Source organism: Megascapheus bottae, chromosome 7 (assembly GCF_031878675.1).
Source record: "Megascapheus bottae isolate mThoBot1 chromosome 7, mThoBot2.hap1, whole genome shotgun sequence".
Taxonomy (NCBI): domain Eukaryota; kingdom Metazoa; phylum Chordata; class Mammalia; order Rodentia; family Geomyidae; genus Megascapheus; species Megascapheus bottae.
The window spans coordinates 39,239,127-39,311,065 of record NC_143515.1 but is presented as its reverse complement, the minus strand read 5'-3'; the positions used below and the strand labels follow the sequence as shown (position 1 = coordinate 39,311,065).

Here is a 71,939-nt window from a genome sequence, read left to right as displayed (position 1 = left end):
GCTCCTGCCCTGAGCTCAAGCCCAGGACTGGCAAAAAAAAAAAAAAAAAAAATGATGCTATGGTTCTGTAAGTGTCTTTTATTATTATCTACTGGACAAATAATAGGATTCTTATCTGTCCTTACATGTATAGTCTGATGGCCTCCTAGACAACCTGTCCCATAGAAGCACTGGCCTATGAGCTGTGACTCGGTGGTTTCCATACAGCTTCCTCTAACAGTAGGAGCCACTGCATTGTAGGAAAGCCCCTTTGGCTTTGCTGTTAAGTGGAAAAACTTTTAAAAAAAAAAATGAAAAAAGGTTTGATCCTCAGTATCCTTGCCCTTTGATCTTAGCCCTTTGTTGACCAAGGGTAGCCTGTAGGCTGTTGAGCAGAGGTGGCTTGGAGCTCAGTCCAGGTCCCACACAGATGTGACCGATGCGTGTCCTAAAGCTATATACAGACCCTTGACAGCATGGTGATGCTGTTGGGTGGGGATGGGGGCTTCACAGGAGCTGCATGGTTTGGGCGTGGGAGGGGTGCGCCTCCATTCTATAGACTTTATGAAAAATTTAAAGCAGCAGCAGCCCAAAGGTGTGGGGGGGGAGGCACACTGGGCCTTGATTCATTTCCAGGCCACAGGAAGTGGCTTTGTACCTGTTTCCTTTTCACTGTGCTTTTGATTTCCTCTGCAGAAAAGGATTTCATTCACAAGGAAGGGCAGCCAGTCTGGAGGCCTAAAAGGCCGCTGCCCCTGGTCTGACCTGGTATCTTGAGAATTCTTTCTCCCATAAATCAGTGCACCAAGAGACGTGCAGCGTCCTGCACTGCTGAGTGCCACTGTGTCCTCTGTTTTCTTGCCTTGCCTCTAGGCTTATGCTCCTGAAGTATGAGCAGCACACAGAGCCGCTGTGCTGCCTCACCACGTCCTGCCACTTGAGTGTTCATGGAATTTATACGTGCAGCTCCTGTGGGTGCTACTCGGAGCAGCACCTTGCATCTTCACCAGCACAGGTGGTCATCTGTAAGCTTGGGTAGAGGGGCAGCCCTTGCTAGACTAGAACCTCTGAGACACAATTGGGATAAATAAGATGATTTCATGATTTAAAGAATCCTGGAGTCATGTATTGTTCAGAGGATAATACTCTTTAGTCCATTATTCATCATTTGAATGCTTCAATCAAGAATAGACCAGAGGGGCCAGGAGTTTGGCCTAGTGGTAGAGTGCTTGCCTAGCATGCACGAAGACCTGGGTTCGATTCCTCGGTACCCCACATACATAGCAAAAAAGCCGGAAGTGGTGCTGAGGCTCAAGTGGTAGAGTGCTAGCCTTGATAAAGTCCAAGGACAGTGCTCAGGCCTTGAGCTCAAGCCTAGGACTGGCAAAAAAAAAAAAAGAATAGACCAGAAAACAAAAAAAGAATAGACCAACAAGGGCTGGGAGTGTGGCCTAGTGCAGGAGTGCTTGCCTAACATGCACAAAGACCTGGCTTCAATTTCTCAGTACCACATACACAGAAAAAGCCGGAAGTGTAGGGATGTGGCTCAAATGGTAGAGCATTAGCCTTGAGAAAGCCCAAGGACAGTGCTCAGGCCCTGAGATCAAGCCCCAGGACTCACAAAAAGAAAAAAGAATGGACTAAAACTCCTCCCCAAATTCTCAGTCTCCCTCTAGCCAGGAAGTGATTGGGCAGAAGCTAGACAGCTGTGCCAAGCAGTACTGCCTGAGTGGTACAGCAGGCAGAGAAGGGGCAAGTGTCCAGTGCTGTTACCACATACCTGCTGCTGAGCACATTTTTCCTGTGGGGCAAGAGTCAGCCGGGTTTCCATCACTCCTAATTACACATGGTGAGCCACACTGCCTCTCTAGATCTTGGAAGCTAGTTAGAGGAGTTCAACAGCAAAGCCCAGATGGTCCCTGGTTTATCCTGAAGTGTGTATGGCCTCTCTTGGTTTGGACAACAACAGGATATTTCTGGTGTGTACAGTCCTTTTTCAGAGCACAGGGGGATTCATTGTTCACTGTCTATTCTCATATCTTTTACCACTCAGTCTAACCTCCTGGTACTCTTCTGAGGCTTCTGTCCCATTGTGGAGCTGCTAGCATGCAAGAACACTGGAAAGTGTGACCTGAGAATACAGAAGCCCCATACCAGTAGATGCATTAGAGCAGATGGCACTGGTCCAGCACATCTGTGTGCAGTCAGATGGGCCTCTTAGAATGGGGTGCCCTTCCTCTCATGGGAGAATCTATACAAAACCCTTGATTACACCTTCTCCCCCACCACAGGGTTAGAGGTATGGTGTGAAAGATCCAGAATCATACAGAGGTGTACAAAACAGTATTAGGAATGCCTCCTTGGCAAATGCAGAGTTGAACCTAGAAACTCCAAACAGTAGCTCAAGGCTACCATCCTCCCTACCCCTGGGCCTGGGTGTTGTCCCTGAGCTCTTCAGCTCTAGGCTACTGGCCTACCCCTGTAGCCTCAGCCCCACTTCCCATTTTCTAGTGGTTAATTGAAGATAAGAGTCTCATATTCTTTAGTGCCCAGGCTGACTTTGAACCACTATCTTCAGCTCTCAGCCTCCTGAGTGGCTGGGATTACAGGCGTGAGCCACCACACTGGCTTCATGTGCACTTTCTTAGAGGAGCCACAAGGTGATGATGTGACTCCTTGAACATCTGTGTCATCAGGACATAGTTGTTCTTCTTTGTCTCTTCATCAGTCTTTTCCTTTTATTGTATTTTTTTTTCTCTCTCTCTTTTGTCACTTGGTTCCTTGTTGGTTCACATAGAGCTTGAGTACTAGAATCAGCCTGGATTTGATTCTCCAAGTACGGTTTCCTTCTGAAGCAAGGGTAAGTGGCCCTGCCTCTGGAGTGCTGATTATGCTGTGGATATGCTAACACATATGCAAATAATATGCTATTCATCACACCGTTAGAAATAATTCAGATGTCTATTAAGACAGGCCTGGTACAGTGAGTCTAGAATACATCCTTGCATCACTGAGTAGCAACAGAAAAGAGTACCCTAGGGCAGGGAGTTTGGCCTAGTGGTAGAGTGCTTGTCTAGCATGCACAAGACCTGGGTTTGATTCCTTGGCCCCACATACATAGAGAAAAGCTGGAAGTAATGCTGTGGCTCAAGGGTAGAGCTCTAGCCTTGAGAAAAGTCCAAGGACAGTGCTCAGGCCCTGAGTTCAAGGCCCACGACTGGCCAAAAAAAAAAAGAATACCCTCATCAGATATGATAGCGTACCTCTATAGTCCCAATAGTCCCAGCTGTGCTAGAAACACAGGCAGGAAGGTCATAGTCTAAGGCTGATGTTAGACAAAACAACAGTATGAGACATTGTGTGGCAGGGAAGGTGGAAACAGTACTACAGCTGGAGTTTTAAAAAGCAGGGAGGTGACTGGATATTTAAAAAAAAAAAAAAAGTCTAGAGGCATGACTGGAGTGATAAAGTGCTTGCCTAGCAAGTGTTCCAAAAAGAAAAAAAAAAAGATTTTGAACAGCGTGCCCCACACTGCTGGCTATCTTTAAGTAAAAGGTGGTTAGAAGATGAAAGTAGATGTTCATGTTTCATCATGAGACAGCCGTCATATATACAGAAACTAATACTGCTTACCTGTGTGGGGGGGAATATCTAGTAGTAACTATATTGCGGTGATTTATGTGAAAAGCTTGTTTCTCCATCTACATGTCTTCGTCATTCCATATTTATAAGATAACCTGTTAACACTGATTGTGTCAATGCCCCCACACCACTAACTGCTGGCACTGGATACTGTGCCAGGCACTGTCATCAGTGCTCTGCACACACCAGCTTATTTTAGTGAAAGAACAGAGGTCTGGAGCAAAGGAAGATTTAAGTCTGAAATTTGTTTCATATGTTAGCCATGAATTACCTATCAAAAAATTGTTTTCTGCCTAGCTCCTGAGCTTGTGGTTGTGAGAATGGTGAGAGTGAAATGAGGGTACATGTAAAGTACATGCTCTAAATTAGGATCCAGGCCACTTTTGATTGTGCCAGGCAGGGTAGGACTCATGTGTTTGTTAAGGAGTGATCTCAGCATAGGCTGGGCCCATCAGATTACATTTTCTGGAATTAAAGCTGAGCAGGAAGCAGGAGGAACCTGCAACTACCCTTCTTGGCAGGTTCCCCCACCACCTCCTTTCCATGCCTCTTCTCTGGTCTCTGAAGAAATGAAGCAATTTCTGTGCAATTCTGGGCTTTGAGCTTGACCCCATGATACCACAGGTGGCTGCTGACATCTCGAGTGCTCACAGCTCCTCACCTTCCCTTTATGTCCTCTGAGCTTGTTTTCCTCCTGTTTCTTGGCCTTGCTTCCCTCCCCTTAGTGCCTCTACAGAAGCCTTGGCTAGGTTATAATACCGAACATGGCCTTATTCTGTTATTCTGGAGCTCTTCCTATTCACAGAACAACTGCTCTTCTTCTCTGCATATTTGTCCTGTACTCCTTGCATGTACAGCTTTCTCTCCTTTTCTCCTCTAAACTCACTCTGTGAAATCCACTTGATTTTCCACAGCCCTTTTCCTGGCTTTCCTCAGCTACTGTTGGCAGTATAATCCAAGCTAGCCTGAAGAAGGGCACTGATTTCTCTTTAGTCTCTGGCCATGCTTGGAATGACACCACTTGGTCCACATCCTAATTATGGTTCAGTGTTATGAAAGGATCTTGGTCTCCTCTGCCAGACCGACTCAAGCATTGTGAGGAAAATACTTCTTAGGTCTGTTAGAGCCTAGACATGTCCTAACTTGCAGTCCTCTGGAGTAGAAATAAGAGAGGCCATGCTCTAGCCATTTGCTATCAGGCTGTTGCCACAACAGAACCCTGGCAGGGCTGCCCACAGGGAGGGCCCAGGTGGATATCTTACCTAGTGAGGTTGGGTCCCTGGGACTACATGAAGAGGTGACTTAGACATGACCCCAAGCTTGACTCTGAACTAGATTCTGAAGTCTGAGTGTTGAGGCTGCTGACTCCATAATTTTACCTAACCTGGTGTTGGCTTTCCGCAGTAACCATATGAAGTATATTTCTCTCCCTTACCATTGGGGTCTTTCCATTAAATAATGTCAGGAGCTTCACTGGGCCAACTGACAGGAAGAAGAGTGGGAGGAAATACTAGTATTTGTTCTGAGGTTACAAAACTGAAAAGTGGTTGATGACTGGGTGATCCACCTGTAAGTTGCCCCCAGTCTGAGATCACCCATCTCCTACATAAATGCCCCCAAGTCAATCTGGCATGCTAGCTCTTTAGGACCAGAACACCCCCCATCTTCTGACCAGCTAGCTGCTTAGAATGCAGTTGTCTACTACTGCTTTATCTCTCAACCAATTGTCTTCTATTGTGTGGCAAGTAAACCAAGCCTTTGAGATTACTCCTATATGACTATCTTGTAGAAGGGGATAGTACAGCCACTAGAAAAGCAGATGACAAAATGGTGCCCGTGCCCTTTAGAAGGGTTTGGGTGAAGGAAAGCAGACCTCAGCACTCACCTTAGTTAATAGTCGCCTTTTCTAAATTTTTATTTTTTGTCTAAAAATACTAGCCTTTATCACTGTGATTACTTGGAAACAGGTATAGAAAGTCTGCCTTTTTTCTTCTCCTATAGGGAGCTGAAGGTTTCAGGCAACCCCTGACCTAAGGACAGCTCAATGGCACTAGGTGAAGAAGACACAGAGGTGGAGGCATCTGTGGACACCAAAGCCCAGTCCTGTGGGAAGCTGAGCTGCAGGGAGCAAGAGCTACCATCCCAAGGCCCTCAGCCAGTGCGACCCCCACAACTGGAAGCTTTGGGAGGGCCTGCCTTCTCTGAATGGGGGGCCGAGACTAGCAATGTCTCCAGAACCTACCTGCCACAGGCCAGCAGAGAGCAGATGGTGGATAGGTGTCAGCCCGCTCTTGGTGGCCTGCTTCCTCCTGGAAGTCTGGGAACTGGACACCTTTTACCCTCTGTGGCTAGCAAGGTAGGTGCTATGGCAATTGGGACTATGGGTTGACACACTGCCTTTGTGGGTGCCAGCATTTCCTAACCATCTTACATCCTTCCCCAGCTAGTGTACAGGGCGGGGAATTGGAGAGTTGGGCCTTGGCAGTGAGGGGTCTGTCCGTGGTGTCCCCTGTTCTTCAGGAGGCCACAACCAGAAGGCTAGGCCACGGGGACTTTACAAGGGGAGCTCCATCCAGCTTTTGACTTGGTGATCTGAAGGCTCCTACCACTTCTGAAACTTGGGAAAGGAGGGCTGTAGGCTCTTGAGGACTCTAAAACTTGACCTTTCAGAACCTTGCAGCCCCGTGGTAGAGCACCCTGGCCATGGAGAATTTTCTGGATCTTCTAGACTGTACATTGCGAGGCAGTCTCTTCTCCACAGTGAGAGTCACTTAACTCAGGACCTTCAGATTATGAGACTGACGCGCTGCCTACTGCGCTAAGGAGGCAGATAGTGAGAGTCACTTAAGGCAGTGATTCCTAGACTGTAGGCAAGTGACTGAATCTTTCCAACTCTCATAATTGTAGATGACCAGAATGATCTGTCCTATCTAGCTCTGACATCCTATTGTGTTCTGTTTCCATGTCCTTGCCTAGAGATGTCTTTGATTATAGTGTCCCTGTGACCTTGGCTGCTATGTAGAAGCTCTGAGCATGATTGGAGCAAGGGCATGGGGGTTCTGGCTCCTTTGAGTCAGACTTGGCCAGGCAGGAAACCAAGCAGGCAGCCTAGAAGTGAGTTGCACAGTGTGCATGCTTATACTGGTATCATGTTTTCTGGTGTTGGGATCTTAATATATGCTTTGCTGGATGAATACTGCAGTCTGTCCCTGTTCTGTGTGGCCTTGAGGGGAGGGGATGGCAGTTAGGAAAGAACATCAGGTCTCTCTCGTCCCTTAACCACTGTGTTGCCCTGACAGCCTTGGATAGATTAAGAATTGAGAATGAAGAGACTGAGGTGACTCATTTTGCCTCCGTTGAGTTAGCAGTAGCATGTGAACCGAGCAGGGTGGGGCCTGGTAGATCTCTTGTTAACAATAGTGACTGAGGGTTTTACCTGTGTCAAAGGAGAATTGGTGTTTCCCTTACAAAGCTGTGGATGAAGAGACTGGAGTGTGTGGATTGCACTGAGGGAGACTTCAGGGGCACGGCGAGACTTAGTGCTGGCCATTGTCTGCTCCAGACATTTTGTTAAGAGACTTGCCCTGAATTCCACTGGGGCCCACAAGGACAAGTTTTGAGTTGGTGTGCGTGTTGTTGGCTGAATTCCTTTTTTCCCCTTTTATGATTGCAGGTGGAGGAATCCAAGCTTTCCGTCTCTCAGGAGCTACCTCAGAATGTTAATGTCCCCCAAAACATGGCTCTTTGCTCAGAACATGATGCTGATACCGAAGAAGACCCATCCCCAGTTGATTTGTCCTGGAGGCTGGGCCCTCGCCAGCAGCCTCCCGCCTCAGGTGTTCCTCCTCTGTCCCAGTGGAAGTCTATGGTAATCCCAAGTACCCCTCACTTCTCCAACAGAAGTGTCTCTGCCTCCTCCACAGGCGGTAGTCTCCAGGGTCACCAAGACAAGGTAGATCCTCAGAGTGGCTCCTTTGCCAAGGTTGCCTCCCTGGAGCTGGCTGTACCCCAGGGAAGCCCCTCTGTAATGGTGCCAGGGTCTCAGTTTCAATGGTCACAGCCTGTAGCCTCTGGGAATGATGCCATGGGCCAGGGCAGGCGGCGCCTCTCCTTCCAGGCCGAGTACTGGGCCTGTGTGCTACCAGATTCCCTGCCTCCTTCTCCTGACCGCCACTCCCCACTCTGGAACCCAAATAAAGAATATGAAGACTTGCTGGACTATACTTATCCACTGAGGCCTGGGCCTCAGCTCCCAAAGCGACTAGACAACCATGTGCTACAAGACTCAGGTGTAGATCTGGACAGCTTCTCTGTCTCCCCAGCGAGCACCCTCAAGTCACCCACAAATGCCTCCTCTAATTACTTAGCAGCAGAGGCACCTGCCCTACCGTTTTCTGGGCCCAGAGAGTCAAGCCTTAAAAAATGGACCTCTAGAGTATCACCCAAAAAAGACAGCCTGGGCTTGGCATCTTGGAACCAGATTGCATCAACACCCAGAGCCCCATGCAGTAGGGATACTCTGTGGGAGAGCAGAGCGGCAGCCCTGAGAAGTACAAAGAACAGCCCACCTGTGAACAAGCTCTTGGAGGTGGGCTCTTCCCATCTGAGGACAAGGGACAGAGGGCAGCCCTCACCCAAGCCAGAGAAGGAGAAGAGAGCCAGTCAGAGTGTCCGGCATCCTGCCTGCGCAGAGTCTGTATGGAAGTCAGAAGACGAAGTGGAAAGTGATGATGAGTATCTTGCCTTGCCTGCTAGGCTGACACAGGTTTCTAACTTGGTCTCCTACGTAAGTGCGTTTCCCACCTTGGTGACCCTGCCTACTAGGGCTGCCAAGAGGCAGAGCTCCCTAGAAGTATCAGACAGTGATATGCCAACTTCCCCATCGGACTCCAGCCAAAGCCAGCTTCCTTCTGGGGCTGCCTTCCAAGGGTCTGGTGGCCCTGAATGCCAGAACACCTGCTTCTTAGGCTCCATTGTTCACACCCAGGACTCTACAGAAAGGGGCAGTCTAATGAGCAACCAGACTCTTGGGATCTCCTCTGGACTGCTGAAGACACATGCCTCCTTGCGGGCCGTGTCAGACAGGTGGCCGTTCTCAGATGCAGATGTTGGAGGGCAGCTTCCCAGGACCTCTGGAGAGCAGGAGAAAGCCTCGCTGGTGCAGTGTGTGCAGGTAAAGACTCAGAAGGGAGAGGCTTTGCCCCTCCTATTCCTGCAGTCTCAACACTGAGATTGGCTGAGGTTGAGCAGTTTTTGTTTCGTCAAGCACTGTGGTGTCCCCTGTCTTCGTCCTCACCACTCTGACCACAGTTAGGAGGAAAAGATAGCTTAGGCAGCTTACCACTTCAACTAATATCAATCAGTGCAGGTGGATTCTGCAGAGCCTGAACTTTAACCACTAGCCCTGGCTGCTGTCCATGAGGTATTGTGTGCATAGACACTTTCAGGAAACACGGCTACTAAAAGTGGTCCCTGGGCCAGGAGTTTGGGCTAGTGGTAGAGTGCTTGCCTACCATGCACAAAGACCCAGGTTCAATTCCTCAGTACTGCATACATGGAAAAAAGCTGGAAGTGGTGCTGAGGCTCAAGCGGTAGAGCTGTAGCCTTGAGAAAAAAAAAAGTCCAAAGACAGTGCTTAGGCCCTCAGCTCAAGCCCAGGACTGGCCCCCCTAAAAAAGGCCCTTGTCTACAGCTTTAAGAACTTTATTTGTCAGTGATGTAACTGTAAAGTTTGCATGAACACCTTAGATATTATGGGTCCTAGACCTTATGGCCACCAAATCTTTTTTTGTGAGTTACCTATTAGTTATCTAGATATATTTTACTGGAATTGGGTTGCCAGATTGGATTTGCTTCTGGAATTTTGGCTTGGTGTATTGAATTTGTTTGTAAAGAGTATAGCTCTGCCTCTTAAGGATGTTGTATAGATTGGAATAATCAGGATTTTGTACCATCCCTGACACTGAATGAGGGTTTGGGAGTGTACCTGATGTCTGTCCCACTGCCCTACCTTTCTGCTGAGTTGCAGCCTGGCTGATGGCTTTAAGGCCCTAAGCTGCCAAAGAAAATACCCTAGCATTCAAAGAGGATGTGAGCCTGTCAGTAAGTGACATTGTGTAAGACCAAAAAATTATTACACACCATTCTTTTGTGATGAAATATACCAGTACCATGAAGCAAAGTTGTTTTCAACTTTATGGTTCAAATTAGTCTTGATTTAGTCATTTCTTTTGTTTTTAATGTTTTCCATAGAAAGTTTGATGTGTTCCTTCCCAGCTCCATTCCACCTGCAGGGCTGGTAGTCTAAACTTATCATTTTGGGTGCCTCATTGGGGTCAGGGAAGTTGGAACCAAGTGAGGCTTTCATTAAATCTGTCAGGGGAGGGTTTGGCTTTAAAGGATTAGGTGGGACAGACTAGTTCCCCTGAGGGAAAGCTGTGGAAAGGTATATCTCCTGGAATCCTTTTGGTATTTTTAGTTTTCTGACCAGTTTGGCCAGTTATGCCATGTTTTGTCTCCCTCAGGTGTTCTGCTGTCAGCTTGAAGAGCTGATCCGCTGGCTGTATAATGTCCCAGATGTTGCTGACCTTGAAACTCCACCAAGGTCCAGTCTTTCAGATCTCAAGTCTGCTCTGCAGCTTTACCGGGTAATTAGCATGGTCCTGCCTTCTAGCATGTTCACTCACAGAATGGTGTCTAAGTTAGAAAATAAAATCTCAGCTGGGAGCGGTGGCTCACACCTGTATTCCCAGCTACTCAGGAGGGTGAGATCTGAGAATCAAAGCCAGCCTGCACACTTAAGTCCATGCAACTCTTACCTCCGATTAACCACCAGAAAACCGGAAGTGGTGCTGTGGCTCAAGGGACAATGCCCAGGCCCATAATTCAAGCCCCAGGACCAACAAAAAAAAAAATAATAAAATAAAATCTCAATCAACAGATGCCTAGAATGTTGTAGCTCCGTTGTTTTTACCTGAACTCTGATCTCTAGAGGCCCTTTTCAAATTAATACATCAAAACTAGTGTTTACATTTAATTTTTCAAATGGATTATTTCAAAGGGATTATGATTATAGACCTGAGTTATGAAGCCACTCGTTATTACAGATATCTAATTTAATAAAATTAAAGACTGAAAATTTTCAGATGGGTTAATACAGTCTAGTGCTCAGTTGTTAATCCCATTGTCCATTGCCACCCTGAGCAGTACCAATACAGTTCTGGTGGCTGCTGCTGGTGGTTGATGATTTGAGCTGAAATTGCACACAGGATATACTGATAGAACAGATTTAAACCAAAACCTGACATCAGTCTGATTGTTGTGTAGGAGAGGGGCTTGGGTTTGTTTTGGATTTTTCATCTCCTTTTTGGAGTCTGGGCCTGATGCTAGTCTGGTAGGGGTTTTCTTTTTCATTCTTTTTTTTTTTTTTTTTTTTTTTTTTTTTTTTTTTTTGGTGGGTCATGGGGCTTGAACTCTGGGCCTAAGTGCTGTCCCTGAGCTGTTCAGGTCAAGGCCACTGCCCTACCCCTAGGCCTGTGTATTGTTCCTGAGTTCTTCAGCTCAAGGCTACTGTCCTACCCCTTGAGCCACAGACCCACTTTACTGTTTTCTAGTGATTAATTGGAGATAAGAGTCTCACACTTTCAATGCCCGGGCTAGCTTTGAACTGAGATCCTCAGCTCTCAGCCTCCTGAGTAGCTAGGTGTGAGCCACCATGCCCAGCTTGCTTTCAAGAACAGTGTTTTGAATTTCTACCTTGCAACCAGAACAGTCTTTGGAAAAGGGTGTGTTTACATGTATGAGCCAGGGCAGCCTATCTTTGTGCCCCCACTCCCTGGACTACACCCTGCCTGAAAAGAGGGACTATGTTCTCCACCTAGGAATCAATTAAAAATCTTGCCTGGGCTTGGGCCAGAAGGCCACCTGCTCCACCCTAGTAGGAATGCTGTTTGCTCCTTTTGGAGAGGCTGCTGTGAGTTCTTCACAGCAAAGGAAGACAATCTGAGGGTCCTCTACAGACCCTGTGTGTACATGCGTTTGCATGCTGTGTAGGGCCAGTTTCTAGGTGCCCAAGAGCCAATACCACACAGAAGTTGCCCTGTTAGACTTTTCAGTGACCTTTCTTGGCACAGGAAACACAAATAAACTATGTCCAGAACCTCCATTTCATCATTTACACCATCCTCTGTGACTCATCATGGAGCCATCTTGCCTTGTGGCTAGAGTTAGCATCAGAACAGGAGTTGGTCCTGCAGGTACCGTGAGGCCTAGGCCTCACTGACATAGTTGGGAGAACTATGGTACCAATACAACTATATAACAGTAAGAATACACACCATCCCCACACAGAGTGGTGCCTATGTATGAGCCACTTCGACTCGGCTTACATAAAGACCTGATATAAGCAAGTGTGAGATAACAAATTTAGCTGCAACTTCTTTCCCATATACTTACACGTAGTGTCTTAACAGTGGCATTGAAGCAGCATCTAGAGTATACCTGAAAATAAAACAGTGCACAAAAACTGCAAAGTCCAGTTAGGCATGGTGGCTCATGCCTGTAATCCTAGCTACTCAGGAGGCTGAGATCTGAGGATGGCAATTCAAAGCCAACCTGGGCACTAAAGACCATCAGATTCTTATCTCTTATTAACCACTAGAAAACCAGAAGTGGAGCTGTAGCTCAAGGAGTAGGGTAGTAACCTGAGCTTTTCAGGGATAGCACCCAGGCCCAGAGCTCAAGCCCCAGGACCAACAAAAAAAACCTGTAAAGTCCAAGAGTAAAACTCAAAATGTGAAGCACTGAGTACTATTCCCTCACTTCTTAGAACAAAGGGAAGAACAGAATGAATCTGTTACACGGCTTGGTAGACTTTCTAAGGGCTACCCAGCTCCAATAGTCACTCTAAGGACAGATCACTTGTGGTTTTCACTAATCACACGTGTTCCACAAGAGTATCATTTATTTTGGTAATCACATACCTCTGAGTAAAGGATAAGCCTATAAAATGGGTATAAGAAGAAATTTTCAACTCCATGTTGTGCTCTTCCTGAGCTAGCCTCTGCCTGACAGCAACCAAAACAAACAAAAAAACGACTAGATTTAAAGCAGCCAAAGTTAAACCGATACCCTATTTGAGGAGTTCGGCAAACCAGCTGATGTTTACCTCTAGTTACGGGGAAAAAGCTAATCTCCACATTACTTATTTTGGACATTAACAAAACAATAGTAATGAAGCTGTTTTCTTTTCTTTTCCTGGATACATCTTAAGCAATTTAAAAAAGATGTAGATGAACATCAGTCCTTGACAGAGAATGTCTTACAGAAGGGTGAAATTCTTCTTCAGTGCCTCTTGGATAACACCCCAGGTGAGATGTCTACAGGCTTTTTGATATACTTTATCTTTTTTTGGAACATAACTGTACACAAATGGTGCAGGAGTCTGGTGTGACATTTCATTATATGTCTATAGCACATTGTATGTATAGAGCACATACAGTAATTACTGTAATCATTAGCCTTGAGCTGAAAAGCTCAGGGACAATGGCCAGGCCCAGAGTTCAAGCCCCACCACCAACCATGGTGGTAGGAAACCTGGCAATAAGATAGCAGTCTTGGGCCGGGAGTTTGGCCTAGTGGTTAAAGTGCTTGCCTAGCATGCATGAAGACCCGGGTTCGATTCCTCGGTACCACATACATAGAAAAAAGCCAGAAGTGGTGCTGAGGCTCAAGTGGTAGAGCTCTAGCCTTGAGAAAGTCCAAGGACAGTGTTCAGGCCCTGAGCTCAAGCCCAGGACTGGCAAAAAAAAAAAAAAAAAAGATAGCAGTCTTCGGGCTGGGAATGTGGTTAGTGGTAGAGTGCTAGCCTAGCATGCATGAAGCCCTGGGTTTGAGTCTTTAATACCACATAAACAGAAAAGGCTGTAAGTGACACTTGGGCTCAAGTGGTGATAGAGCGCTATCCTTAAGCGGAAGAATCTTGGGAACAATGCCTAGGCCCTGAGTTCAAGCCCCAGGACTAGCAAAAAAAGAAAAAGAAAAGAAAAGACAACAGTCCTTAATTGTGGCTTGAATACCCAGTGGGCAGCCCTCAGGGGTTCCCTGTCTTTGTGCAGGTTGAAATGTCTGTTTATCTGCTTTGTGTTTCTGCTTTGGGACAGAATTATTTAGAAAAGCATCATGGATCAAAAAGGACTTGAGAACAAATAGACAAATGAAGTAAAAATGATGGAAACAGAGTAGCAATGGCACATGCCTCAAACTCAGGCCCATTTTGCAAGATGGGTTCCCAATTTAAGAAGAAAATCAGCTGGGCGTGGTGGCTCACATATATAATCCTAGCTGCTCAGGAGGCTGAGATCTGAGGATCATGGTTCAAAGCCAGCCCAGGCACTAAAGACCATGAGACTCTTATCTCTAGAAAACTGAAGTGGTGCTGGCTATGGCTCAAGAGGTAGGGCAGTAGCCTTGAGCTGAAGAGCTCAAGGACAAAGCCCCTGGGCTTTTTTTGCCCAGAGTTCAAGCCCCACAACCAACCAAAAAAAGAAAAAGACAAGTCACATTAGGTAGGCTATGACTAAAGTGCCAGCTGCTCAGTATATTTCCAGTTGGGAAAAGGTATCCTGTGACAAGGTAAGGTTAAAGCACTGACCAGCTTTAACAACCCAATAGTAGCTCCTGATTTCCTGTAGGATTGTATTAGCCAGTGCTTGACGAGCTCAGCTCTATTTACTATACAGCACAGTTGTGGAGTGAGGGCGGGATTTAGACTGCCTTCAAACAGTAAGCACTGTGGTATGGGGAGGGCTCAAGAGACAGTGAGATGATGCTTTCCTTAACAGTGGTGGATGAGTGCACGGGTAAGCGCTAGGATGGGGAAAAGGAACAAGGTGTTTCAGTCCCCCTACCACTGTCATACAAGAGTGTGTAGTTCTTGTTAAATGTATGGCAGGGATGTCTGACAATTACCATAGCCCCACTAGATGCCAGTAAGACGCCCTCATATCCCCATAGTCATAGTTGTGACAGCCCAAAGGGTTTCTAGACATTGCCAGTTCTACCCTGAGAAGAGCTGTGAACATCTACCCAGGGTTGTTTTTTGTTTTGTTTATGGTCAGTTGTGGGGCTTAAACTCAGGGCTTAAGAACTGTCCCTTAGCCTCTGTGTTCAAGGCTAGCATTCTGTCACTTGGCTAAAGTGGTTAATTGGAGATGAGTCTCAAAGTGACTTTTCTCCCCAGGCTGGCTTTGGACCATGACCCTCATATCTCAAGCCTCCTGAGTAAGATTATAAGAGTAAGCCACTGGGGCTGGGAGTTTGGCCTAGTGGTAGAGTGCTTGCCTAGCATGCACGAGGACCCAGGTTCAATTCCTCGGCACCACATACATAGAAAAAAGCCAGAAGTGGTGCTGAGGCTCAAGTGGTAGAGCTCTAGCCTTGAGAAAATCCAAGGACAGTGCTCAGGCCCTGAGCTCAAGCCCAGGACTGGCAAAAAAAAAAAAAGTAAGCCACTGGCACTGGCCACACAGGTTTTGATTGAAAGTATCCAATGAAGGATTTTTAGCAGAGGTGCAATTATCTAATGTGAATTGTGTATGCCTTTTGCAGTCCTCTGCTCCCCAAAGGCCTTTGTTTTGCTCATGTTCTCTGCACTAGGATTTAAGTTTTATGTTGGTACCAAAATTCAGTATGCTAGCCTCTTAACTGAAAGGCTAAAGAAGCTAGTATATCAGTCTTTCCTTCATTAACCTGAGTTCTGTGAAATATTCATATCTCACTGAGTTCGAAATGTGTCACTGGCAGCCTTTGGCTTGCTCTCAGTGTCAAGAAGGAAGAGCTCAAATGCAAGAAACCCTGTCTATTCAGAAGGAGGCCTCTTCAAAGTTACAATTTTGACCTTAAAATCAGTCCAGTAATACTTCAGTGTCTTAACCTGTAATAAGAACATTATACTTTGCCGTGCTCACAGGAATGGGGGCACAGAGGATGCTGGCCAGAACAGGCTTTCAGACTGGTACAGACATCCCCCCTCCCCCCCATGCCCGTCGCTTTTGCTTGGAGCAATCAGAGCTCAGAGCACTTAGTTGCTGTGTGAAAAATCAAGTTCCTCTTGACACTTCACACTTCTTCCTCCAGTAGTGTCCTACAGGAAGAGAACCTGTACATACTCCATAGACTTCTTCCGTGTGGCTTTCTTATATACTATGTGACATGCTTATTTACCCTCCAAGTCCTTCTCCACATTTTTTGATTACATTTTCACCCAGTACAGGCCCACAGTTGTGTCTTGCACTCCTAAGTCCATCTTTTCCTTGGCCCCTATAGCCTTAGAAAGGTTCAAATAAAAAAGTTCCAGTTAATTCTGCTACAACAAACCAGAGGACTGGGTAGAGCCTGGCCAAGCCTCCCCGATGGCTTGGACTGCATTCTTCTGCCAGGCCAGCTCTCTCAAGAGCTATCAGGACAGGACTTGGCCTGGGTGACAAAGAACTGATGTGGCTTCCCTAGAGGCTGATCTCAACAACCTAGTGTTCCTTCTTCCACCCATTTAGTCAGCATTATTTGCAGATCCACAGCTTCTCCTTGTCCTTCTTTCGTTGGCAGATGTATCTGAGGCAGGAAACTAGGGAGTGTATTAACACAGCTGATAAAGGCACCAAGATAGTTTAACAAAACAATCTTTAAAAAGCAAGCCTGCTGTCCAAGAACACTTTTACATGAACTCTCACATACTACGGGAGGGATCTTAGCCTTAAGTCTTTTCTTAAGCCTACTCTTACATTGTTTTTAGTGGGCATATAGAACCCACAGAAAGGGGTCCAGACCACTCATTGTAATATCAGCTCCCCCAGCCTTCAGACACTATAGAAACTGGTGGCAGGGATTCTGAGCATAATTTGAGCCTTATACCTGACAGGAGATGATTGTGCCCTATTCATCTCTTACTGGCAGATACCAATCACCAGGTAGCTATGGTGTGACCTTACTGTCCTTTATGTGATCCCAGAGTGGAACCAGTGAATTATTCCCTTAGCCTTACCAGAAGTTGGTAAGTAGCTACACAGGAAATATAAATAGGACCATAGTCTAAGGTTGACTCCAGACAAAAAGTTCTGAGATTGGGGCGGGGGGGAGGGAGGGGGAGAGGGTAACAAGCAAAGCAGCTAAGGGCATGGCTTAAGCAGTTGCATCAGTTAAATCCTAGTTTCAAAAAATGTTTGTAATGTTGATTTTCTAGGTTGACTTGAGACAAAAAAGGTGCTGAAATCTAATGTCATGATCAATTTTGAACTGAAAGCTGCATCTTTTTATAATTTGTGTTAGTTTTAAAGGATGTCCTTGGGAGGATTTCAAAACAGTCTGATGAGCTGGAGAGCCATGCAGATCACCTTTATGACTCGATCTTAGCATCTCTGGACATGCTGGCTGGCTGTGCTCTCATCCCTGACAATAAGGCAACTGGCCGCAAAGGAACGCCCATGTGAAGGGATTTAACATGGTAAGTAGAGAAACCCAAGACCATCTGCTCTCCAGTGGTTAGGACATAGAGCTCCTTCTTTACGTTACTTTTTAGAAGCATGCTGCACCAAGGGCTACTGAAACAGAGAAGTTGGAGCTACTGCCCATACTAAAAATTGCCAGGAAGGAGTTGTGAGTCTTCCTACGTTGATTTAAAAAAAAAAAAAAAGGCACCCTCACGTTGGTGCCTTTCATGGCTTTGATTTTACTTCTGCATACACTCCATTTCTACTGCACTCTCTTCACCTCTACTACCACCACCCACAGACAACAGCAAAACTTTACTTGTACTTACATCTGTACACTTCAGCATGGGGCTACTATCAAGGTTGCCTGTCCTTCAGGCTCTCCTCACCCAGCTGATTGGCTACTCCCTGTATGTCTGACAACACAAATGATGGCAGAAACTCAGAGGTAATGCCAACTCTTCCTACCCACCTCCTCTGCACATTTCCTGCACCATACTTCCTTCCCCAAAGGGCCAGGGAACAAATATGGGTTCTATAGCTTTAAGACTTAACAAGTAACATAACTTTTTTTTTGTTTTTTAAATCCCCTCAGAAAATCGAACAGAATGAATGATAAAAAGGACTAAGGGGCAGAGGTAGCACTGACTACCACCAGTCTATCATACTGTACTTTATTTCCTACAGCAAAATGTCTCATGTCTAACTCGAATTTTCTTGGTTAGAGTTCACTGTAGGTATGTCAAGATGGAATTCTTGTGTTCCATTGAAGCATGGTAAGTAGATCTGAAATGGATGTTGAAGAATGCTGTTGCCATTTCTTCCTCTGTAACAAATGCTCCTTTGTCTTTCAGGTATCAGTTTTCAGGTGAAAACGCCAAGAGTTTGCTGTGGAAAGAAAACATTCAAGAAATCCTTGCAAGAGCCAATAATTGGCAAGGGGAAAACTAAATGTGCTGGCTTTAAAAATCCCTCTCTCTTCTCTGAAGCAAGGGCTACTGAGTGATAGTTATTTATTATGAATCTTTCCCAAACTGTCGTTTTCCTTTTGGTGCTTTTCTGCCTAAAAGCATGTGGCTTTGCTCTTTTTTATATATATATAAGATTTATTAAGACTGGTCTTGCTTTCCCCTCTATTCTATAAAAAACTGGAGATAATTGTTCCTAAACTATTCCACTTGCTGAGAGCATCTAATGAAGGCTGGTTTTAGAAAGTTCACCCTACTAGGTTTTCTCAGGAATAGAAGGGAGTCCAAGAGAGGGGTTTGGGGAGCGCCCTAAGAATAAAACTAGGTCTTTATGAAACTGAAACATGTTTGTAAATTCTGCTTTGAAGAGTTTCAGGTAGAACAGAATCTTTAGTCTGCGAAAGAAAAGGGCTATATGAAAGAATCCCGGAAAACTACTTTGGATGTAACATCTTTTTGCTATCTTCAGGATTTAGTTTTTTTCACCCTCGTGTTTAAAATATCTTTAAAAAAAAAGAAAAAAAAGGGAATTGGAGAAGACCTGCCACTGTGCTGAAGTATGTTTGTGGGGCTAATTAGTGTAAGGAATCCAGGATGACTCATCTCTTAATTCTCACTCCTTTGGAAGACTTGTCCAGGGTACTTGTCCAGGGTCAAAGAAAGGAAAGAATAGGGTTCACATCAAAGGTGACAGGAAAGAAAGAAATTGCTCAAGAGCTAACAATGTAAATCAGGGGAAATGAGCCATTTAAAGCATCAGTTCTATATATTTTTTCTAAAAAATGCCCCTTATCAGTTATTGATAGTTCTACCCCCCAAAAAGCACCTTAAAGTTCTTGGGGGGAGGGGAGGCATCTTTGAATATCAAAGACAGAAACTGCATCAAAAATAGGATGTGAAGTCCATTTGTTAAGCGAGATTTTTATGTTACAGCAGTTCTCAGATTTTTATTATCTCTATAGTAGCAACAAAATAGTTTTGTGTGTCTGCTGTTACTGTGGTATACCATGTCTAGGAGCATAATTAGAATGAAACCATCTTGTGACTGTCATCTCTATAAAGCAAAACAAACACTTTGCTAACAAATAATCGTCAATATATGTAAAGCATTTTAAAAACCTACAGTGGGTGAAGAAAAAATTATATTCACCTTTATTTTCTGACTGCAAATTGGAATATGCCTCTTAACTGTATTATTAGCATAGCCCATAAGAAAAAACTCATTCACCCCAAAGTGGCACACATGAAAATCAGTCTACATTTGTCCATGAAAGGATTTTTTAAATTGGCCAATATTGCACCAACTGAATACAGAATGTGTTGCTTCCCATTAGGTATATAAAATCTGTTAGACTTTTCAGGTGAACATTTCTGTCAGACTTGACTTTTTTTTTTTGCCCAGTCCTGGGCCCTGAACTCAGGGCCTGAGCATTATCCTTGGACTTTCTCAAAGTTAGCACTCTACCACTGGAACCACAGTACCATTTCCAGCCTTTTCTATATATGTGATACTGAGGAATCAAACCCCAGTCTTTGTGCATACTAGGCAAGCACTGTACCACTAGGCCAAACTCCAGGCCCAGACCTGACTATTTTTGAATACTGGCTTTCCTAAGTGGTGCTCATAAAGTCTTCAACTCCTATTTGTTCCTTGATCTGTTTCTCCTAGCTCTAACTCTGTTATAGTCAAATAAATCCTTGCAAAAACTTAAGTGGTACGTTACTAGAGATGATGTGTACAGTATTTTTGTTCTTTGAAATACAAAGGTTGCTAACTCTCTGAACCTGGCTATGAATGCTATATAGGTGTACTGACTCAACTGAAATTGTCTCCATCCAGGAAGATGGTTGCTGGTAGTATTTCCCCTGGGCACACATGGCCAGGTCATTGGAATAAAAAAACTTGTTAGTATCCCTTAAAAGTTCCATATCCATAGAAAAGTGGTGAAAACAAAGACCAGATTGGCAATTTCAAGACTGGGTTCTTGTGGATTCATGGCCTTTGTTCCAGCCATGACACTTGTACTATTAAACTATAGTAATAGTATTGTAATAATACTGTAATACTGTAATATTGCTTTTACAGTAATATTGCTTTTACAACATAGTAATACTGTAATAACTTTGTATTGAAAAAAATGGTTGAACAAAACACAGTTGGTGCAAGATTTCTATGCAAGGCCAGAGCATAGCTGGTCACACCATAGTATAGCTATCATCCTACAAAGATTTTCCAAATTTGCCACTTAAGAAAATGCTTCATTAAGAAAGTTAATTTATGTTAGCTACATAAAATATGACAAGTAAAAAGGTTAATTTAAAGCTAGGCATGGTAGCTTACGCTGTAATCCTAGCTACTCAAGAGGCTGAGATCTGAGGATCGAGGTTCAAAGCCAGCCTGGGCACTAAAAGTCCATGAGGAATGTTCGTACTTGAAAATTGCGCTAGAACTTGGAATTTATTTTTCCCCAAAGCCAACAGTGAAATATAGTTATTAAGTTGTGATTGAGAATGTCATGGAGCAAAGAACACTGGAATTTTCCAAATGCCTGTAAATATACTCATGTTAAAATAACTTCATGTAATGTTTTCTGATAACTCACCAAGAATCAAGCAGACCACACCAGTTGAACTCATGCTATATGAAACTAAAGTGCATGGCATCACACTAACACTTGTTTTGTGTCATTTACCTACCTATATTTTAGAAAACAGTTCCTGAGCTCTTTCCTCCATTACACTGCATTGTTTCAGACAAACCATAGCAAAATCCTTTTGAAGCATTAAAAAAGATATTATCTTCAGGAGTTTTTCACTTACTTTATGTAAGGATGAATAGATCCAACAAGCACATCTCTAATACAAAGTAAACTATGATTTTATTGTGAAATTCTCACAGATGGAAAATTTAATATTTATTCTGTCCATTTCATTTTACAATAATCTTACCACTTATTTTTGTACCATGTATTTCAATTGCCTGTTGAGTGAAAAATAAACTTATAATTTTTGGCTTCTTTTTTTTTTTTTAACTTAATCTAAAGACCCCACAGATGTGTTGCTAATAACCACATTTTAAGCCCCCATTGAAGAATGTTTTGGCTGCTATGTATCTAGGGAAACAAACTTTGATCTCTGTCCCTTAAATGCTAACGTGGGCGTTTCTACAGTAAAAATAGACTCTAAGTTGAAGTTCCTGTTTTAAAAAAATTTGCAAGGCTCACTGAAGTGAATACATTTCTCTCATCATTCCCATCTAGCAATCATGTTTTCAGGTAATTTTTAGGGTAATCAAGTTTCCTGCGTTCTATTTCAATGGGTAAGCTCTCCCGCATGAGTTATACACAACTGTGAAGATTGAAATAGTTGCCATCTGACTCAGAGCATGGAAACAAACATCAGCACCCATTCACCTGATCATTTGCCAGTTAGGAAGGGTGTGCTGTTTTCCAGCTCTACTGCAGATGGTCAGTGAAGCCAATAATTCTAGAAGGATCAGAGATGGTAGGCCTCCTTGAACTACTGTGATTGGTTAAGTCCCTACACAGCACAAAAGGCTCCCCCTGGATCATTTATCAGATCTATTACCTAGAAAGCAAAGCATCCAGTACATCTACAATGTCCTGGTTGCACACAATAGTTGTTTTGATAATGCAAGGCTGTATTTCCCTTTAGCCATGAGAATTAAAACAATACTTATCACCATACAGTTTGATATACTTCCAATAAGTACAATATTTATTAAACATATCTTCAGTTTTGTTACATAGTGTGCAACAAATTACAATATCTGCAGCCACAAATTATATGCAGAGTATGAAGAAACTATTAATCAGATAGTGTAAATCTTTCCATTTATAACTCTACAAGGAAGAACTAGCAAATCAGATCTTACATATAACATCTCACTAAACTTTATGCATGGAAAGTGACAGACACAGGTTGTGCTGTTTGATACAAAATGGCTGAACTTCATCTTCAGAAGACTAAACCTGACATCTAAACATGCCAATATAAACATCAAAACAAAATATATTCTAACCAACCACGGGAAACAGTCTGGTATCAGGAAAGCAACAAGGATTACACACATTATTTTATAAACCAGCACACAAAGGTTTAAAACAGTTCTGAAAATGAAGTTAGCTGTCTTGAGTCAAGGGAATAAAAAAAAAGTCAGTATTGACCATTTACAATCTCTGACCTTTGTGGAGACGGTAAGAATCTGTTGTAGTGCAGCTACATACAGTACAATTCAGGCAATTTGTTTTTTCACTTGGGTTCAGATTGCGAATTCATTGCTGTGAGAAAAGGATGGAGGCAAATTTTAGCAGCAACCTCCACCTGACTGCTTCACTGGAGTGCTCTGAATTTTAACATTGGACTTCTCTGCACCACCAGCTGTTGCTCCAGGGCCCATTCGCTTTTTAATCTCCGCTGCCATTGTCATGAAAGACTGTTCTACATTCGTTGCATTCTTAGCACTGGTTTCCAAAAATGGGATTCCAAGGGAATCAGCAAATTCCTAAGATAATGATAAAAGTGTAATGAATATTGGGAAATGATTTGCATTTCGTCCATCTCTACCATTGGAAATGGGTATGAGGGAATACTAAATCACTGGATCCAGACACCATATAAACTTAAGAGTATTATGGCAATCATATGATTCCATATCCTAATTCAGATAAAATCAAGTCTTCAAACATACCTTTGCTGTTGTGTAGTCTACTACTTTCTTTGTGGTCAGATCACACTTGTTCCCTACCAACAACTTGTTGACATTCTCACTGGCATAACGATCTATTTCTTGAAGCCACTGTTTAACATTATTGAACGACTCCTAAAAGGGAGACATTTTTAAGAATGATAATACAGTTCTAGATACAACTGCTCTGTGCATCAAGTAATAAACAGAACTTAGACAACTTAGCTACAAAGTAATTGTAGTACAAAGAAAGGAACTGATTTCATAATACAATGACAATATATGTGAATGACAAATTAGAAGATACCTTGGGCTGGGAGTGTTGCCTAGTGGTATAGTGCTTGCCTAAGCATACATGAAGCCCTGGATTCGATTCCATAGTACCACATATAAAGAAAAAGCCAGAAGTGCTGTGACTCAAGGGGAAGCGCTAGCCTTGAGAAAAGTCAAGGACAGCAACCTAGGCCCTGAGCTCAAGACCCAGGACTGGCACACACACACAAAAAGTAAAAAACATACCTATTTCCAAGGAATATACAGCTTGATATTAATGCCAGAGTTAGCAGCTGACTTTAACCTGTAATCCTAGCTACTGAGGCTAAGATCGGAGGATCATAGTTCAAATCTGGCCAGGGCAGAAAAGTTGGTGCGACTATCTCCAACTAACTACCAAAAACCAGAATTGGAGCTGTACCTCAAGTGATAGAGTGCCAGACTTGAACGAAAAAACATAGTGCCTAGGCCCTGATTTCAAGCCCCAGTGCCACCAAAAAGGAAAAAAAAAGCAATTTTAAATCATGCAATTTAAATATACCTTAAGAACAGCAAAATCTGGTAGGATTTTGGTTTATAAATAATATAGCTTAAGAGCTAGGAGTTTGGCCTAGTGGTAAGAGTTCTTGCCAAACATGCCCAAAGACTCAGATTCAATTCTTTAGTACTGCATATATAGAAAAAGCTGTAAGTGGTGCTGTGCTCAAGTGACTGACCACCTTGGGAAAGCCCAAGGACAGTGCTTAGGTCCTGAGATCAAGCCCTGGGACTGGTGAAAATAATAATAATAATAATAATAATAATAATAATAATAATAATAATAATAGCCTGCCAGAAATCAGTGGATCATGCCTGTAATCCTAGCTACTGTGGAGGCTGAGATCGAGGGATCAAAGTTCAAAGCCATCCAGAGCATGGAAGTCCATGAGACTCATCAATTAACCATAAGAAAACCAAAGTGGTGCTGTGGCTCCAGTGGTAGAGCACGAGCCTTGAGCTGAAGAACTCAGGGACAGCACCTAGGCTCAGAGTTCAAGCCCCAGGACCAACAACAACAAAATAATAATATAGCCTGCACAGGGAACATGGCCTCGTGGCAGTGTGCTTGCCTAGCATACACAAAGCCCTGGGTTCAACTCATTAGTACCATGTATACAGAAAAAAGCCGGAAATGGTGCTATGGCTCAAGTGGTAGAGCTCTAGCCCAAGAACAATGCTCAGACCCTCAGTTCAAGTCCCACAACTGGCAAACAAAAAAATCATTCAATGCAGGGGTTCAATTCCTCAGTACCACATATATTGAAAAAGCCGAAAGCGGCTGTCAGAAGTGGTGCTGTGGCTCAAGTGGTAAAGCTCTAGTCTTGAAAAAGCCCAAGGACAGTGCTCAGGCCCCGAGTTCAAGGCTCAGGACTGGGGCGGGGACGGGGGAAGGACACTCAATGCTTCTAATGAGATTTCAGATGAGATTTAACATTTGCTACAAAAAAAAAATGAATTCTAATTTTTTGTTTAATATTCTGATAGGAAAGAAAATTTGTTAAGTTTTTGAAATCTGGTGCATTTCTGACCACCAAAACAGCTAACGGCCCTTGAACTACATTCTCACTCCACCCTATGTTCTCTCTATTCTACTTCCTCTCAATAACTTATCTTCATTTGCTCTTCCTAATATCCTTTTAAAGAGCATTCTGTACACACCCTTTATTTATTTATTTATTTATTTATTTATTTATTTTTTGGCCAGTCCTGGGCTTAAGCTCAGGGCCTGAGCACTGTTCTTGGATTTTTCTCAAAGCTAGAGCTCTACCACTTGAGCCTTTACACCACTTCCGGCCTTTTCTAAGTATGTGGTACCGAGGAATCAAATCCGGGTCGTCGTGCATGCTAGGCAAGCACTCTACCACTAGGCCAAACTCCTGGCCTATATTCATGTATTTTTAAAAATATGGTTGTACAGTCTATATGCTCTTTTGGGCTTTTGATTTTTTTTTCACACTGTATCTTGGAGACCACCACATGATTATATTTAGAGATAGTCTTCATGTCTTTTTGCATAAATAGTGGTGTACTGTGACTCTACCCCTAGGCCAAACTCCCGGCCCCTGTACACACCCCTTATTTCTAAACCATATATTCTCAACTGGCAAGAGTCCTCTAACATCATTATTGGTAGTTCTGACAGGAAAACGCTTTATTATAAAACAAATTCCTGTTTATATTTAAAACTAAAAAGGTATAGGTAAATCACATTTCCTATTTGTTATTTAGTTGATACTGATGACAATCACGCCTTTGAAAACATGTATAATTACTAAATTTTCTATTTACTTATGGAAAAGAAAATTGTGGTGCTAGTCATGGGCATGGGCACTGCACTGTCCCTGAACTTTTTTGCTTGAGGCTAATACCCTATCACTTGAGCCACAGATCCATTTCTGGCTTTGTGGGTTAACTGGCGATTATGAATCTCATGGACTTTCCTGCCCAAGCTGTCTTAAAAATGCAAACCCCATGCAGCGAGGTGGCTCATGCCTATAATCCTAGCTACTTATGGGGCTTAGATCTGAGGATAGAGGTTCAAAGCCAGCCTAAGCACAAAAAGACCTGAGACTAAAGACATGAGACTCTTATCTCCAATTAACCTCTAGAAAATGGGAATTGGGGCGTGGCTCAAGGGTAAAGGTAGCCTTGAGCTGAAGAGCTCAGGGACAACGACCAGGATCAGGAGTAGGGCAGTAGCAGCTCAGGGACAGTGCCCAGGCTGAGTTCAAGACCCATGACCCACAAAAAAAAAAAAAAAAAAGGAACTGCAATCCTCACTCAGATCTCGTATCAGCACCCAGCTGAAAAATACATTTTTATGTGATTCCTATATATATTTTAGGGTTGACAAAGTGGTAGCTTTTATTTAAAAAAAAATAGAAAAACCTGAAATTTATCAGAGTAATAACTTCCTGGTTTGTCACTTACCTGATCTGTCACATCATACACGACTATGATGCCATGGGCTCCTCTGTAATAGCTGGAAGTGATTGTTCGAAATCTTTCTTGGCCTGCTGTGTCCCACTATTAGAAAAGAAGCAAAATAATTCCATTAAGATAGAGTTGAGAAAAAGTGCAGAAAGAAAAATAGTCTTGTTTTTATAGTTACTAGGATTGGATTTGGAAACTTACTGTTCACATTACTGAATTACATAGTGAAAATTTAGCTGGTGGTAATATCAAATTTATAAGCTCTCTGATAGAAGAAACTGTCATCTTTTCATGTTCCTTATAGAAGTCAAGAGCATGCTAGCCCTCATGAAACAGGGCAGGCAGGGAAAATGAGGCATGGAAAAGTCTAAAGAATCCAAATGAAATGTGAAAACTATAAAGGATGGACATGTCCTAAAATTGATGCATGTCATTAAATCTCAAAATCTGGTAATGGGGGCAGAAAGGGGCTTGAAAATTTCAGGCAGTGTGATAGCAAAAATGAGTAATACAAGGTATCTGAACAAAGAGTAAATTAGGATTAGACCTCTTAACCTATTTTTTCACCATTAATATCTTTGGTGTTAAGAGTATTAATTGCAGCTATTATCAAAAATTCCTCCAGGCCAGGAGTTTGGCCTAGTGGTAGAGTGTTTGCCTAGCATGCACGAAGACCCAATTCCTTGGTATCATATGCATAGAAAAAATGCTGGGAGGTGGTGCTGTGGCTCAACTGGTAGAGCTCTAGCCTTGAAAAAGCCCAAGGATAGTGCTCAGGCCCTGAGCTCAAGCCTGGGACAAAATTTCCAAGCATGCCTGGGCTCTGTACTATCTAGCTTTGGTTTACTAATAAACTTTCTTGGTCTTAAGATTTATTCTAATTTTTTTGTTGTTGTTGTTTTTGTCAGTTGTGGGGCTTGAACTATGGGCCTGGGTCCTGTCCCTGAGCTCTTCAGCTCATGGCTAATGCTCTACCACTTGAGCCACAGAACCACTTTTCAGCTTTTTCTATGTATGTGGTACTGAGGACTTGCCAGCACTCTTACCATTAGGCCAAGCTCCCGGCCTCCTCTAATGTGCATTTTTTTCAAGTTGGTTATAAAGTACCCATCTCACTTGTTGGAAGTATAAAAAATGGCAGGGGAACCTAACATGATGAAGACTATTTGATTCTGTCAGCAACTTATCCAAATCATTAAACTTCTTGGCATCCATTTTCTTTCTTTTCTTGAAGTTCTAGCAAGAAAATACTTTAGTATAACAGGATTAACAGAACATTTCTTTCTCCCTAGGAATTTTCTGAGTAAAATGAACACATGAAAAAATTTGCTACTTCCAACAAAATTCTGCTTCCTAGAGTTGGAACATAACATCTGGGTGGGGGGGGTAAAGCAGGTGCCAGTGGTTCATTACTGTAATCTTTTCTGAGACCTAAGGATCACAGTTAGAAGCTAGTCTGGCCAGGAAAGACCATAATACTCATTTCCCATCTTCAATTAACTACCAAAACCCGAAAGTAGAACACTCTGTCCATCAGACTTTGGGCCACTTCCCTGTCTGAAATCAACTTATCTTCTGTGTGATTTGAATCACTGACTTGGTCCCTGGATATCAAATGTATGATGTTACAAAAAACGTTAGAATAGTTGGACACTGGTAGCTTGGCCTGCGATCCTAGCTACTCAGGAGGCTGAGATCTGAGGATCCTGCTTCAAACCAGCCTGAGCATGAAACCAGAATCCATGAAACTCTTATCTCTAATTCATCACCAGAGCTCTAGCCTTAAGAAAGCCCAAGGACAATGCTCAGGCCCTGAGTTCAAGCCAAAGGACTGTCCCCCCAAAATGCACAATAGCCCTTTCATTTGTAATACAAAGACTTGAACTTAGACCTCCACTGAATGAACTGTTCTATGAGCACAAATTTTTATTATCAGTCCTGAGACTTGAACTCTGGGCCTGGGCATTGCCCCTAAGCAATGCAGTTCAAGGCTACTGCCCTACTCCTTGAGCCACAGAGCCACTTCCAGTTTTGTGGTGGCTAACTGGAGTTAAGAATCTCATAGACTTTAGTGCCCGGGTTGGCTTTGAACTGTGATCCTCAGATTTCAGCCTCCTGAGTAGCTAGTATTACAGGCATGAGCCACCCCATATGGCTTGAGAACAAATTTTAATGGAGAGCTGGAATATAGCTGAGTTGTAGAATGGATGTTTAGCATTCAGAACAATCTGGGCACAATCTCAATATAGTTAACAGGGAAGGACAAAGGAATGAATTATGAGAATGAGAAATGAATGAGGAAGAAATAAATAAGGATTAGCTAGAAAATTCTTTTTATCTTAGGCAGCTGATATCCCTCTAACATATATATTCTTATGTTAACATATTCATTTTACTAGCATATTAAATACATACAAAATATTCTAAATTACGAAAATAATTTCCAACTGAAAACCACTTACTATTTGAAGCTTGATTGTCTTGCCATCTAACTCTATAGTTCTTATTTTGAAATCCACACCAATTGTGCTGATGTAGCTTTCTGTATATGTATCATCCTGAAAAGGAAAGAAGTTAATAAAGAAAATTAATGTTCCAAAGACTACAACTAACATTTTTACTTAAATATAAATTTTTACTTTTATCAATAATTTATAAACAGGTTTGTAAGATGTTCATAAACCACATAATCCCAACTCAGGATTTCATGTTCTCATGAATAAAGCACTAATTAATGGTTTCTCTATCCTTCAGGTTTTTTGTTTGATTTTTTTTTTTGGAGGGGGGGGTCAGTCCTGTGGTTTGAACTCTGGACCTGGGAGTGCTGTCCCTGAGCTCTTTAGCTCAAAGCTACCGCCCTACCCTTTGAACTTTAGCACCACTTCAGGTTTTCTAGTGGTTAATTAGAGATAAGAGCTCATAGTCCAGGCACAGTGGCTAATGCCTATAATCCTAGCTACTCAGGAGGCTGAGATCTGAGTATCACGGTTCCAAACTCGGCACTAAAGGCACTAAAATCTGTGAGACTCTTATCTCCAATTAATCTCTAGAAAACAGGAGTTCAAGCCCCAGGACCCACAAAAAAAAATTATTTTCAAAGGCTATGGGATTTTTTTTAATTGTAATATATAGAGGGGTTACAGTTATACTCACCACATAGAGGGTGCATTACTTACAGGACTTTTGTGTGTGCGTGTGTGTGTATGTGTGTATATATATTTCAGACTGATATCAAACTTAGGCTCAAATAATCCTCCTGCTGCAGCCTCTTGCATGCTGTATTATGTCCAACATAAATTTTCTAATTGCAATTCTTACAACTCACCCAAGCAGTGATCATTTCACTCCTTATGTTTGTGTTTTGCTTAACATTGTTTTGTTCTGTTTTATTTGCAAAACTGGGGACTGAACCCAGGCCTCATACTTTCTAGGCAACCAGATTACGCTACCACTTGAGCCACACTCCCAAGCCTTCTTCCTACAGATGTTTTATAGAAGTCCACTGTATTTCATTATGATTTCTTTACTGAATATAGTGCACATAAGATTCATCCTTGCGGGGCCAGCAGTGTGGCCTACTGGTAGAGTGCTCACGTAGCATGTACTGCGCCCTGGGTTGGATTTCTCAGTTCCACAAACTCAGAAAAAGCCATGGCAATGTGGCTCACGTGGCAGAGCACTAGCCTTGAGCAAAAAGTGTCCAAAGGACAGTGCCCAGGCCCTGAGTTCAAGCACCAGGAGTAGCCAAAAAAAAAAAAAAAAAAAAAAATTCAACCTTGCTGGACACCAGTGACTCATGCCTGTAATCCTAGTTACTCAGAAGACTAAGATCTGAGAATCCTGGTTCAAAGCCAGCCGAGGCAATAAAGTCTGTGAGATTCTTATCTCCAATTAACCTCCAGAAAACCAGAAGTGGTGCTATGGTTGGTAGAGCGCTAGCCTTGAGCTGAAGAAAGCTCAGGCCCAAAATTCAAGCCCCAAGACCAAAAAAAAAAAAAAAAGAGTCATCCTTTTTAGAGCTGGGCACTTGCAGCTCATGCCTGTAACTCCAGCTATTAAAGAGGAAGAGATTGAGGCTGGAGATTCAAAGCCAGCATGGGCAAGAAAGTTCATGGGACTCTTATCTCCAATGAAATTACAAAAAAGCTTTAAGTGGAGGTGTAGCACAAGTGACAGAGCACTAGCCTTCAGCAAAAGCAGCTCAGGGAGACCATCACACACACACACACACACACACACACGCACGCACGCACGCACGCACGCACGCACACACACACACACGCACACACACACACACGCACGCACGCAAAGTTCAGACAGTGCCCAGACCCTGACACCGAGTTCAAATCCCAGGACTGGCCACCAAAAAAACCCAACAACAACAACAACAAAAGTGGCAAGTATAAAAAGCCAAATATTGCAAGTTTCTGCTCATTTATGAGATGACATACACATACATATATGTACATATGCACTTATATATAGGTATATAAACATAGATTTAATTGTAACTAATAGACTATTTGGAGGGTTGAAAAGGAGAGGCAGGCAGCACCGTGGCTCATGCCTGTAACCCTAGCTACTCAGGAGGCTGAGATCTGAAGATCAAGGTTCAAAGCCAGCCAGGGCACAAAAGGACCTGAGACTCTTATCTCTAATTAACCTCTAGGAAATGGGAAGTAGGGCTTGGCTCAAGGGTAGGGCAGTAGCCTTGAGCTGAAGAGCTCAGGGACAACACAATCCTGAGTTCAAGCCCCATGACTCACCAAAAAAAAAAGTGTCATAGTATGTGTGTGTCAGTTTCAGCATATAAAACACTGGATTGCATAATGAAATCTATAGCAGGCTTTACCTCTTTATTCTACCAAAGTCTAACTAGAAAAAAAAAAAAACCAAACACTTTTTTTCATGTCTCTTTCAACACAAACTTTCCCTTCCCTCACTACGAATATTTGGAGTGAATTATTGCTTGATATCTGTAGAGTATTATATTTTATAACTACTCTTCAGTGAATATTTTAGGGAGGTAGAAAAGAGATTCAGTGGCACTGAGGAACCCACATTGGTCTCCAGCTTAAGGTCCTCCTGCCATATCTTCTGGACCCTCAGACTAAAGGCATGCACGCATCACCACACCCAGATTAAATTAATATTTTTCTTTCTTTCTTTTTGGTGCTGGTACTAGGTCTTGAACTCAGGCCTCATGCACTCCCTTGGCTTTTGCATTCAAGGCTGGCATTCTAGTATTTGAACCACATCTGTATTTTTAGCTTTATGCTGGTAATTTTGGACATAACTTATAGACTTTTCTTCTTCAAGTTGACTTGAATCATAATCCTCAGATCTCATCCTTCTAGGTAACTAGGATTGTAGATATGAGCCACTGATGCCCAGGTGAATTTATTAATAACAACATCTAATAGTTCCAAGAAACTATTGGGGATGCATTCTAGAAAATTTATTCTCAATAAAACTGAGCTTTTTGTTTCCCTAGAAAACACACAACATTGGCTGTATTATTAACCATATTATTACTATAAAAGCATATTTTCAACTTACTGCAAACCTAAGAAGGAGGCAAGACTTTCCAACCCCAGAGTCGCCAATCAGAAGTAACTTGAATAAATAATCACTGTAAAAAGAAAAAGAAAAACACACTTAGAAAAAAGTATATTGGGGGAGGGAAATGGGGACCAAGACATGAGAAAGGGCATCAATGTATGTGAAGTAATGCACTCTCTATCTGGTGAATATAATGTAACTCTTCTACTAATTACAATAAAAATATATGAAAAGAAAGAAAAAAGTATCTTACAAGTGTAAGTTCTACAAAACAAATACATGGCTAAGAGAAACAGCTTTCTATGAAGACAATAGGTCCTGAGCATGGCTTCCTAGAAGCCACAATTAGAACCAACAAAACCCCTTTTGATAGGCAGTATATGCAAAAGCCATCATGCATTCAGCACAACACCAGAGAAAAGTAAGAGAGGACCCCCACGCCAGGCACACTGGAGGCTCATGCCTATAATTCTAGCTACTCAGGAGGATGAGATCTAAGGATTGTGGTTCAAAGCCAGCACAAGCAGGAAATTTTTCTCCAAAAAATAAACTACCAAAAACCTGGGAGTGGAGCTGTGGCTCAAGTGGTAGAGCACTAAACAACTAAGTGGTTGAGATAAAGTAGCGCAAGGACAGCACCTAGCCCCTTAGTTCAATATAGGCACAAACCAACTATTCACACACACACACACACACACACACACACACACACACACACACACACACACACAGAGAGAGAGAGAGAGAGAGAGAGAGAGAGAGAGAGAGAGAGAGAGAGAGAGAGAGAGAGAGAGAGAAAGGGAGAGGGAGAGGGAGAGAGGGAGAGAAAGGGAGAGGGAGAGAGGGAGAGGGAGAGAGGGAGAGGGGGGAATTGAAGAAGAATGAGAAGGGACAGAGGATAAGAAAATATAAGAGGTTGATTTTTTTTGTTGTTTTTTTGCCAGTCCTGGGGCTTGAACTCAGGGCCTAGGCACTGTCCTTGGGCATTCTCAAGACTAGTACTGCTCTACCACGTGGGCCACAGCACCATTTCCAGCTTTTTTCTATGTATGTGGTACCTAGGAATCGAACCAGGGTTTTTATGCATGCTAGGCAAGCACTCTACCACCAAGCCAAACTCCAGGCAAAGAGGTTGATTTTTATCAAAGTACATTATATGCATGTAAGGAAATACCCAATGAACCCCTTCATACAATAAAAAAAATTTTAAGATACAAAACTCTTAGAAATTATTATTTCTAGTAATATAAATTACCTAGGTTTATTCATAAAAGGTAATTACATACATGGTATGCAATACACTAAATTTTTTTTTGTTGGTCATGGGACTTGAACTCGGTCTAAGCATTGTCCGGAACTCTTCAGCTCAAGGCCACAGTGCCACTTCCAGTTTTCTGGGATTAATTGGAAATAAAGAGTCTCACAGACATTTTAGTGCACGGGATGGCTTTGAACCTCGATCCTCAGACTTCAACCTCCTGAGCAGCTAAGATTACAGGCATGAGCCACTGCATCCAGCTACACTAAATATTTTTTATGTCTTACCAAATTACCATAGTAGCCCATGTTTATAATCCTAGCTACTCAGGAAGCCAAGATCTAAGTAAGATCTCAGCCAGCCTGGGCAGGAAAGTCTGTGAGGCTCTCATCTCCAATTAACTACCAAAAAGCAAGAAATGGCATTGGGCCCAAAGAAACAGAATACTAGCCTTGAGCCCAAAACTTCAGGGACAGTACCAAGGGCCCAAGTTCAAGTCCCAGGAGGATAGGGGCAGGCACAGTTTGATTTAGTGATAGAGTGCTTGTCTAGTATGCACAAAAGACCTCGGTTTGATTCCTCGGTACCACATACATAGAAAAAAGCTGGCAGTGGTGCTTGGATCAAGTGGTAGAGCACTAGCCTTGAGAAAGCCGAAGGACAGTGTCCAGGCCCTGAGTTCAAAGCCCAGGACCGGCAAAATAAAAAATAAATCAGTTAATCTAGGGCTGGAAGTTTGGCCTAGAAGTAGAATGCTTGCCTAGCATGCACAAAGACCTGGGTTCGATTCCTCAGTACCACATACATAGAAAAGCCAGAAATGGTGCTGTGGCTCAAGTGGTAGAGTGCTAGCCTTGAGAAAAGCCAAAAGACAGTACAGGAGCCCCGAGTTCAAGCCCCAGGACTGGCAAAAAAAAATGAAAATTAAAATAAATAAATAAATTTAAATGTTCTCCAGCAACAAAACAGAGACCACGGAAGGAAACAAAAAGCATTCAAACAAGGAAATCTGAGGAGAAAGACTTAGGATTAAGCTCAGTGGCACAGCAGTGAACTTGACTCCAGTAGTGGGAAAAGGATATCCAATTAAAGCTTGAAGAACTAAATTACTATCCTTCCTAGTTTGAGATTCTTCGGGTATATATGCAACAACAAGCATCCTTTGAATAAATACTAGACCCTGTTATAATAAAGGGATGGAGGCACAGAGGCTCACACCTGTAATCCTGGCTACTCAGGAGGCTGAGATCTGAGGATCAAGGTTCAAAGCCAGCAGAGGCACAAAAGAACCCGGGACTCTTATCTCCAATTATCCTCTTGAAAACGAGGAGAAGTAGGGGTTGCCTCAAGCATAGGGAGGTAATTTTGAGCTGAAAAGCTTAGGGACAGAGCCCAAGCCAAGTTCAAGCCCCATGACCCACTAGATAGATAGATAGATAGATAGATAGATAGATAGATAGATAGATAGATAGATAGATGGCTGAACTGGGCCACAGAAGATGCTTGAGGTATCATTACCTTAAAGACCAACTTCTCAGCTTTATTTCAGAGCCAATTATGAGAAGATTATAAGGAAAAACATACTTCCTATATCTAAAATTGTATTATGACTTCAAGAAATTAATTTTAAATTTACCAGCTCCTACATTTTTAAATTTCTACAAATGCAACAGATATTATTTTGAAACATTATAAATTTCTAATAATTTATTATTCTAAACAATAATACAGAGTCTAGGACTCAAGAGGCCACATCAGAGTGATTGATCATTAACTGATCTCCAAATAATAGCCAATAAAAAGGTGTAATTTGAAGAGCAAAGTGTTCTATTCTTGAAGGTATCTCACTCGACCAATAAGGGAAAAAAAAAGAATTACACAATTACACATTCTATTTCAGATCTATGAAAGGTCACCCTAGAATACTTGTTTCTGTTTAAAGCTCTATTGCCTTATTTATGATCTGAACACAATCTTGACTTCACTAGTGTATATAGATAGGTATACTTTGATCTTTTCTACACACAAGTATTAACATTACCAATACCTTTTAAAAAGTCATTATCATGCAATCATGGAATAAATACCCTTTAAAAACTTACTAGAACATTTTAGTTTCAAAATTTTAAGTTTCATAATTAAAATATGCTTAAAATATGAAGCAGAGGGGCCGGGAGTTAGGCCTAGTGGTACAGTGCTTGCCTAGCATGCATGAAGGCCCGGGGTTCAATTCCTCAGTACCATATACATAGAAAAAAAAAGCCAGAAGTGGGGCTAAAGCTCAAGTGGTGGAGCTCTAGCCTTGAGAATAAGTCCAAGGACAGTGGTCAGGCCCTGAGCTCAAGGCCCAGGACTGGTAAAAAAAAAAAAGAAAAGTGAAGCAGAGAAGATAAATGAGCTTGTTTCTGACATCTAAAATGCTATTCAATTCTAAAACCCTAAGCATGGACCAGGAGTATGGCCTAGTGCTAGAGTGCCTGCCTAGCATGCATGAAGCTTTGGGTTCAATTTCTTGGTACCATATACACAGAAAAGGCCAGAAGTGGTGCTGTGAGTCAAGTGGTAGAAAGCTAGATTTGAGAAAGCTTAAGGACAATGCCCAAGCTCTGAGTTAAAGCCCTAGGACTGGCAAAAAAAAGGGGGGCGGGGGGGCTAAATCCCTGAGACTAAGACTGCTATGTTTACAATTTGTATTTTTAAAAATGTTGCAGAAAACAAAACAAAAAAAAACAAATGCCCATACCTGTAATCCTAGCTATGGAGAGGCTGGATAGAAACTATAGTTCAAGACCAAACCAGGCATGAGTTTCCTTCTCAACTAATAGGGTATAGTAATTTGAACTTGTTATGCTGGTTATATAGAAGGCTGAGATCCAGAGGAGCAAAGTTCCTGGCTGTGATTCTAAGACTCAAGTATTAAAGGAAAAAGCTAGGTGTGGTGAAAAACGTGTTATCCCAGCCACAACAAGAAGCCTAAAATAGGGAGATTATGGGACAAGTGCCCAGGGAAAGGGAAAAACCCATTTCAAAACTAACCTGTACAAACCAGGTACCAATGGCTCACATCTGTAATCAAAGCTACTCAAGACGCTAAGGTGTGAGGACCGTGGTTCAAAGCCAGCCTGGGAAAGAAACTCTGTGAATTCCTACAATTAACCATCAAAAAGCCAGAACTAGAGCTGTGGCTCAAATCATACAGGACCAGTCTTGAGTAAAACAGCTCATGAACAATACCCAGGCCATAGGTTTAAGACCCAATACTGGCACCAAAAAAAAAAAAGTTTGACAGAAGTGAGGAGGTTGAATAAAATACATTATATGGGTGTGTGTGTGTGTGTGTGTGTGTGTGTGTGTGTGTACATCCCAAAGAAATTGCTTCCTACTGCTAATGTATGAAAGCAAAATTTGTATGCAGGAAATGAAAACAAGAAGTTTTACTTTTTGCTGGTATTTTAGTTTGTTTTTCTTTTTGTCTTGTTTATCTGTCTTTAGGAGTCAAGGGAAGGCGCAGAAATGGTGAGATAAAAGTTAAACAAATGCAGGAGTGGTACTCATTAGACACTGTGGAAAATGAACTATACACCTAAAAGATTCCTTGAGCTAATGAATAATACTAAATACAGAAACTTTAAATGGAATTTGAGGTGTCTGAAATTATACTCTGAGCAAATCTCAGAAATTTTAAGTAGTCTATAAGTTTCTCTAACACACTTTTGACGTAAGAGCAACCTTGCTTGTATTTGGCCTTGCTTCTCCATGACTGTCTGTTCAATAAATGATCTCTCACATGAAGCTCAGAACGGCCATTTATCTACAAGTTTCATGCTATATTTTTTTGGCCTGGTCTAGTTTTTTTTATTAAAGAATTTATTAACATTGATTTTTATACCATATTTCAAATGACATGTTTAACAAACAAGTATTCAAGAAGGGAATCTCTATATACAATCACTGGCACTTAGATTTTAGAACATATTAAAATTAGGCCGAGGGTTTGTATGTTATAAATACATATTAATCTATGTAATAGAACATTATGTCTTTAGAGTTATAAATTTTTGTGTCTATGTAGTTATATTTACATATGTCCATAGCATTAAATTAAGCATGAAAAAAAAAGTTAAACAAATGCAGCAGAGGTACTCATTAGACACTGTTGAAAATAAACTATACAACTTGTAAATGGAGATGGGAAGGAAAAAGAGCGAGAGAGCAAGAGAAGGGGTGACACTGTCCAAAAAGAAATGTACTTACTACCTGACTTATTTAACTGCAACCCCTTTGTATAGCACCTTTATCATAACAGTAACAAATTTTCTAATTATGATTAGCATTGACTACTACCTAATTAGGTTTAACAGGACTAGGCAAGTTCTCCAAAAAATCTATCACAGTATCTGGTACATTGAAGGAGCACAATAAGTGACAATTACTTCTTCCTCCCTCTGAATCAAGAGGTAACTTACAAGCTAAAATTATTTTGGAGATAAAAACTAAACTTTTTTACCCAAAGTTTCTGTTCAGAGGATAAGTAATAACAAAAACTAGCAGGATTCTATTAATATAATCTGAAGCCAAAGTTTCAAATTTGCTTGTAATAGATCTAAGTACAATAATTAAACCAGCCCTAACTCCCAAAGCCTGGGAACACACAAAAAGTACTGAGGTCTTTAAGAAGTGTATCATCTACAAGAGAAATCAGTTCCCTACCCAGGAAAAAAATACATGAATTCTATGGCCCAAGTACAAATATACAAGATAGTCAAGATGATAGAAGTGAGAACGGAGACCAGTGGTAGAGTGCTTGCCTAGCATGCATGAAGACCCAGGTTCAATTTCTAGGTACCACATACATAGAAAAAGCCAGAAGGGGTGCTGTGGTTCAAATGGTAGAGCTCTGTCCTTGAGAAAGCCCAAGTACTGTGCTCAGGCCTAAGCTGCAGGACTGGCCAAAAAAAAAAAAAGAGAATGGAAACAAATTACTTCAACTTAAAACATGCTTGGGGGAGAGTGGACAGAAGGTCTCCCTAACTTTCATAAGCTACCCTGAAACTTACAATCCTGCCTAAGCCACCTAAATAGCTGTGATTACAGTTATGTACCATTATATCCAGTTCACAAACACTTCTTAACATGTGTTTAAAAAAATTAAAATGGGCGCTGGGAGTTTGGCCTAGTGGTAAGAGTGCTTGCCTAGCATGCATGAAGACCCAACTTCGATTCCTCAGTACCACATACATAGCAAAAAGCCGGAAGTGGTGCTGTGGCTCAAATGGTCGAGTTCTAGCCTTGAGAAAGCCCAGAGATAGTGCTCAGACCCTGAGTACCGTCTCCACAACTGGCGAAAAAAAAAAAAATTAAAGTAGGCCGGATGTGGTGGCTCATGCCTGTAATCCTAGCTACCCAGGAGGCTGAGATCTGAGGACCACAGTTCAAAGCTAGCTGGGGCACTAAAGACATGAGACTCTTATCTCCAATTAACCACTAGAAAACCAGAAATGGTGCTGTGGCTCAAGAAGTAGGGTGGTAGCCTTAAGCTGAAGAGCTCAGGTACAGTGCCCAGACCAAAGGGTAGGACAGAAGCCTTGAGGTGAAAAACTCAGGTACAGCGTCCAGGCCCAGAGTCCACACCCCATGACCAAAATAACTAAAGTGGTTGGGGATTTAGTTCACTTACCTAGTAAGTTCAAGGGCCTGAGCTGGGTCCTAAGCTCCGCAAAAATAACTAAACAAACAAAAAAGCAAGTAAATAAATGTGTGCTTGTGCACATGAAATACTAGGGCCGGATCTCAGGACCTTACACTCATGATTTTTCGCTCATAGCTGGCACTTGGGTCATATCTGCAGTCTGGCATTTTGCTGGTTACTTGTAGATGAAGTCTTGAAGGATTTTTCTGCCCAAGTTGACTTCAAACAATCCTCAGATCTCAACTTCCTAAGTCATTCTCAGATTACAGGCCTGTTCCACCAGCTCTTGACTGTGTTTAATGTGAGCTTAATTATCTGGCTTAAAATTTTAAATCTGAGAGTTGACACAGTATTAAACAGAGCACTTGAAGGACCTGGGTTAAATATACACACAATTCCTTAAAGTAACTACATATAATAAAGTGGAAGCAGCATACTTAACACTATATCACAGATCTTGGGTTAAAATTCCAATTCTGACCTATAACTCTATAAACATGTTTTATTTCATAAATTAATGTTTCTACGATATACAAACCCTTAGCCTAATTTGGATTATGTTCTAAAAATTAAGTGCCAGTGATTGTATAGATTCCCTTCTTGAACACTTGTTTGTTAAACATGTCATTTGAAATATGATGTAAAAATCAATGTTAATAAACTCTTCAATAAAAAAAAATTCAATTCTTACTGCTTATTCTGAATACCCTTGAGCAGGTCATTTAACTATTCTCTTTAAAACTAAGGCACTTTCAAAGATCTAACTCAGTGTTAGAGGTAGTATATTGGGCTCTGGGTTCCATCTACAGCACCAAGAAAATAATAAAAACAGCCAGGCACAGTGGCTCATGCCTATAATCCTAGCTACTCAGGAGGCTGAGATCTGAGGATCAAGGTTCAAAGCCAGCCGTGGCACTAAAGTCTGTGAGACTTTTATCTCCAATTAACTAGCAGAAAACTGGAAGTGGTGCTATGACTCAAAGGGTAGGGAAGTAGCCTTGAGCTGAAGAGCTCAGGGACAGTACCCAGGCCCAGAGTCCAAGCCCCACCACTGACAAGCCCCCCCCCAAAAAAAAAAGCAATAAAAACAAAATGAAGGCACTTTTAGAATATTGTGATTACAGGAAAAAACATAAACCTTTCAATTAAGGGCAGAAACCCACACTATTACCCCACCCAAGACTCATCAAGTGTTCTACAGAACTCTCACTATACTGTTCTTCTCCAGTTAAATTGACATAACTAAAGCTCTCTGTAAGCAAAAAAAATCAGACACCTTCCCAAATTTTTTGTACTATTATACCATTCTGATTTACAAATCATCACAATAGTTAACTTGTTACCTAGAGATATAGCACAGTGGTAAACCACTTGCCTAGTATTAACAAGGCCCTGGGTTCAATCTTGTGAATAGTTAAAAATAATATAAAGCACACTAATTTGTAATAACTGTTCTATTGATTATGTTAGAGCATAATAAGTTGCTTTAACTAAGTTGTACAAGCTCACTTTTCCAAGTTGTAAGCACCCAGAACACAGTCCATGTTTTATAACTGAAAATAACAAAAACGTTCGAAGCTATAACTCAGTGGTAGTGTTTACCTAGCTAGCATTATCCTAAAGTATTCTCCCTGTGTACACTGTATATGTGTGTATAAAATTATAGGAAGACTGGGGGGATAGATGTTATTGTTATTAAGGTGTTAAACAGAGGAATTATTATCTCACAATTCAGGTACTGCATACATTTCTTTTTTTTTTTTTTTTTTTTTTTTTGCCAGTCCTGGGCTTGAGCTCAGGGCCTGAACACTGTCCTTGGACTTTCTCAAGGCTAGAGTTCTACCACTTGAGCCTCAGCACCACTTCTGGCTTTTTTCTATGTATGTGGTACCGAGGAATTGAACCCGGGTCTTCCTGCATGCTAGGCAAGCACTTTAACCACTAAGCCAAACTCCCGGCCTGCATACATTTCTTTTAGACAATGCTATCACTAGGCACTTACACAAAGTGAAACCAAAGAAGGATATTGTTAGGGGATGAACACAATGTCTATGTGCCTCTGATGCCTCTGATCCTATAAGATAGCATTTATCAAAATGAACTCTAGGAAATGGAAATGAGATTTTTGTTTGTTTTCTTTTTGTCTTATTTTTGTCTTTGGGAGGGTAAGGGGACACAGAAGTGAAGGGACAAAAGCAAACAAATCCAACAGTGGTACTTACTAGACACTTATGTTGAAAATAAATTATACAATTGTGGGTGACGATGGGAGGGAAAACAGAATAAAAGGGGTGACACTGTCCAAAAAGAAATGTACTCATATATAACCTTACTTATGAAACTGTAACCTCTCTGTATATTAACTTTATAACAATAAAATATATTTTTAACATTTGGAAGTAAGGCATTAGTGACTCATGCTTAGCTACTCAGAGGCTGAGATTTGACTGAGGTTTGAATCCAGCCAGAGCAGAAAAAAGAAAAAGAAATCCATGAGATTCTTATCTCCAAGTAAACAGCAAAAAGACAGAAGCAGCACTGTTGCTGAAGTAGAAAGTATCAACATGTAGGAAAAACCCAAGTTATGGTACAAGGCCCTGGAGTTCAAGCCCAAATATTTATATAAAAGAAAAAAAAACAGAAAATATGTGAATAGAGCAATTTTCTTTTTGAAAGAGAGATATAGGAAAGACTGGATAATCAAAATAAAATCAAGTCCAAAAAACCAGCATTTTAAAACTCAAAAGGAAAAATTATAGCAATATAGCTCAGTGGCAGAGCACTGACCTAGGATACACAAGGCCCAAGTACCACACCAATATTACAGTGTGTTTGTGTGTACATATATATGTACACATATGTATACATATACAAACACATATATATACTATATATCTATATGGAGTATATATCCATATATACATATTTTAGATGCTTTAATATACGTCCATATAAATGGGCTACAAAATAACTGTACTAAATCAAAAAAATGGAAAATACAGACAATAGAAAAGACAAAGAATAATTCTACTTAAATACAACTGTTACGAAAACAAAAATATATTCTGTAAATCCTTGGAAAACTCAAACTACATACTTATTTCCATTATTTTTTAAGCTAATTTGAGGTACAAACTGCATAAAATATCTTCATAAAATGCCCTAGCCAAGTAGCTGATACACAAAGCAAACACATGTCTAACAGTGACTATTCTTACTAGACGATGATGTTTCCCTTTGTAAGCAGAAGCATGCACATACAAAATTATTTATCAGAATTAAGAGTCTGCGGACACACATGCACAACTGGAGCCTATCAATCTGGGTTTAGTAAGGCAGGACATGCTGGCCAACTGAGCCAAGTCACAAATAGACCTACAAAAGCTTCATTTCCAACTTATTTTTTCTTCCCCGAATAAGAGACTGAACCCAGGTATTAGCTTGCTAGGTAAGAGATCTGAGTCACATCTAAGCCTTCCATTTTTGAGATATGATCTGCCTAACTTTGCCCCACAAGGTCTATGCCTCTATGATTGTGATTACAAACATCCATGATTACAGACATCTGCTGCCACAAGCACTACATCAAGTTCCTACTCCCTCTGTACTGTACTTTTCATGTTTCAGTCAGCAAACAAGCCGATACACAACTTATCCAGGTTCTCAGGAATATTTTGTTTTGGAAAGAAAGAGGTGGGGGAAGCAGGGAAGGAGCGGGGAAGGGAAGGAAGGGAAGGGGAGAGGAAGGAAGGGAAGGGTGGAAAGGGGGAAAAGGAAAAGAAACATTTCAGAGTAGTCCCAAAGTGCTGGGGAAACGGAGGGACAGGTTTTTTCTCCCTTCAATTTTATTTGCCATACCAAAGAGCAATCTCAGTCACACCATCTACAGGGAAACAAAAGAACAGTCTGACTACTCATGTCTCCTTATAAAGAAAAAAAAAAGATGGAGGTAGAGCATGTTCTGCCCCTACCTCTTACTAAAATTCCAAATGGAAGTTTGGAGTAAAGGAAGAAGAATAAAAGGCAGATAATCCACACATTTAAACTACCACATGAACTGATACACTGTACATAATTTTTATTTTTCTGTATCAAGACCTTTCCTGTCCAGGGTGGCTTTGAACTAAGATCCTCAGCATCCTGAGTAGCTATGATTAAGGGCATGAGCATTGACTCCTGGATCACTTTCTAATACTTACAAGGGGAAAAACAAACAAACAAAAAACCCTGAAGCATGACCACTGACAAAAGAAAGGTCATATGCACCCTCAACTCACCATTACAGAAAAGGAAAACTTTGAAAGACTCATAAAATTTTGACACTATGGAATCATATTTATTTAGTACTGGTTACTGAGACTTGAATGCAAGGCCTAAGTGTTGTCTCTGAGGTTTTTTTGCTCCAGACTGGCACTCTACTTCTTGGGTCACAGATCCACTTTTGGCTTGTTTGGTGTGTGGTTACATTGGAAGTAAATGTCTCACAGACTTCCTGCCTAGGTTGGTCTCAAACCTCAATCTTCTATCTCAGTGCCTCTAAAGTAGCTAAGGTTACAAGGAGAGTGCCACTAGCACTGAGAAGAACACAGTAGGAAAAGCAACAAACAACAATCTATTTAAAAACCTTCCTGCACTCAATGACTAGAGAAGATCCAAATATACTACAGTAGCTGACTGATACTCAACACAACAAATGATGCTTCATTTTAAACACAAGGCTTAAAGCAAAAGTCACAAAAATAATCAAAAAGCCAAAAAAATCCACTAGAAGCCAACAGATTTCTGAAAATTGCTCTGGTATGAGAATAATGTTAAGTATTTCTTCTTAATTATTGTGTTAATCACTGCCTGCCTTACCACCTCCTCAGAAAATTAAATACTTCTGATTTCCAGAAAAATGAAAGCTTTGACTATTTCCGTTTTTCCAGTTAAGATTATGCTAATGAGACCTTGGCTCAAGGGGTTTGAACCCTGAGATCAAGCTCTACACCCAAAAGTCAAGTACCCTTCATTTCTACCTAGATAACCTTTAGGCTTGGCTCTGGTGGCTCACGCCTGTAATCCTAACTACTTAGGAAGCTGAAATCTGAGGATCCTGTTTCAAAGTCAGCCTGGGCATGAAAGTCTATCTCCAATTAATGGTCAGAAAACCGGAAGTGGCTTACATGGTAAGCACTGAGCTGAAGAGCTCAGGGACAACACCCAGGCTTAGAGTTCAAGCCCCATGACTGGGGGAAAAAAAAGAAGAAAAAAGGATAATCTTTGGTTATCAATTCTCCCAAATCAGCTTAATAACACAGAAAGCATTTGGAAAAATTAAAATTGTTTTTATTAATATACTTTTCCTCCTCATTGCTAAACCAAAAGCTAACCAAGATCATAAAGCAAAAAGTACTCAGGGGCTGGGAATGTAGCTTAATAGTAGAGTGTCTGCCTAGAATACATGAAGCCCTGAGTTTGATTCCTCAGTATTACAGAAACAGAAAAGGCTAGAAGTAGCACTGTGGCTCAAGTAGTAGAGTGCTGGCTCTAAGTAAAAAGCAGCTCAGGAACAGTGCGCAAGCACTGAGTTCAAGCCCCAGGACTGGGGGGGGGGGGGGGAAAGTATTCAGTAAAATGATCAACAGGTAATCTTATGTCAATCAACATAAAGCTGTAATCCAATTCATTCTAAGACAATCAAGCTTTTGTCAAGATGCCATTTTCATTACCAAATTTAGAGCATCTACAGGATTGTCTGGATTCCAAAGACTAAATTAGTAGTAGGAGTAGGCGTAGGTAGGAGTAGTGGTAGTGGTGGTGGTGGTGGTGGTAATATTGTAATTAGTACTGATGATACACCAAACATCTGAGATATAACTGTAAATATCAATTCACATGTACTACTCATTAGTTATTAAAACACGTGAGGCACTTTCCCTATTAAAATTTTATTTAGGAGAAAAGGTAATATTTTAATATTTAGAACAGAATGTTAAAGAAATTGGGATTTAAGCCACATGTGGTGGCTCACACCTGTTATCCTAGCTACTCAGGAAGCTGAAATCTAAGGACCAAGGTTCAAAGCCAGCTCAGGCACAAAAGGACCTGAGACTCATCTCCAATTAACCTCTAGAAAATGGGAAGTGGAGCTTGGCTCAAGGGTAAAGCGGTTGAGATGAAGAACTCAGGCCAAGTTCAAGACCCATGACCCACACAAAAAAAAAAAAATTTGGAGGCCAGGAGTTTGGCCTAGTGGTAGAGTGCTTGCCTAGCATGCACGAAGACCCGGGTTCAATTCCTCGGTACCACATACATAGAAAAAAGCCGGAAGTGGTGCTGAGGCTCAAGTGGTAGAGCTCTAGCCTTGAGAAAGTCCAAGGACAGTGCTCAGGCCCTGAGCCCAAGCCCAGGACTGGCAAATAAATAAATAAATTTGGAGTGATAAAACTCTAGTGATTTTCTATTTTCCAAACGTTTTCTAATTACAATGATAACAAACTTCATTAAAGACAAGAAGAAACTGTTATGGCCAAATTGCTAAAAAAGAAAGTTGGTTGCCTTTGTGATATTCTCTACTAAAATGTCTGTCACCTCTACTTAAGCAATTTTCACTAACACTTATGCAAAAGCTCCCTAAACTCCCAGATTTCAAACAGTTACTGACAAATGATTTTGGATTTCTGTTGAAGTCAAAAGGATAATTTGACAGTCTTAAAAACCACTGTCCATGTGGTTTACTACCCATTCCTCTTTCTCCTCCCTCCCTGAAATCATCCACAATGTGTACTTGTGTGTGCACTGAAACTTGAACTCAGGGTCTAGGGGCTATCCATTATCTTTTTTCACTGAAGGCTAATACTCAACCATTAGAGCCTCAGCTCCACTTCTGGCTTTTGGTGGGTAGTTATCGATAAAAGACACACAAGCTTTTAACCACCAGCGCTGGGCTTATCCTCAGTCTTTTTTTTTTTGCCAGTCCTGACCTTGAGCTCAGGGCCTGAGTACTCTCCTTGTGCTTTCCCAATGCTAGAACTCTACCACTTAAGCCACAGCACTACTTCCAGCTTTTCCTATGTATGTGGTACGAAGGAATTGAACCCCTGTCTTTGTGCATGCAAGGTAAGTACTACCACTAGCTCTACCACTAGGTGGCCAAACTCCCAGCCCATCCTTCAAGTCTTTAACTTCCACTTCATACAAAGGAAGCAGGAAATGTTGCTCTACTTCTCCCTACTTTAACCACGTTAGACAAAACTAAAACTTCACTAAAGTTTGAAAAAAATCACCCTCAATCTCTCTGCTGCTCCACATAAATTGCTAATAACTATTAAAAGTGTCTTTTCAAAACCCTATAGCCAACCTCAAAACATCACAGTCCTCTGAAATCTTATTACTCTGATCAATGCTGAACATCCGGAATAAGCTATATCTACTACTATTCCACATAGTTAAAAAAAAAAAAAAAAAAACAAAAAACAACTATTTTTGCAGGGCAAGGTGGCTCACATCTGTAATCCAAGCTACTCAGAAGGCTGAGATCTGCTGATGGGCAGTTCAAAGCCAGCTTGGACACTAAAGAACATGAGACTTATCTCCAATTACCCACTAGAAAACCAGAAGTAGCACTGTGGCTCAAGGGGTAGGGCAGTAGCCTTGAGCTGAAGAGCTCAGGGACAACACCCAGGCCCAGAGTTCAAGCCCCAGGACCAACAAAAGAAAGATTATTTTCTATATTATATTACAAGCTCTTTGGGTGGGACATAGTGGTACATACCAGTAACAGCTCTGGAGAAAATGAGGCAGGAGGATCTCCAGTTAGGAGGGCATGCCATGTGGGCTATTTATTTTGCCAATCCTGGGGCTTTAAACTCAGGACCTGAGCCCTGTCCTTGGGCTTTCTCAAGACTAGAGCTCTGACACTTGAGCCACAGCACCACTTCCAGCCTTTTCTATGTATGTGATATCAAGGAATTGAACCTGGATCTTTGTGCATGCTAGGCAAGCACTCTATCATTAGGCCAAACTCCCGGCCTCAGGTGGGCTATCTTAAGAAAAAAAAAGTGGGGCCAGGAGTGTGGCCTCATAGTAGAGTGCTTACCTATCATGCACAAAGATCCAGGTTTGATTCTTTGGTTCCAAGTACATAGAAAAATCTGGAAATTGAGGCCAGGAGCAGAGAGAGCCTAATGCTAGAGTGCTTGGCTAGCATGCACAAAGCCCTGGGCTCGATTCCATGGTACCACATACTCAGAAAAAGCTGGGAGTGGTGCTGTGGCTCAAGTAGCCTGGAGGAAGCTCAAGGACAATGCCCAGGCCCTGAGTTCAAGCTCTGTGGTGAGGGGGTGGGGGAGGACCTTAAGTTAAGATTCACATTTCTAAATCCCAGCATTACTAAAAGCAACTTACTTGAAAATGATTTCTAGCACCTAGATAATTTTCCAAATTTGTTTACATATTTTGAACCTTACCACTCCCTTAACAGGAATGACTCCTAGTATACCATTTTACAAAAGGAGAAACAAATTCAGAGGTTGAATAACTTTCAAATTTCTACTTAACTAATTAATAGTCTTTTTTACATATTAAACATATGTAGAAAATATAGGAAACTCCCTGAATAGCAAATGCTCACAAATCTCCATAAAGTTGCTCTGTTCAACTTTGCTCAACTGTGCAAAATCAACTTTGTCCTTGGAGACATTGATAAAAATAAAAATAATTTTAAAAACCCGCCAACATAGCAAATATGCCATTGTAAGACCATTGATCTCAACCTCTTAAAAGTACACACAATTCTTATTAAATGCCATGGATTCTGTTTAGTGCCTAAGGAGACACTTCAGATCAAAGCAGTTATTACAAAACTTGAAATCAGAATGCATTTTTCCAAGAGCCATGTGACACACACATGACAGTCAGTTAAAACGATGATGGATGGATCTTTTAGGGGACAATGTCTAGCGGTAATTGACAGAAGCAGCAAATAAACTGAACTTCTGACAAACACCGATTTCTGCTTTTTAAAAAAATTCCCTTCTCTTTCTGAAGTCTTTCGACACTGAAGAGGTTTCTGACCCTAAAGAAGACAATTACAGTTATTCATTAATGTTATATGTATGAAACCTATAGGGGAATTTTTTTTAAGTACCACTGAGGAGAGCCCAACAAAGTCTTCTCAAAGAAAGAGAACAAGTCTAGTGAAAGGTGCCAGATGATAGCTGGGCGCTAGTGGCTCAGAACTGTAATCCTAGCTACTGAGAAGGCTGAGATCTGAGGATCAGGGTTCAAAGCCAGGCCAAGCAAAAAAGTGCCTGTGAGCCTCTTATCTCCAATTAACCATCCAAAAACCGGAAGTGGAGCTGTGATTCAAAAGAGCTCAGGGACAATGCCCAGGCCCTGAGTTCAAGCCCCACGACCGACTTAAAAAAACAAACGGGGAGAGGGAGGTGCCAGGTGTGTGTCACATCAGCTCTGGTGACTTCTTGAGTAAGCAAGAAAAAGGAATGCATTAACTTTTCATGACACGTCATGGAACCTCATTCCCTATCTGCACACATTCGAGTAAGTAATCCAAAACCTACTGTTCTATCATAGGTCCCATTCGTTTCTCTATCAACTTGACGGTAAACTCTTGCTGTAATTTCACAGTATCAGAAACATATTCCTGGTCTTAGTTCTGATCTTTTGTTGCTGCTGTTGACCTACAGAAGGTAAAATGACTTAGGTGCCCTCTTTAAAAAAAAAAAAACAACCTCACAAATAACAAGGTAGGTAGAGGAGAAGCAGTGGATCGGCGAGTACAACTACTCTTGGAGATAACTCAAGAAGAAAACTAAGCCATTTAAATCGCTTCTGACTACGTACTCATCTCCCCCAAACCCAGGCAGTCTCCCCCAAAAGCATCCATATTACCTGAGAGCGGGCGGGGAGGGTAGAGGAGCTCCAGGGGCCTGTCGGACAAGCCGGAGCTGGACAAGTAAAGGCCGGATCCACCCAGGCGACGCTGACAGCTAGCTCCGCAGAGCGCGGGCGCAGGGTCTGGCAGTGCCCTCTAGGAGAGCTCTCCCCACCCATCCTCCTCCCGGGAAGGCCAGGTCCTCCCGCAAAAGTCACAGCCTCCCGGCCCGGCTCGCCCTTCCCGCCGCCCCTCCGCCCCTCGGCTCGCCGCCGGGCGCCGGGCTCCCCCGCACACAGCTCCTCCGCCCCGGCCCGACTCCGGGCGGCTCACTCGGTGGCCCGGCGCGGCCCGACCCCTCCCCCGGCCGCCCTCAGTCGCCAGACAATGGGGCCCCGCCGCCGGCCTCGGCGGGCCCGGCGCGCCCGCGTCCTCCCGGCCGAGGCGCCCACTGCCGCCCCAGCCCTCCTCGCTGACCCCGGCGGGCCCGGGGCTTCCCCGACACTCACTATTCAGGATTCATGCTGGACATGTCACTGCAGCTGCCGCCGCCGCCACCGCCGCCCTTGCTGCCGCAGCCGCCGCCCTGACTCTCCGCGCCACGGGTTATCGAAAGAAAGGAGTGAGATCGGCTGTTCCGGTAGAGCAAACGTCTTCCCCGACTCCGACCCCTTAGAACACAATCAGCAGCCGCCGCCACTCAGCTATCGCTTCCACCCAAGATGGCCGCCGGCGAACCAGGAAATAGGGAAGCCTCAGACTGAGGGGCCTTTACTCAGCCCAAAGGGCGGCCGTGCCGCGCGGCACGCCGGGAAAGAGAGGCGCGAGCGCGGCTGTGCGCTCTGAGGACCCAGGTGCGGCGAGGAGGCCCGCACTCAGTTTCCCGCCAGGCGCTGCGTTCTGGACGCATGCGCACTCTGCTACTTGTCACCGGCCTCCTTCCCTAACTCCCTTACTTCCCCACCCTTGGCCCCTCCCTTTTCCCGTCCCGGCTGACTCGCTGGCTGGGACTTCGCTCGGACTCCCCCTGGCGGATTGGCTGAGGCCGAGCGGACCCGGTGACGTCATCAGTGAGACGTGGCAGCTGGGCAAGTCAGCGCCCGCGGGGGATGGGCTGGGAGGGGGGGTTGGGAGGGGCGGAGGGCGGTGTGGATGGCCCTGGAGGGTGGGAGTGAGGGGAGACCCCCGCGAACTTCCAGAAAAGAAAGGAGGGGTTAGACCCGGGTTAGACGGGCGGAGGCTGGGAGGGAATGGGCCTCGGGGACTTGCCCGGCAGGTCTGGCCCCCCGTGCGGCTTAGGCCAGCCTGAGGCCTGCGACTTCCCGCTACTGTGAAGACACCAGCGCTGAGGTCAGAGGGAGTCAGGCGACCTCTGCTCGGACGCTCGGGCTCTCTGGACTGGATGATGACCCTCAGTTCGCTTCCTCTCTCACCCAAGCCCTCTGTGTAGAATCATTGTCCTATGCTGGGCCACACGCACTGTTGTTTTCCTCTGTGATTTCTTACCAGTCCTCTTCCAGACCTTGAATAATGGCAGTAAGCCTCCGGACAGACCCTGCCTCTATCCCTTTGCTACACCAGCCCATTTACACACACTGCCAAATCTAAGTTTCACAAGCATTAACCTCCAACATGACCCTACAAACCTGACTCCACATTCTGTGGATAGAACATGGTCTCCCTGCCCCTGTCACAGCCTTCCAGTTGAATCGTGCTCTATTTATTAGTTATTATTTAATTCTAAGTCGTTCTGCAAGATTTAGAAAATAGTAAGGAATAAAAATATGCAACTCACTATAAAACACAACACCCACACAACTGGGAGTGACATTAACATTTTTTAAACCTTATGGTCTTAACTTGATTAATTAACTCAGGAATTTGAATCTCTACTAAACTTTAACACATTATCTTGGGTTATTCAGTTACAAAGGGCATAGTATAATACATTGTCCAAAGTTTAGCTTCCAACTTGTTCTAAGAACCCAGAAAATAATCCTCCAGAGACTGATTGCAAAATCACTTAAAATACTTATGACACCAACAGATGCAAAAATGGCTGTTCTTGTTTCTATCATTCACTACACCCTTAATGCCAAACTGGCTTTATGAGCCATAGTTGACAACCTCATCAAACAGAGCTGACTTCTGATATGAATGTGGTCACCACTCCAGAAGGACCTCAAAAGGATAAATGAACACCAAAAATGTTTAATATGCTGGACTCCAATCCTGACACGTCTTACTTATAAGTTCATAGAAAAAAAAAAACTGAAAAGGGTCCATGAAAACCAGGTGTGGTGGCTCATACCTGTAATTCTAGCTACTTAGGAGGCTAACTCTGAGGATTACAATTCAAAGCCAGCTGGGCCTAGAAAGTCCATGAGACTCTCTCCAATTAACCACCACCAAAAAAAAAAAAAAAAGCCAGAAATGGAGCTGTGGCTTGAATGGTAGCACTTATCTTGAGCACAAAAGCTGAAGGACAGTATCCAAGCTGTGACTTTAAGCCCCATGACTGATATCAAAAAAAAATAAATAAGAAAGGGTCCAAGAAGTTGTCATGAGCTCACCAACTTTTCATCTCTCCTTCCCTTTGACATATACTTCTCTTAACTTCCTCTAAGTTATTCATTCCTCAACAAGAATTACCTCCTAATCACTCCTATGGTTTTTGCTTTTTTCAGTCCTCAGGCCTGAAACCTTGGCCTGAGCGCTGTCCCTGAGCTCTTCAGCTTAAGGCTAGTGTTCTACCACTTGATCCACAGTGCCACTTCCAGTTTTATGGTGATTAATTGGAGAGACTCTCATGGACTTTCATACCTGGGCTGGCTTTGAACCACAATCCTCAGATCTCAGCCTCCTGAGTAGCTAGAATTATAGGTGTGAGCCACCAGTGCCTGGCTTTTTTTGTTGTTTGCTTGTTTGTTTTATTGTTTTTGTTTTCTCTTAACCACTCGTAACCTATGAGGGAATAGTTGTGGGAACAAAAACAATGTAAACTAGATAGACTCTTGACTTTGAGGCACTTAGTAAAAGTTAACCACTTTCTGTACTCCCCCAACTCAGCTGCAAATGCTAAGCCTAGCAGCTGTATATTTTAGTTACGGAGTTGCAATATGCAGCTCAGCTTAGGAGTGGTGCATAGATGTTTCCTACAATTACTGCAACTTGTGAGTCATTTACATTAAGACTTCCTTCCCAAACTTAACCCTTTTAAATCATGCTTAAGCAATTTTTGCTGATGTAAACTTTAGTATATTCTTGTTTAGATCTTTAAGAACAGCTATTTACTTTTTTTTTTTTTAATGCCAGTCCTAGGGTTTGAACTCAGGGCCTAAGCACTGTTCTTGATCTTTTTTGTTCAAGACTAGTGCTTTATCACTTGAGCCACAAACTCATTTTCACTTTTTGGGGGGTTAATTAGATATAAGTCTCAATGACTTTCCTGCCTGGTCTATCTTCAAACTGGGATTCTCATATTTCAGACTCCTGAGTAAGCTTAGGGTTATAGGCATGAGGCGCAGGTGTCCAGCTGAGGAAGAGCTATTTTAATAACTCAGATTAATAAACTCAGAGGTTGTGTTAGGGCCAGGAGTTTAGGCTAGTGGTAGAGTGCTTGCCTAGCATGCACGAAGACCCGGGTTCAATTCCTCGGTACCAAAAACATAGAAAAAAGGCAGAAATGGTGCTGAGGCTCAAATGGTAGAGCTCTAGCCTTGAGAAATCCCAAGGACAATGCTCAGGCCCTGAGTCCAAGCCCAGAACTGGCCAAATAAATAAATAAGTATAGGGGCCGGGAGTTTGACCTAGTGGTAGAGTGCTTGCCTAGCATGCATGATTCCTCCGTACCACATACATAGAAAAAAGCTGGAAGTGGTGCTGAAGCTCAAGTGGTAGAGCTCTAGCCTTGAGAAAGTTCAAGGACAGTGCTTAAACCCTGAACTCAAGTCCAGGACTGGCAAAAAAAAAAAAAGAAAAAGCCAGAAATGGTAAGAAGCCAGAAGTGGTAGAGCTGTAGCCTTGAGAAAGCCCAATGACAGTGCCCAGGCCCTGAGTTCAAGGACCAAGACTGGCAAAAAGAAAAAAAAAAAGAGGTTGTGTTCTGCTGGCTGCCTTAATGTTGAATCAGAACCCTTCCATGGAGCTGGAGATACAATACATCTCTTCCAGGACTGTTTGGCAATTTCTGCTTTCTTCAAACACACACACATTTCCTTTTTCCCCCTCTTTCAGGTAATTATGACCTGACATGTAATAAATTTATTTGGAAGTTGTGCTTGAGTATCTTTGAGCAATTCAAAGATGATTAGAACTCTTTCTTCAAAGGGGCCGGGAGTTTGGCCTAGTGGTAAAGTGCCTGCCTCGCATGGACAAAGACCCAGGTTCGATTCCTTGGTACCACATACATAGAAAAAGTCAGAAGTGGTACGGTGACTCAGGGTAAAACACTAGCCTTGAGGAAAGTCCAAGGACAGTGCTCAGGCCCTGAACTCAAGCCCAGGACTGGCAAAAAAAGGAAAAAAAAAAAAGAACTCTTTCTTCAAGGAGATTGCTATCCAGCAAGGAAGAGATAAGTACACAGACAAGATCTATAGGGAAAATGGGAAAATGTAAAAATAAATTTAAATGAAATGAGCTTTATAATGGCAGAAACCAGATCAACAATTGCTAGGAACTAGATATGAGAGAAAAGAACTGTCTATAGAGACAGTTTCTGGTTCGATGGAAATATGCCATACTGATATCATAGTGATGGATATTTACTCATCTATATATGCTAGCAAAAACTACTAGTACTTGGGTTTGATTCCCAGCTGCACAAGTTTGAGGTTGGCCTAGGTTACATAAGAAATTGTAGTCCAGGGGCCGGGAGTTTGGCCTAGTGGTTAAAGTGCTTGCCTAGCATGCATGAAGACCCAGGTTCGATTCCTCGGTACCACATAATAGAAAAGCCAGAGGTGGTGCTGTGGCTAAAGTGGTAGAGCATTTAGCCTTGAGGAAAGCCCAAAGACAGTGCTCAGGCCCTGAGTTCACTCCCAGGACTGGCAAAAAAAAAAAAGAAGTTGTAGTCCAGCCTTTGCTATTTCAAAACAGAGAGAAGTAAACATATAAAAACGGGACACTTGGGCCGGGAGTTTGGCCTAGTGGTAGAGTGCTTGCCTAGCATGCAGGAAGACCCAGGTTCTATTCCTCAGTATCACATACGTAACAAAAAGCCAGAAGTGGTGCTGTGGCTCAAGTGGTAGAGCCCTAGCCTTGAGAAAATCCAGGGACAGAGCTCAGGCCCAGGACTGGCAAAAAAAGAAAGGGGGGGGACACTTAATTGCATATAAATTGTACTTTAATTGTAAGGCAGACATGAAAAAAATAGCAACAAATAGAAGTACAGAGGAAAGAAACAATTTCAACTCAGAACAATTGGGTTCCTTCCATGAAGGAGGCAGTATTTGAGTTAGACCCTGAAAAACATTAAAATGTTAATCATTGGCAAAAATGAGAGAGAAGGAGCCACACACATTAAAGGGATGAAGGGATGATAGTCACCGATGCCAGGAGATAGGTATAAGAAGTTTAGCTTAAAGAGGAGATCCTGGGGAGTTCCCAAATCCTGCTAAAAAAAACTCTCCTGTAGGCCGTAGAGAGCCAAGACATGTAAAGGGAGGGAATATTGGGATATTGGGGGGGGAGGTCAGCTCAGTGTTTCATTTACTCTCTGGGATTATGGGGGAGCCTTGGAGGTAGGGAGACTGGTTAAAAACTAGATTTCTTTAGTCCAAACCTGATGTGTCCAGACCTAGGACAATTGCATCAAGAATGGACAGGCCAATTCCAGAAAAGAGGAGATAAAATTTGAAGGCCTAGAGGGAAGGGAGGAGCTAAAGATAACCCGGAGATACCTAGTTTACCCTTCAAAGAGAAAAAGATCTAAGAAGGGGCAGATAAGAGTAGAAAAGTAAAATGGGCATGTTCTATAGATTGAGGTCATACATAGAGCTAGCTGCCCTTGGGTAAAAATACTAGAACTTCCAGAAATTGTTTCCCTGAATCAGCATTAAAAAACACAAAAACAGAAGTCTGTAAAAAGTGAACAAACTCAGACACTAATACGGTAAAAGGACATGCTTGCTTGATTTAGGAATAACTGTTGCAATAGAACACAGGTGCCAATGAGAGCTGAATTCAACTTCTAGGGAAGCCAAGCATAAGACTTTAAAGGCTGACTTGTATTCTGGGAAAAGGGTTTGAGAAGAATTAAGAAGAGTTGGTTCTCATGACTAGGCCATCTGGGATTTGTTTCTTATCTGGAAGAAAAACAAAGGTTTTGCCTCAGTGACTATAGCCAGGGGTGTAAGTTAGAGTTAGGTGCCTACAGGTCTAGGAGTAAGAGAGAAAGAAACATCCATCTCCTTAAATGTTTGTGCTTCCAGCAGGGTTCTCAGGTCCTAGAAGAAGCAGAGATTTAGATCTCAAAGGGAAGAAAAAGAATGTATAATCACTTTCTTTTGGAAATTTATTTAGCTTGGGAGTGGCTGACTGCCTGCTACTCTGTTTGGACTAGAAGGAAGGAAATGCTTCCAACAGCATGGTGTTTGCTAAGGAAGGCACTTTATCAAAGCCTAATTTTAGGTTATCACTGAGCTAGTAGTGTATTAGTGTTCATCTACATATATATGTATGTATGTATGTATGTATGTATATATATATGTATGTATTAGTGGGAAGAGGGTTGGTGGGACAAATCATTTGCACTCAGATTTTATAGCTCTTAGAGATCAAACATGAAGAAGGTAAGTTAAAGGGTCTGACTAGAGTTTAGATGAAGGAGATCTTTATCAAGACAGAACCCATATCACTTGTAATCCCAGCTACTTGAGAGGCTAAGATGTAAGGCTAGTGAGTTCACTCCAGCCTGCAACAAAATGGAAATAGTCCCTCTACACACACACACACACACACACACACACACACACACACACACACACACACACCTCATATAAGATGATCAATTAGCTGGGAGCTGGTGGCTCATGCCTGTAATCCTAGATACTCAGGGTGCCTCAGATCACTAACCTTGAGTGAAAGAGCTCAGGGCCTGCGCTCAGGCCCTGAGTTCAAGCCCCACAACCAACAAGAACAACAACAAAAAGATGATCAATTAACATCCAAGGATTCTTTTGCTCAACCTAATAAAAATCACAGAAAGACAAAGCGCAGCTCAGTTTAGTGTTATCAGCTCTCAGCTGATTGTTAGCTTTCAGTACTATGAGCTCTCAATGTTACCAACTCTGATACCACCAGCGCATCCAAGGGCCTCTCTGTTCTATTTGGGATTAAAAAATAATAACACAAAAGGCAAAACAATACTATATAAAAGAGATTTTATTGACTAAGGGGGAGGGACAGAGTTCCCAGATGCTCTTTGAGGAGCTGAGGAATTAAACTTATACAGGCCAAAGGGATAAGGTTTGTGTTAGGTTCGACTGGAAGAAATGACTTCTTCCCTTGGCTCTCTCCCCCAAACCCTGGAAATCCCCACCCAGCACCTGTTACCCTGGCAACTGGCACGCCTGGGAGCAGTGGGAGGTCCCCACTGAGGTATTTCCCCATCCTCTAAGATCACATCCACTTTTGCTGTGGCTATATCCCTCCCCCTATATAATCTCTCACTTCCCGCCTAAACCCTCTTGCTCGCCTGACTCCATCTTGGGTGGCAGGAGTCTGCTCTTTCTTCACACAATAAACCCTTTTCTCCTGAACTGCGTGGAGTTTCCTTTCAGCAGACCTTATAGTTTGCAGGCACACATCAGCTATTAGCTGCAGAATTTTGCTAGTTCTGTGCTCTGAGAACCAGCATTTGCCCTTGACACAGCCATCTTTGTGTGCATGTTGTATGCAGGTTTGCACTTAGCTAGAAAGAGATGGTAAACTTTCGCCCTTGTCACTCTAGAATGCTGCAGGAAAGTGTCTGGTAAGCTCAAGGGACACTGGTGGCTATGGGAGGGTGATTGCAGAAGCAGCAGCTCCTACAACAGCAGTTGTTTCAGCAGCCCAGAAGTGGATAGTAAGCTCAAACCCAACTGCATCTGGGCACTGGTAGCTCATGACTGTAATCCTAGCTACCCAGAAAGCTGAGAGCTGAGGTTAGCAGTTTGAAGCCAGTCTGGGCAGTTAAGTCCAAAGTCCAAGAGATTTTCTTTTTCTGGGGGCGGGGATCATGGGGCTTGAATTCTGGGCCTGAGCATTGTCCCTGAGCTCTTCAGCTCAATGCTACCACCCTACCCCTTGAGCCACAGCACCACTTCCTGTCTTCTAGTGGTTAATTGGAGATACTCTCACGGTCTTTAGTGCCAGGCTGGCTTTGAACCATGATCCTCAGATCTTAGCCTCCTGAGTAGGTAGCATTACAGGTATGAGCCACCTCACCCCACTCCAAGAGACTCTTAAATGAACTAGCATAAAACTGGAAGTAGAGATGTGGCTCAAATAGTAAGCTAACAATCCTTAGGCACTGATTCAAGCCCATACTTGCATGCATACACATACACACGCACACGCGCGCACGCGCGCGCACACACACACACACACACACACACACACACACAAAGGAGGGAGGGAGGGAAAGCAGGATTCAGACTCTTGCCCTTCTACATCCTTTCCACCGAGTCCTCATCGTGAGCAAAATGTGATGGTGACTCACACCTGTGTCACTAAAGTGTGATGATAATCAGGGAACGTTTGGCACAGAACAGAAAGCTGGAAATCATTGAGAATCAGTTATTCTTTTTAGACTGGAAAATTAAGCCCTGTGGAGAAGAGCTATAGCCATCTCTTCTGACTCCTCTTGTCTTTAAGATTCCATGCTCAAACCCCTAGAAAGAGAGATCATTGCCTTATCAAACTCAATCATCTTTTTAACACACTAGATAAAAACCAAAAGAGGAATGTTTTGGTCAATGTTTACTTTCTTTTTTTGCCAGAACTGGGCTTTCTCAAGGCTAGAGCTCTACCACTTTAGCCACAGCACCACTTCTGACATTTTTCTATGAATGTGGTTCCAAGGACTCAACCCCATTCTTTGTGCATGCTAGACAAGCACCCTCCCAGGCTAAACTCCAGGCCCTCAATGTTTACTTTCTGGTCCCCTCCAACAGTGCTCTGAATATTCCCAGAAACTACAGTCATCTTCTATTTGCTTTCCTCCCTATCCCAGAACTAAAAATCCAATTCTAATAGTATTCCTTCCTATAAGCTCTTCATGTCCAAGTCATCTTTCTGAAATGTCTCTGCTCTTTTTTCAGTATTTCTAGTATACTTCATACTGTGATGTATAACTCTGAATCTGTGGGCCACATATAGCACTTTAATATAAAATGAAGCCCTAAGCCAAGGTTTGATGGCTCATACTTGTAATCCTTACTACTCAGCAGGCTGAAATCTGAGCTTCACAGTTCAAAGCTAGCCAAGCCAATAAAGTCAGGAAGGCTTTTATCTCCAATTGACTACAAAAAGCCAGAAATGACAGGAGTGGTAGAGCACTATCCTTGAAGGCAAAAGCTCAGGGACAGTGCCCAGGCCCTAAGTTCAAGCCCTTGGACCCTTCCCCCCCACCCCACCACACACACAGCAGCCCTTTCTCCAAACAAAAAATAATGCTTTGAAGCCTAACATAAACTTCTGTTCATCCAGAATGGTCAGCAGAAAGAAGGGGCTGAGGATGGGTTCACTAAAGGATGCTTTGCCTATCATAGACTCCAAGCCTTCAATTCTCTGGAAAAAAAAATATTTTTTCTTAAATTTTTTTCCCCTGATTTCCACTTTCTGTAGAATTTCTCCGAAGTTCAACATAGTAGAAATAGTAAAAAATAGTAGAGCATATAGGTGTATTGTTCCAAGAGAAGTTCAAAAAACATTTCATTTAGTGCTGAAGATAATTGGCTCTTTTCCATAATGCCCCTGAATTCCTTAAAGACATTGCTTCCTCCCTCCCTCCCTCCCTTCCTTTCATCCTTCCTTCCTTTCTCTGTCTCTGTCTCTCTTTTTTTCTGGTTGTGGGACTTGAACTCTGGGCCTGGGCACTGTCCCTGAGCACTTCAGCTCAAGGCTACTGCCCTACCCCTTGAGCCATAGCACCATTTCCAGTTTTCTGGTGGTTAATTGGGGATAAGAGTCTCACAGACTTTAGTGCCCAGGATGGCTTTGAATTGCAGTCTTCAGATCTCAGCCTCAACTAGGATTATAGTTGTGAGCTGGGTAAGTAGAAAAATGACAAAGTGATTGGTTTTGTTTTGTTTTGTTTTTTTTTCCAATTCACTTTGCCACAAAAGGTTCAGCCAGAAAGTCTTGGGAAGAATTGCCATTGTATATACCATGACATCCATTTTGGTCATATTCATTGATCCACTCATCATCATTCAGTAATTATGTACTAACTACCTATTTTGCTGAGACATAAGGTTATCAGTGATCAAAGCTGTCCAGGTTTATGGCTTCACGGGAAATATAAGTTCTCATGAGACAGAACTATCAGTGATGATTATTTTCTCAATTGTAAGGAGGCATCATTGATTTCTATCATGAGTTCAATAATAGCTTTTCAGAAAAAGGAAAGAAAAGATGTGCTACAATATTAAATATATACATTGCTTAGAAATTAGCATGAAAAAATGCTTCTTCCAGCTGGGAGGCTGTGACACATACTTACAATCCTAGTTACTTAAAAGGCTGAGAGGGGCCCGGAGTTTGGCCGAGTGGTAGAGTGCTTGCTTAGCATGCATGAAGACCCAGGTTCAATTCCTTGGTAACACATACATAGATAAAAGCCAGAAGTGGTGCTGAGGCTCAAGAGGTAGAGCTCTAACCTTGAGAAAGCCCAAGGACAGTGCTCAGGCCCTGAGCCCAAACCCAGGACTGGCAAATAAATAAATAAATACATACATACATAAATAAATAGTAATAATAATAATAATAATAAAAAGCCGGGCACAGTGGCTCACGACTATAATCCTAGTCTTGATCTGAGGATCAAGACTCAAAGCCAGTCTGGGCACAAAGGGACCTGAGACTCCTATCTCCAATTAACCTCTAAAAAATGGGAAGTGAGGCTTGGCTCAGGGTAGAGCTCAGGGACAGTGCCCAGGCCAAGTTCAAGCCCCTTGACCAAAAAAAAAAAAAAAAAAAAAAAAAAGGCTGAGATATAGAAGACCACAATTTGAAAAATCCGGCTTGGGCAGGAAAAGTCCAGACTCCATTTCCAAAATAACTAGCACAAAGCCCAGACTGAGGGCATGGGGCAAGTGGTAAAGGGCCAGCTAAGCAAGCAAGCTGATCAGATGGGAGGCCATCAGTTCAAACTGTGGTAATGGCAAAATAAATAAATAAAAATTTCTTCCCCCCACCACCAAATTATCAAAGCAACAGGCTGCTAGAACTCAGTTTATTGCTTATGTGGTAAAACAGAACATTATCTAAACATTCTTTGGCACATCTCAGTGAATTAAGGCAAAACTGTGCTATTTTTTAAACTTCAAAAGGTTGGCATGAAGTGGGGTCATTCAATGAGGAAAGAAGTCTTGGTTAACATTTGATTGGGATCATATATAGTTTAAAGCAGTTTGAGTCAAGGTATACAAAGAATCTTGAAATATAACTTGTTATCTGATGGTTTATTTCACAAAGTTGATGAGTCTTCCTGGAAGTTTCTGGAATCACCATTAAAATTATTTACAACTTTTATCTTCCTGATTAGTTTTCTGGAATAGCAGCTGTCCTAATGAAAGTAGTAGTAGAATAGAGTCATATTAACTATATATTAGGCCATGGAAATGGTCTCATAATTGTATGAAAATTATGTACCTTAGAAGAAATAATTACACAATCAAGGATATGTAATTACAATGATTAAAAATATGCTTTGGAGAAGTGGGAAATACTTTAAGAGGAAATATCTGGGGCACCTCTAGTTCTATAGGTCAGTTAAAAGCATCTTTGAGGAACCTGTGTTAGAACCAATGCAAAATGATGTTTGGCAATGAAGGAATGGAGAAGTGACAGTGGAAGAATGAGAGAGCATGGGCAAAGGTGGTGCGGCAGGGGTACACTGGGAAATGAGCAAGGGTATACACAGGAAATGAGAAGAAAGGCACACACATGAATTCTAATAAGGGAAAGGTTGCTTTTCTGTCCTCTGCTATGCTTCAGAGTGATTGTTTTGGGGACAAAGAACACTTTATGCTTTGATATCAGAAGATTTGATCCCAGTATCACAATCAACATCTGATAGCCATAAAAATGGTGATGAGTGTGCCTTCGTGCTGAGCTACTTTAATAGCATTAGATTGAAATTGTTGCCCAACAATAGCAAAACCAGTTCCAGAAAAACCTCCTACAGGAGCTCAAACTTGTGGTCAGACAGGTTTCCTGGAGTCTGCTCTGACCATCTGACTATGACCCAAAGAATGAAAAGAAACCAAGTAAGTGTAAGGAAAGGGAGTTACTTCCAGTGTTTGAAGTGAGTAAAACGACTTTCTTTTTGTAAATTTGGGTTTAAGTCATGCCTTATAGCAATTTTTTTTCATATGCAATCATTTATTAACTCATAAAATATTTAAATAATGCCTATTAGATACAAGTTACCATACTGGGTCTTGTAAAACTTAGAGGCCTCAGTTATAGAGATGTTAGTTAGCTTAATTTTCTATTCTAAAATCAAGCAACACATTATCCAATAAGATACAATGAGTATTCCAGAATGCAACCATCTGGCTTTGTAGACAGAAAGAGGCTGAAGAAGGCAGAGCAAAAAACACAAACATAAAGAAGCTGGGTGTGGTGGCTCATACCTGTAATCCTAGCTATTCAGGAGGCTGAGAGCCAGTGTGGGCACTAAAGAACGTAAGACTCTTATCTCCAGTTAACCACTAGAAAACCGGAAATGGCAGAAATGGTGCTGTGGTTCAAGGGGTAGGGAGATAGCCTTGAGCTGAAGTACTCAAGGACAGTGCCCAGGCCCAGAGTTCAAGCCCCATGATCAACCCCTACCCCACCAAAAAAAAGCCACAAAGAAAATTGGTCATTTCTAATGACTTTCCTTGTAAGACAAGGATATCCCTGTGACTACAGAAATAAGTAATTGATTAGCATTAACATCTTTGAGAAAGGATTAGGTAGCGAGAACTTCATAAACATGCCAGTTAAACTAGCTTGTTCAGGAAATTGGCTCTCTCATCTTGATTTCTGAAAAGGCCAGGTAAAGAGATCAGTTTTATATTGGTGGCTGGAACTTTAGCATGATTGGCAGCATTTTGATCTTTTGGCTAAGCTCACTGTTAAAGTCTAATATAGGAACTAAGCCTAAAGCAATGGGTTCTTGTAATTTTACTGCTTTATTTTATCTTACATGTTTATTGTGTGTGTTGGGGTGTGTGTGTGTGTGTGTGTGTGTGTGTGTGTGTGTGTGTACTTGTGCTTGAACTCAAGGCCTAAGCACTTGTTTGCCCTTTCACTCAAGGCTATAGCTTTACCACTTGAATCACAGCCCTACTTCCATCTTTTTATTGGTTAATTGTATATAAGAGTTTCTCAGACATTTTTCTTCCTGGTTGGCTTTGAACCTTGGTTCTCAGATCTCAGCATCCTGAATTGCTAGGATTACAAATGCGAACCACCAGTGTCTGGCTCTTTTTAATTCTTCCTGCTTTAAACATTCTAAGTACATGGAGATGTTTTCATACTATATGGTCACACGAGATTCAATTCTTTATTTAGGGGCCTTTTCATTCTGACTTTTCATAGTCTTGTAACAAGCTACCCCTAATAAAGTAGCTTAAAAGAATGATTTTTTGTGTGTGGGGGGCCGGCTGGGGTGGCTCACGCCTGTAATTTTTGCTATTCAGAATGCTGAGATTTGAGGATCACTGTTCAAAGCCAGCCTGATCACTAAAGATAATGAGACACTTATCTCCAATTAACTACCCCAAAAATGGAAGTGGCGCTGTGGTAGCCTTGTGCTGAAGAGTTCAGGGACAATGTCCAGCCCCAGAGTTCAAGTCCCCACAACTGACAAAAAAAAAAAAGAGAGAGAACCAGTTTTTATTTCTCATTGCTTTTCAGGCTGACTGGATTCAATCAGCCCTTCTTGCTTTATATCTGTCATGCAATTGCATTTCTATGTCATCTTGGCTTAACTAGGTCAGATGTATAACATGACAAGCTTACCTGTCTAGCAGTCCACACTAAGTGTTGGTCAAGATTATAGGAACGCCTACTTGTGACTTTTCTAGATAACCTGAACTGAATTCTGAGAGGAAGCAGCATAGGAAAAAGCATTCCAGGAGGCAGTTGCTGAAGTTAGCAGGCCAGTAATAGGCTAAGCTTGGGACTTCCCTAAATAAAGGTGCTCCTTCCATTCCATTGGTGAGAGTAGTCACAGAGCCTTCTAAACTCACGGGGATGGATTTATGGACTCTTGAATGAGTAACAAGGTCTCATTGCTTGGGGCTATGGAGCTTGAACTCTGGGCCTGGGCATTGTCACTGAGCTCTTCAGCTCAAGGCTACTACCCTACCACTTGTGCCACAGCGCCACTTCCAGTTTTCTAGTGGTTAATTGGAGATAAGTGTCTCATGGTCTTTAGTGCTCAGGCTGGCTTTGAACAGTGATCCTCATATCTCAACCTCCTGAGTAGCTAGGATTATAGGTGTGAGCCACTGAGCCTGGCTCTTGGGGTTTTTAATGTGAGGGGTTTAGGGTGTGGTTCAGAGGTAGACCACTTACCTAGCATGTATGAAGCCATATATTTGATCCCTAGTGACCTAAAAAAAAAGGTATGTGTTAGGGAAAGGTAAAATCACCTTCACAAGGTCCTTTAATGCTCAATAAATGTTCTATCACTTTTCTAACTCATAACTAAAATACTGTAAGACATTTGCATATAAATGACAGCAAATTATATTTGAATATTAAATATTTAAAATTTTGCTTCCTGATCACCAAACAATGAACATGCATGTTAATAAGGAACTGGAAAGGGGACTGGCAATATGGCTCAAATATTTCAACTCCTTCCTAGCAACTGTAAAGACTTGAGTTCAAATCCCAGTGCTGAAGAAAAATGGTGGTGGAGGGAGAAGAACTGTGAAAGGTTTGAGATTTTGTCCACTGGACTTGCAGGCTCAGTAGTTTGCAACAGTTTTGCAGAAACTGACCACAATGAATAAATTTCCTTGAGAAAAGGCAGTCTATTATTTAGCAGTAGCAGGACTCAGACACTCCATTTTTTCGGCAGTGGTTCTCAACTTCTATTCTTCAGGTGGCACACCGAAGTCCAGGTGATGCCTGCACACGTGGAAGGGTATATTACAAGAGAGAAACTCTAAGCTCAGGAAACTCCAGTGTTGTACAATGGCCAGCAAGCAAATCAAACACTCAACCTTTGCTCCGCAGTGCAATACTATCTCAATTAGACTGGACAGCAAACCAGCCTCCCTTTTGCTCTGGAGGGAGACACTGTTGTCCTTGAGTAAACATCTCAGGACAAAAGGCTGTTGTTGGTGCCTCTACTGAGAATAAAGCAGGAAGCTAAGAGTTCTGACATTGTTTCCTAGAGTTTTGTGGGCAGTACCAGGCTATTGCCTAGATTGAGCTATAGCCAAGAAGAGTTCCCTGTTGACACTTGGCATACTTTAGTTAATTCTCATTTTTTATTATTAAGTAGTTGTACAAAGAGATTACAATTTCATAATTGTCATCCTTTTGTTTGTTTTTATTCCAGGAATGGGGCTTGCACTCAGGGCCTTGAGCTCTTGCTTAGCTTTTTTGCTCAGATCTCAGACTCCTGGGCAGCTAGGATTATAACTGAGCCACTGGCAATTGACCAGCCCCTGCCTTCCACATCAAGCTCCCACCACACAGCCTGAGACCTAGCTACCTGAGCTAGTTCCCTGGTTAGCTCAGGCATGTATCACCTCCTACTCACTGAATGCATGTTCTTTCCGAGTTATACTGAAGCACTAACAGAACCAATCAAGGATGATTCTATTGCTAAGAAGAATGCACTGTTGTTTCACTTTTTTCTTTATTATTTAAGGCTGAGACTCCATAAACTTCCTTGTTAACGGGTTTCCTTTCTGTATGGCAATGATTTGAAATATTTCTTCCTTGATAATATCAATTGATATACTGGTTAACTGACTGAGTGGAAGACTTACAAAGTTCTTGAATACTTGACAACCAATACCCAAGTGTTGGTGTGAGCTAGGCACACATGGCCCACACTTATAACCCTAGTTATGCAGGAGGCCAGATCTAAGAATTGTGGCTCAAAGCCAACACTGGGTAGGAAAGTCCATGAAATTTTTATTAATTAACCATCAAAAGCCAGAAGTGGAGTTGTAGCTTAAGTGGCAGAGCACTAGCCTTAAGTGAAAAGCTAAGGAATAGTGTGCCTAGGCCCTAAATTCAAGTCTCAGTACCAGCACACACACCAAAAAACCAAAATAACAGATGAGATTACAGTTTATTGCTGTGTAGGACATTAACTAACTGTGCCTCACCTAACAATCTTATTGCTGTTTTGGGGATTCATTGTTGTTGTTTTTCAGTCCTGTGGCTTGAACTTAGAGCCTAAGTGCTCTTTCATTTTTTCTTTTTTCTTTCTTTATTTCTTCCTTCCTTCCTTCCTTCCTTCCTTCCTTCCTTCCTTTCTTTTTCTTTCTTTTTTTCTTTTTTTGTCAGTCCCAGGGTCCTGGGTGCTGTCCCTGAGCTCTTCAGCCCTGGAGCCACAGTGCCACTTCCAGTTTTCTAGTGGCTAATTGGAGATGAGTCTCATGTTCTTTAGTGCCTGAGCTAGCTTTGAACAGTGGTCCTCAGATCTCAGCCTCTTGAACAGCTAAGATTACAGGCGTGAGCTATGGTGCCTGGCTAGGTGCTCTCTCTTAGCATACTCATTCTAGACTCAGTCTCTAATATATTTGAGCCACCTCAAGTGTGGTTAATTGGAGATAAAAGTCTCCCAGACTCCCATCCAGGCTGGCTTTGAACTACCATCCTCAGATTTCAGTCTCCTGAGTAACTCGGATTACAACCCTGAGCCACCAGTGCTGGGTTATCTATGGAACTTCTATCTAGCAAAAATCTAGAAGTTAGGATATGGCTCAAGTGATAGAACATCAGCTTATTTCTTGAGCAGAAAGAGCATGAAGCCCTGATTTCAAATCTGATAAATGCTAACTTGGACACAATTCTAAGTGAAGGAAACCCATCATAAAAGCCCACATGATATGGGATTCTAGTCATAAAAGTCCAGAATTAGCTATTTTATAGAGATGAAAAGTAGATTAAGAATTGCTTAGAAGTGGTGGAGAAGCATGAAGAAAAGAGCCATGATGAGAATGGAAGGCTATTGGATTTCTTTGTGAAGTGATGGGAATGATCTAAAATTAACGATGGTGACAGTATCACCTATCTGTGAAGACACCAACAACCACTGAGTCATACACCCTAAGTGTGTGCCATGTGAATTGTACCTCCATAAAGCTGTTTTTAAAAAAGGAAGAATGGTGTGGTTAATTGTGTCAAATGCTCTGAGAACAGAAGTGGGAGGTAAAAGAAGAGATGAGGGAAATGACTTTGGGGTGGGGGAGGCAAGCTTGGCTGTGAAGGAAGAATCAAAGAGACGTCTAGGGCAGAGGCAGTACTAAGATGCTATTTTTAAAGACTGAATAGAATAGAATATATCTCAAGGTGCCAGTAGATGGCATCTGGAGAGACAGGTGAGAGAGGGTTATTGGTAGGTAGTCCATGGTTGCTGAAGTGGTTAGAGCAGGGCCAGTCGCAGGCCCAGGTGCAATCTGTGACAGCACAAGGTATACTTCCTTTGATCAAATGAGAAGAACAGGAAAATGTGAGGAAGGGACATGTGGGAAGAGGTGGATTTTTTTTTTTTGTGTGCCAGTCCTGGGCTTGAACTCAGGGCCTGAGCACAGTCCTTGGGCTTTTTTCCTCAAAGCTAGTAACTCTGTCACTTGAGCCACAGCACCATTTCTGGCTTTTTTCTATGTATGTGGTACTGAGGAATTGAACCCGGGTCTTTGTGCATGCTAGGCAAGCACTCTACCACTAGGCCATACTCCTGGCTCAGGAAGAGGTGGATTTTAAGAAACCATCTGTGGTATAAGAAGATGAAGTTCTCTGATGGCTAATGTTCTTCTTGGAGAAGATCTGGCCATTTGAAGGAGAAGAAAGAAAGATGGAGGGGTCAAAGTCTGAAGTGTTTGCTTCTGAAACCTGGAAGAGTGACTGCTATTGAAGTGATAGAGTGCTATATAAGTATTTGGTCTTTCTGAGATTTTGTTTGTTTGTTTTGTTTTTGCAGCACTGGAAAACCAAGAGTCCTTATGCATTAGTGGAGATAGTTTTGAGGATTAAACCCATAGTCTCACAAATACTAGAAAAGCACTCTATCACCAGCCCTAAGTACTTGTTAAAATGATTAAAGAAGGATAAAAATCAGAGACAAGTATTTCTGCTAATTTCATGAAAATAAAGACATATGGAAACATAGGGAAATGTCTGAGAGCAGTGAGGACTTGATGTATTGGTTCTTTTTTCACGCCAGTCCTGGCCACTGTCCTTGGACTTTCTCAAGGCTAGAGCTCTACCACTTGAGCCTCAGCACCACTTCCGGCTTCTTTCTATGTATGTGGTACTGAGGAATCGAACCTGGGTCTTCATGCATGCTAGGCAAGCACTTTAACCACTAGGCCAAACTCCCGGCCCTGATGTGTTGGTTCTTTAAATACTATTTGGGGGTAAAAGGGGGAAGAGTTCATATCAGCACTTGTTGATTCTGGACTTGAATTTTTTTTTTTTTTGGTCGGTTGTGGGACTTGAACTCTGGGCCTGGGAGTTGTCCCTGAGCTCTTCAAGGGTACTGCCCTACCACTTGAGCCACAGCCCTACTTCCGGTTTTCTAGTGATTAATTGGAGATAAGAGTCTCATGATCTTTAGTGCCCAGGCTGGCTTTGAACCACGATCCTCAGATATCAGCCTCCGGAGTAGCTAGGATTACAGGTGTGAGCCACTGTGCCGGCTGAACATTTTTTAATTTAACAAAAAAAACTTCCATTTTTTTCCCTCCAACTTCCTTAAATCTATGCTGCACCCCAGAGGAACCCCAGGAACCCTGTGGGGCTCTCATCCCTGGTTGTCAGGATGAGGCAGGGTCCAAAGACCAGAAGAGCAGCAAAAAGGTTAAAATGACACTACTTCCTTTGTAGTTAGGGCTCACTGTGAAAAAGGAAAGTCAAGCCAGCCAAGCACTAAAGAACTTGAGACTCTTATCTCCAATTAATCACTAGAAAATGGGACATGGGGCTTGGCTCAAGGATAGGGCAGTAGCTTTGAGCTGAAGAGCTCAGGGACAGCACCCAGGCCAAGTTCAAGCCCCATAACCCACCAAAAAGAAGAAGAAGAAGAAGAAGAAGAAGAAGAAGAAGAAGAAGAAGAAGAAGAAGAAGAGGAGGAGGAGGAGGAGGAGGAGGAGGAGGAGGAGGAGGAGGAGGAGGAGGAGGAAGAGGAAGAAAAAGAAGAAGAAGAAGAAGAAGAAGAAGAAGAAGAAGAAGAAGAAGAAGAAGAAGAAGGAGAAGAAGAAGAAGGAGAAGAAGGAGAAGAAGAAAGGAAAAGGAAAAGGAAAGTCCACTTAGCTAACCTCATCGGCATCTGATCCAAGAATGATGATGACATACCAACTCCTGCCATGGGAGGCAGCCCCAGAGAGAAAGATCCTCCTCACCCCCTCTCTACACACAGGTGCCCAGCACAGTAGCACACACATCTCTTACCCAGAATGCTTTTCCGTCGTGTAAGAGCTGGGTGGAAATGAGTCCTATCTGAAAAGGATAAGGAGACGAACAGTGTGAAGAGATGGGAGGGAGCTCTGTGTTGGAGATGATACTTGTAGGTAAAAACACAAGCTAAGTTTGTCCTCAAACTTTGCAGAAAGCAGCTAAAGAAAAAGAACCTCATTTTTTTTTTTCATTTGCAGAAGAAAACAAATGTGAGAATAGTCACAAGAAGAAGAGATGGTGGGGTAGTGTAGAAAGAATGCTCTACAACAGCACCATCAAACTATGTCAGGGAAATACCAGCTGTTCTCATTCCCAGTCCAACATGAACTGATGCGATTGCCAAATTAAATAAATGAAGACAAAGTACTAGAAAAATCATCACATAGTTGGATTGCTATAAAGCTTCCTAGACAGTTATTCTCAATTGCTGTGTTACATTACCACAGATAGTTAACAGTTTGCTGATGCTTGTTACAGTGGTCCCATCTAAAATAGTACTTCCTAAGAGACTCTGAGGTTGCAGGCCTTATATGTCTGAGTCTTTTGTCAATGAACCACTATAGAGAAGTGGAAGCCAGACACCAGTAATCCTAGCTAGGGAGGCTGAGATGTGAGGTTAAAAGACTTGAAGCCAAAATAATGGCATTCGCAGGGAAATCTAGAGCGAATCATATTGAGTGAGACAAGTCAAGACCTAAGGAACAAAAGGTGCATGGTATCCTTAATATGTGGCTATTAAATTCAAAGAGTACAAGAGCGAGGACTCAATAACTGCATACCCAAAGCTATGGATATGGTAATGGAAATATAAACATAACTATATAGACATAAAAACCTATGACTCTATAGACATAACGTTTTATTTCATAAATTAATACATTTCTATGACATACAAACCCTTAGCATAATTTGGATTAAGTTCTAAATACTAAGTCCCAGTGATTGTATGTAGAGATTCCCTTCTTGACCACTTGTTTGTTAAACTTGTCATTTGAAATATGATGTAAAAATCAATGTTAATAAATTCTTTAATAAAAAAAAAAGACTTGAAGCCAATCTAAATAGGAAAGGCCATGAGAGTCTTGTCTCCATTTAACTAGCAAAACCCAGAGCTGTGATAGAGTGGCAGCCTTGAGTAAAAGAGTGAAGGGCATCACCCAGGACCCGAGTTCAAGTCACAGTTCCCCACCATCACCAAAGTGAGAATTATAAATTGCATTTTTTTTTTGGTCATGGGGCTTGAACCTGGGCCTGGGCTCTGTTGCTGAGCTCTTCCACTCAAGGCTTGCGTTCTATCACATAAGTACAATGTCACTTCTGGTTTTCTGGTGATTAATTGGGAATAAGAGTCGCACAGACTTTTATGCCTGGACTGGCTTTGAACCTTGATCCTCCAATCACAGCCTTCTGAGTAGCTAGGATTTCAACCCTGTGCCACCAGCCCTTGGTGAATTGCATTCTTTAGCCCAGTCAGAAAAGCCCAAGATACTCTTATCTCCAAATAACTACCAAAAAAAAAAAAAAAAGAAAGAAAGAAAAAGAAAGGAAGTAGAGCTATGGTTCAAATGTTAAAGTGCTAGCCTTGAGCAAAGGAAGCTTAAAGATAGTGCCCAGACTCTGAGTTCAAACTTTTCATACACACACACACACACACACACACAGAGTTACATTTTTGTTTGGGTTTAGTTTGGTTTGGTGCTGGGGATTGAACACAGATCTTACCTATGCTAGGTATTTACTCTCCTCCAAAACTACATCTCCAGGGATTTTATATAGAGAGGTGTCGGGAACATTCTCCCCCTCCCTGAATCCTTAGCGTAAGAATGTGCCTGTATAAGGAAGGAATAGGAGATACACTAGGCCTCCTTGGCACAGGTCGAAACTTTCTTAATAAGGACCAAGAATCACAACAAATCAGAGAAAGACTGGATAAGTGGGACGGCATTAAACTGCAGAGCTTTTGTATGGCAAAGGACATAGCTAGTAAATTAATTAGGAAGCCTACAGATTGGGAGAAAATCTTCACCAACCACACAACAGATAAAGGCCTCATATCTAAAATATATCAACAGCTCAAAAAATTGAATCATCCCAAAACTAATCTCCAAAGAAACAACCATCCCATTAAAAAATGGGCCAAAGACTTAAAGAGAATCTTCTCTGAAGAAGAAACAAAAATGGCCTATAGACACATGAAGAAATGCTCAACATCTCTGGTCATAAAAGAAATGCAAATCAAAACAACTCTAAGATTCCACCTCACTCCAGTTAGAATGGCCAGGATCAGGAAAACGAATAATAACAGACGCTGGAGGGGATGTTGCCAGGAGGGATCACTACTACACTGTTGGTGGGAGTGCAAACTCGTTCAGCCACTATGGAAAGCAGTGTGGCAGTGCCTCAAAAGGCTAAACATAGAGCTCCCCTATGACCCAGGAATTCCACTACTTGGCATTTACCCAACCATCCAGAAACAAGGGCATACTAAATCCACTAGCACAAAAATGTTCATTGCAGCACTATTCACCATAGCAAAGATATGGAACCAACCTAGATGTCCCTCAGTTGATGAGTGGATCAACAAGTTGTGGTATTTGTACACAATGGAATTCTATGCTGCTGTCAGAAAGAATGACACTGCCCCATTTGTTAGGAAATGGAAAGACTTAGAAAAAATCATATTAAGTGAAGTAAGCCAGACTCAAAGGAACTTAGGCTCAATGGTTTCCCTCATTCGTCATAATCAGTAGAAACCTTGGGCTCTACTAGCAGAGATCTGCAATAGAGCAAAATCTTGATACATAAGGACATATAATGTGAAGCTAATTGAAAGGACCTCCAGGATAGTGAAACAAAAGCCATATAACGAATGATTGTTGTCCTTAATGTACTATGTTGTCTCTCATCTCCTTTGCTGTCCCTTGGTTATCTCATATTGTTATAGTATCTCACTTTGTTATCTGATATATTGAATTTATTTGTATTTGGTTATTTGAAATTTGATAGGGAAGGGGGGAAAACCAAGATGGGTGGGGAGTGTGTGTGTGGGGGGAAATGGGTACCAAGACATGTGAAAGGGTATCAATGTACGTGAATTAATGCACCTTCTATCTGGCAAATATCATGTAACCCTTTTACTAATTACAATAAAAAAATGCAAAAAAAGAAAAAAAAAAAAAGAATGTACCTGTATAGTTCCTTGCCCTAAGGTCACTAAGCAACTCATGCCTGCTTGTATTGATACGTAAACATCCTACCACCTGACCTCCTACCCTGAGCGGTGTCCCAACCCCCTCTTGCCTCTCCTGAAGAGGCAAATAAACCCCTGTGTGAAAAATAAAATTCGCAGCTTGATCAGGATGCTTGTCTTGCTGCCTTCTTCGCATCTCCTGTCCCTTTCATTCCTCCCTCTAGGTTCTTGGCCCTAGTTGATGTCCCGCCAGACGGGACAGAGAGGATAGATTGTCCCAGCTCCAAAAGAAGACTGCTTTTTCCTCTTCAGTAACTTTTATTAACAGATCCCCAGTTAAGTATGAGAAGAAAGGAGAGCCCCTTCCTCATAGTTAACCTAGTGCGTGGTTGTGAAAACTGATAAGCATATAAACCCACTGCTCTTGATGCACTGCCTAACAGTGAGCCAAGTGTGCCGGTTCCCAAGGCCGAACTGCAAAGACAGCA

General features: G+C 42.2%; 2 protein-coding genes across 2 annotated transcripts in view; one reads left to right on the top strand and one right to left on the bottom strand.

Annotated features, from left to right (window-relative positions):
• Positions 1–19,077, top strand: part of Cep68 (centrosomal protein 68) — a 23,314-nt gene extending 4,237 nt beyond the window's left edge. Inside the window, 7 exon segments of the mRNA XM_090336792.1 lie at positions 5,623–5,977; positions 7,295–8,794; positions 10,146–10,268; positions 12,893–12,989; positions 16,945–17,075; positions 17,077–17,119; positions 17,831–19,077. Coding sequence (XP_090192918.1) covers positions 5,666–5,977; positions 7,295–8,794; positions 10,146–10,268; positions 12,893–12,989; positions 16,945–17,075; positions 17,077–17,115 — 2,202 coding nt within the window. The 5' untranslated portion in view covers positions 5,623–5,665 and the 3' untranslated portion in view covers positions 17,116–17,119; positions 17,831–19,077.
• Positions 19,078–21,106: 2,029 nt separating this feature from the next.
• Positions 21,107–49,162, bottom strand: Rab1a (RAB1A, member RAS oncogene family). Its single transcript, XM_090336793.1, has 6 exons — positions 48,923–49,162; positions 31,587–31,659; positions 28,490–28,585; positions 26,025–26,120; positions 22,785–22,916; positions 21,107–22,598 (listed from the first exon to the last, which is right to left on the bottom strand). The coding sequence occupies exons 1-6, from the start codon at positions 48,943–48,945 to the stop codon at positions 22,401–22,403; spliced, it is 618 nt and encodes a 205-aa protein (XP_090192919.1). The 5' UTR covers positions 48,946–49,162; the 3' UTR covers positions 21,107–22,400.
• Positions 49,163–71,939: the final 22,777 nt, after the last annotated feature.

Bases quoted from the DNA above. Each gene is read 5' to 3' on its own strand.
- Rab1a (XM_090336793.1), bottom strand. From the start codon at position 48,945: ATGTCCAGCATGAATCCTGAATA. The intron at 28,586-31,586 runs GTAAGTTGAAAA...TTTCCTTTTCAG, and splicing joins GCCTCCTTCTTAGGTTTGCA to GATGATACATATACAGAAAG. The intron at 26,121-28,489 runs GTAAGTGGTTTT...CTTTTCTAATAG, and splicing joins AGACAATCAAGCTTCAAATA to TGGGACACAGCAGGCCAAGA.